This window comes from Myotis myotis, unplaced genomic scaffold (assembly GCF_014108235.1).
Source record: "Myotis myotis isolate mMyoMyo1 unplaced genomic scaffold, mMyoMyo1.p scaffold_m19_p_1, whole genome shotgun sequence".
Classification (NCBI taxonomy): Eukaryota; Metazoa; Chordata; class Mammalia; order Chiroptera; family Vespertilionidae; genus Myotis; species Myotis myotis.
In genome coordinates, this window is record NW_023416313.1 from 181,900,501 (window position 1) to 181,971,761 (window position 71,261).

At 51.3% G+C, this 71,261-nt stretch overlaps 1 long non-coding RNA gene across 1 annotated transcript; it reads left to right on the forward strand.

Annotated features, from left to right (window-relative positions):
• Nucleotides 1-5,079: 5,079 nt before the first annotated feature.
• LOC118654305 lies at nt 5,080-34,274 on the forward strand. Its single transcript, XR_004966993.1, has 3 exons — nt 5,080-6,548; nt 24,648-24,812; nt 33,245-34,274. It is a non-coding gene; the product is annotated as an uncharacterized LOC118654305 (long non-coding RNA).
• Nucleotides 34,275-71,261: the final 36,987 nt, after the last annotated feature.

Here is a 71,261-nt window from a genome sequence, read left to right on the forward strand (position 1 = left end):
AAAACAGTAAACAAAGAAGATGTTATGCGGGACTACTGCAAGAGACGTCCAGATGACCACAGTAGGGGTAGAGATTAGACTCTGGATTCAGCAAAGACAGTTGGCGACTTACAGCCAACGACCAGCATGAGGGGGTCAGCGGGTGGAAACTTACTAAGAGGTGGCATCAAGGGTGAGATTCTAACTAAACCAACTCAACAGGATTCCTGCTGAAGGCAGGCGAGGGTGAGCAGATACCAAGGTGGGGGGATTCTCACTACACGGACATAGGGTTCTTGTTAACACTGGGCTCAAGACCAGGGCCAAGGACTAGGCCTAATCAAAAGCTGGGCTCAGAGGAGTCTGTGTGAAGTTCGTTCAAGGAGAGTCATTGTCACATGTTATGGGACATGTGGAAGGCTCACCTTTTTGCAGGTGAGGACACAGAGGCTCAGAGAGGTAGTCCTTTGCTCGAGGTCTGCCTCAGTTCCCTCGTCCCCAGGAGGCTCAGCCCCACAGCTGCTGCTACATCTGCCCGTAGCCCACAGCGGTGGGTAAACGGACCTGGGCTCCAGCCCCTGTGTTGCCACTGACTCCGTGCAGTGTGACCTGGGCCTTTCAATATGACCCAGGAACAAAGCCAGGAGAGTCCTCTGGCCAAGCCAGGGAACTCAGGGGAGCTGGGTGGTCCAGGCCTGGGCTGGGCAAGGCAATAATTAGCTGAGAGCTCCTCTGGAATGTTAAGTACTTAGCCCTGGAATGCAGCTCCTGCTGCTGCAAATAACCCCCATCATCAGACAGGCCCTGCAGTAAAGATAAATATCAGGGTGGGCAGGCACTGGGGACCCTGTCTTGGGAGCTCCCCCATAAAGCAGCACGTTTTTCTGGCCTCTCTCAGGATCTCCCCCCATTTAGAACTCTTTGCTTGGAACTAGGCTTTGCAGGTGTGGTGGGGAGCCTCTAAGATGACCCACATTATCCCTACCTTCTGGTATTAATGCCCCTGTGTAACCCCCTCTCCTTCAGAACGGGCCAGACTTAACGACCGCTGTTAACAGATGGAATACAGCACAAATGATGGAATGCCATTTCTGAAATCAGGTTACAAAAAACCGTGGACTTCATCGTGGGGACCCTTCTGCTCTCTCTGCGTGAAGCCAAGCTGCCATGTTGTGAGCTGTTCGGTGGAGAGGCCATGTGGCAGGGAGCTGAGGGAGGCCTCTGGCCAGCAGCCAGAGAGGCCAGGAAGGCTAGTGAAGTGCTGAGGATTCTGGGAGGCTGCTGCACCTTTCCACTGAGGTCTGTGGTCCAGCACCCAGGAGGCACTGAATTCTGCCAACAAGCATGCGAGTGAGCATGGACACAGATGCATCCCCAGCTGAGTTGAAGGGTAAGCAGTCTCCACGTCTAGGTGGGAACTGGGCCTAACAGATTTTTGGGGCTTGGGCCCAGGCAGAAAGATGGGTGACAGAAACAACTTCACAGAGCTCTCACCAGGCCCAGATTCAGCTGTGAGGCTAGTCTAAATGTGCACTGAGAGCTCTCATCCTTCTCGGACTACAGAGAGGCCATGAAAGGGCAGGACTGCTCAGACCTCATCCCAGGTCGGGACACTCAAGGGACTCTGATGTGATCCCACTTTCCACATTCCTGTCACCAGAATCCTTTGGAGTGAGTGCCTCTCCCTCCAAAGAAAGCACAATTTCCTGTTTCAAGGCCTAGGACCTCCTAGCTGTCGGAGCCCGGGAGGCGCATCTCCTTCTCCCAGGGCAACCTCACCAGTTTCCACCTAACAACTCAGAGGCCCAGAGAGGGGGCCTGACTTGCCCAAGGTCCCAGAGCCTGGGATTGACAAGTCAGGGTTAGGACCAGGGTTTTCCGACCCTCAGCCCAGCGTGCAGGGCTCTAGGCCAGGACTTCTTAAACGGCAGCTTGTGTCAGAACCATCCAGAGGGCTTGTGAAAACCCAGGTAGCTAGGCAGTGCCCTCAGAGTTTCTGATTCTGTAGGCCTGGGTGGGCCTGGGAATGGGCATTCCTGATATTTCCAGGTGGTGCTGATGTGGCTGGGGGAGGCCCACACTTTGAGAATCAGTGCTCTAGACCGTCTCCCAAGTCGCTCTCCTGATGGTCCTCAAAGCATGGACGGATGGCAGCCTGCAGTGTCCCCAAGTGCCTGTGTAGGCACGGTCTCCTTTGAGGGAGTGGGGTGTGGTTGAAAGAACCATGAAGGGCAGTGCCCTGTCTTGTTCATCTTTGCAACTATTTGCCCAGCAGCTCCCATATTTGCTGACCCATAAAACCCACAAATATAAATGACACACCTCAATTTTATAAGGAAACGCTTTTGAAAAAAATTTAATTTCTTTTTTATCATAACCATTCTGAAAGTGCATTATTTTGTCCAGGAGAATTGAGTGTTCTGTGTAGGAAGTGACATGATGGTCTCTGCTATAATGTTTTCTGTTTCCAGACCTCACCACTAGGATCTGGTTCCATCGATCATTGTATTTCACTTTTTTGGCACTGAAGCTTCTAGCCTTAAAGCTGATGCTTGAACTACCGGGTGGTTGGTGATCTATTGATATAGGCATAGATTCATCTGTGGACGTGGATTCGGGTACAGGTATAGCTGCAGATACAGATATCGACAACGATGTAGAAATGGTGCTTCCTAAGGAGAATTAATATGGTCCCTCCCCTTCCTTTCCTCTGCCCAGAAGGTGGATGTGGAGGAGAGCCAACTTGGACATATAAAGATGGCAGAGCAGCAGGTGGAAGGGGCCTGGATGCCTGGACAGCCTCGTGGAGGGGGATCACTGTCCCAGTCCTGAGCGATCTCCCTGGGTCGTCAGAGGAGAGCGAAGTAAACTCTGACCAATGCATGACACGCTCGTCTCCAGCAGACAACAGGCTCCTTGAGGTAGGGACAGGGCCTCCTTCTTTCTCACTACAGTTCCCCAAACAGAGCCTAGCAGGGTTCAGTCTGGTTCTGCCCCTTACTGACAGGTGACCTGGGGCAGATAACCTCCCTGGCCCTTTCCTCTTCTGTAAAATGGGACTGTGAAACGTTCTCACTAGACTGTCGCCAAGCTTAGAGAGATGTACGTAGAACACTTAGCCCTGTGCTGGCACATAATGGGAGCTTTAAACCATTACTCCCTCCTTCCCTGAAAATAAAGTCTGAACTCCCTACCAGGACCCATAAGATCCTTTTTTATTTTATTTTTTAAAAATACATTTTTGTTGATTTCCGAGAGAGGGAGGGAGAGAGAGAGATAGAAACATCAATAATGAGAGAGAATCATTGACTGGCTGCCTCCTGCACACCCCCTACTGGAGATTGCGCCCGCAACCCACAACCTGGGCATGTGCCCTGACCAGAATCCAACAGTGCGTAGGTCAATGCTCAACCACTGAGCCACACCGGCCAGGTCGTAAGATCCTGTATGTTCCAATCCTGCTCACCTCCCTAGTCTTAGAGCTCATACTTTGAGCAACACGGCCAGATAGAGTGGCTCCAGTTTCCCATCTTTCCCAGGGAGCTGCCTAAGGTCAGAGTGAAAGGTGAGGAAGGTGCTAAGTCCACTGGCCCTTGAAAGTCCCTTAAGCTGCCCGTAGGTACAGTCTCCAGACCTGGACCCTCTCAGCGAGCCCAGTGTGGAAACAGGAGGCTACGTCTCCAGTGGAGCACCAGATAAAGTAGCTGCCTTGTGTTTAGGGGCCTCCTGGGATCAAAAACATGTCTTTAATCAGTGGAGTCATAGTCAGATTAAACGTTCATGTGCTGCTTCTCTCCGCACTCAGTTCTTGTAGGTATTCCGTGCTGTCCTCTTACCAGCAAGCCTTGCCCAGGCTGCTCCTTCCATCCCCGTGCACTTCCTGCCTCCCCTCCAGGTGCCTGGCCAACCCCCATTCCCTGGCCCATCCTCACTGGCGTTCAGGCCTCAGCACAGGTGCCATTCCTGGGGGAAGCCTCCCCTAGCTACCGCCCCCAGCCCTCTGGGCAGCAGGGTCCCCTGAAGCTCCTCCGCCCCCCGAAGTGGGTTTCCTGCTGCATATTAACTGCATGGCTGCCTGTAGGGCTTTTCTACCAAGTCCTTCCTTCGCTTTGTTGGATGCGCAGGCCCAAGCGCCTAGCGCAGAATGTGGCCCAGTAAGTGCTGGGATGAATGGACGTGAGCGCGTGGCAGACAGGGTCAGGGGTGCCATTGTTCCTGTCGGCTGGCACCGCGGGGAGGGCGGGGGACGGGGAGCACTGGGGGGCCTCTCCTTCCCCATCAGCCTCCCAGACCCCTTCCCTGCCCACCAGGGCGCCACCGGGCCGTCCCACACCCTCTCTGCCGCCTGCCCAGTGACCTAATTATTGTTTTTTCTTCCAGCCCCGCGGAGGGGAAAAGAGAAATTCCTGGTGGATGACACAGGCCCGGCGGCCGCCTGAGAGCCGAGCACGGGACCGGCTGGGCCGGCTTTGCCCGCCGCCCGCCCCGCCATTAGGGCCGCGAACCCGTCATCAGCTAAGTACAGAGCGGGCGCGGGCCGGGCGGGGGCGATGGCCGGTTCCCGCGGACCCGGGCCTGCGCGCCCTGGGTCTGGGGGTCGCGAGTGGCCCTGGCCGGCTCGCAGGTCATTACCACCCGGCCCCCCGCGGGGCAGCCTTGGCTGCGGCGCTGCGCTCGGGGAGGGGAGGGGAGGGGAGGGGAGGGGGGGGAGGGGAGGGGAGGGTGGGGAGGGGAGAGTGGGGAGGGGAAGGGAGGGTGGGGGTGGAACCGCGGGCGGGGCGGCGCCAGGCGCAGGGTGGGGCGGGAGGCGTTTGGAGCCGGCCAGGCCCGGGTGCGGCCCCAAGACAGAGCGTGAGCTGCGAGGGCTCTGGGGACCTTTGGCACCCGCCCCCCTTTCTGGGCCCTGGGCTCGGAGCCAGACCGCCGGGGGGTTGAGTTGCCTCAGCCCCAAAGGAGGGATTAAGCTCCACTCACCATCCATAGGCTTTTGAGGCTGGAGGGAGCCTCAGTTCTCCCATCCGTGAAATGGGTTAACGCAGCTCTGGATGCGATGAGATGTGCCTGGCCTCCATGCTCAGCGCATAATGGGTGCTCCGTTTCCTCTCACTTGCTGGGGAACAGGCTCAGTCACCCATGCCTTCTGTCTGCATATACGGGCCGCACACCTACGCGCCAGGCACTGTGGGAGGCCTTGGGTTATGGCGATGAGTGAGACAGATAAAACCTGCCACTCTCAGGGGAGACCAGCCGTACACAAATAAATACACACCCCAGACAAGGCAGTGCCTCCGATGGTGCGAGGTGTCAGGGAGAAAAATGCAGGGTGAGGGGAGGCCTGTGGGAGTGGGGGGTGCTATTGCAGACCCAGTGGTCCAGGAAGGAAGGTCTTCAGGAAAAGTGCCCTTTGAGCCGAGGCCCGAGTGAAGTGCAGTGAGCAAGGCAGTAGTTGTCTAGGGGAGGCTTTTTGGAAGAAGCAAATGGCAGGTGCAAGGCCCTGGCCCCCCCTCCTGCCTGCCCCCTGCTGGCAGACTTCATCTCTCAGGGTCCCGGGCTCCCCTCTCTCCACCAACCTGCAGGAGGGACGCGTGAAGAGTAGACCTGGAGCCAGGCCGGGTTTTAAATCCTGGCCCTGCCACTCGTTATCGGGGTGACTACCTCTCGGAGTGGTGCTTCTCCCCTCTGTCAAACGAGGAGCACCACGGTGTGTTCCTCAGAGGTTCGCGTGAGGCTTCCACGAGGCGATAGGGGCGTCCGGCAAGCCCCGCGTGGTGTGCATATGCGCTCAGATGAAGGGCCTGCGGGGTCCCGAGGAAGACCCTGGTTTTCTTCAGCTGAAAATTGGGTCTCTCTCTGACTTGGAATGAAAGGTGGATGTACCCTTTCCCCGCCTTGGTGGTGACGGGGAGACAAGTAGCAGAAGTCGGAGCAGCTTGACAGACTCTGGGAGATGCTTCCCAGTTGTGGTCTGGTGTTGGCCCCCGCTGGGACTCAGAGCCCTGTTTATGTAGAGAGAAGCAGTAGCACGCAATCCCCCCCCCCCCACGCCCCCCATCTGCCCGCAGTGTCCAAGTCTCAGCCAGGCATTCAGTGGGCTCAGAGAAGAAAGCTCAGCTGGTCCAGGTCAGGGCAAAGCCGTGACATCATATTTCATGTCCTGACCCCCTTCCCATCCCTGCTGTCTCTCCCTGCCGCCCTGGCCAAACCTGCCCTTCCTTGGGAATGGACGGAGGTCACGTCAATCAGACCTGAGGGAGGAGTTCAGTCCCTGGAGCTAGTTCTCCCTCATTTGACACATGGGGAACCGGAAGCCCAGAGCGGGCAGAACTTTTCCAGCGAACACACAGCCGTCCTGGGGTTTGATCATTTGTGCCGGCAGACCTTTGCTCTAAGGCTGTGTCTTCACTGTACTTCGGGCCAAATCCCACCTCTTTTACAGAAGGAAGGGACCGAGGCCAGAGGAGTAATATGAATTCGCCAAGGATTCCCAGACCAGCAAGTGGCAGTGGAGAGGAGCGTGCATTCTATTCAGGGGCAGAGGAGAGGTGGGACTCTCCCTGGGCCCCTCCAGGGTAAGGTCATTTGGGGAAATCTGTGGCTATTGGCTTCCCCTTCTTACCCCAGGAATCCTGTTTCTCCCATCCTGAAGGGCCAGCCCAGCAGGTACCCGGATGCACATCGGTGCCTTTGTCCGGCTGGCTCCATGGAGAGCCAGCTGTGATGGCTGAGCTGCAGCAGTGCCTGGAGGCCACCGTGGCCAGGCTGGGTACCACTTCACTCTCCCCAGGTCTCTAGACCAATGCCCTGGCAGGAGCTTTATCTCAGACCTTGAACATAGCAGCCAGATCTGGCACCAAAAGCCCCTCTTGGCCTGTAACTTTTGCCACCACTTGCAACAAGGAGCTGCTTTCATTCATTCATTCATTCATTCATTCATTCATTCATTCATTCAACAAGTATTTCTGGAGAGCCTATCAGGTGCCAGGCCCTGCTCCACACATTGAAGGTGGAGCAGCAAACAAGATGATGAGGCCTGGCCCTCTGGAGCTCACCTTCAAGACCAGGGGACAGGCAATAAACAAGTAGACACAAAGTATTAGGTCAGATGAAGGTGAAAGGTGAGGGGGCGGCGTGTGATGGGGGTGCTCAGAGGCCACTGCGGAGGGCGGGTGCAGAAGTTCTGAAGGAGGGAGCTAAAGGAAGAAAGGGCATGAGGCTCCTAGGAACATGGTTGGCGTTTCCAGCGGACGGCAGGGAAGACCATGTGGCTGGAGTGAGTGGGGGAGGGAGAGAGGACATGAGATGGAGAGCAGAGGGGCCGGACTGTGAGTGCCCTTGATGGCTCCAAGTAGGCCCGCTTGTTCTGTGTCTGCCCTGGGTGGAGCTGTGCCCTCCTGAGGCAGCCCGGGCATCCTGAGGAAGTGATTACCCCTATTGGATTCCCTCCACCCTTGCACCCTCCACCTGCTCTAAAAATCAGAATTAGAAAGTGCAGCAAGGAAGCTGACCTCCCCTGAAAAGAATTTGGAGTCAGAAATCTCTGGATTCCAGACCAGGCTCCACTACTTAGGAACTGCGTGAGTTTGGATGGACCGCTTAAACTCTCTCAACCTCCACCTCCTATTCAGTGATGGCGAACCTTTTGAGCTCGGCGTGTCAGCATTTTGAAAAACCCTAACTTAACTCTGGTGCCGTGTCACATATAGAAATTTTTTGATATTTGCAACCATAGTAAAGCAAAGACTTATATTTTTGATATTTATTTTATATATTTAAATGCCATTTAACAAAGAAAAATCAACCAAAAAAATGAGTTTGCATGTCACCTCTGACACGCGTGTCATAGGTTCACCATCACTGGGCTATCTGCAAAACAGAGCTAAGCACACCTACTGCCCACGTAGCATTAGAAGCTGAGCTGCCCACCCTCTGACCCCGCAGGCGCACTCCTAGGGACATAAGCGAGGGAAGCCATGCACGTGTGCAAAGGCATGGGCCAGGCGTCCCTGGGGGTTGGTCAGCGTGGCCCTAACATGGACTCAACTGAGTCCTTCAGCGGAAGAACGGCTACATGAGGTCTGGTGATGCATGCGGTGGGGCATACATAACAATGCCATCTACAGAGACACTAGTATACATTATCCCATTAACACGAAGTTCAGGTAAAGCTAATCAATGGTGATAGTGGTCACCCCTGTGGGGTGCTGACTGGCCAGGGACTGGAGGGAACTTTCTGGCACGCGGTGTTTTATATCATGATCTGGTCAGTGTCGCACAGGTTTATGTGCGTGTAAAAGTTCGTTGGACTTGAATTCCATGAACAATTTGAGAGTCGTGTGCGTTGTGCTATGTATGTTATCCTATCTAATAATAGAAAAACATGGTAATTGACCATACCTTCACTACGCCTCCCATTGGCTAATCAGTGAGATATGCAAATTAACCACCAACAAAGATGGTGGTTAATTTGCATATGTAGGCGCGAAGTGGCGGAGCGAAGACTGAAGGCGGCTCCGGCCAGAGCAGCGAGGGCTTTGATGGCGGCTCCGGCCGGAGCGAAGGCCTGGGTCCTGGGTGCCTGAGGAAAACTGGTGCCAGCAGCCAGGAAAGGGAAGGCCTATTTCACGAATCTTTTCGTGCAACAGGCCTCTAGTATTTCAATAAAAGGTAAAAAGAGGGAAAGTATACCGCCTACATAGCTGGTGAAGGGTAAATGAGACAGATTGGAGTTGTGTCTGTCTCGGGAGAGGCCCTTGGGAACATTCCCTGCTTCCCTGGTGCCGCTCTGAGGGACCAGGAGGGCCCTCCAGCGCCCAGGCCCCTGCCTAGCCTGTCCCTCCAGGGACCAAACGTTAGCTTGGGTCAGACGATGCTGTGCTGTTGGAATTGAGGGATGAAATGGGACTGGGTCTTTTTTTGGGGGAGTATTTTTCCTGTTGCTTTGTGTTGAGAAAATTCTTGTTTTTGTCATTAAATACGGCAGCTTACTTGTGCTCAGACCCCAGGCCTGGTGTGTGGAGAAAACGCTGGAGTGGGAAGCGCTCAGCTTTCCCAGCCTGGGGCCCAATTGATGGCGCTGAGAGCAACCCCTCTCTGCGTGAGGATCCCAGATCCTCTCCGCCATGGCCTGGCAGAGCCCCACCCCTCGCCTCCCATGAGCCCACATGCGAACTGCTCCCAGGATCACTCGCTGGGGACAACCTACCGGTTCCACCTTCCCACCCTGTCCCGAAGTCACTGTCCCAAGCCCAGAGAGGGCTTCCCAGAAGCCACACAGGAAGTGTGCAGCAGCGTCAGGCCAGACCATGCAGAGGGCAGGGTGGGGGTGGCAGGCCTGGGCTCGGCCACGCTCTCCCCTCCTGCCCATGGGGCAAGGCCCCTCCTGAGCAACGGCGGGAGAGTGTGCCCTCCAGCTCTGAGGACGGAGGACATCTACGACAGTAATGGGGGCACTTTTATTATTAACTCGGCACGGAGGGCTGGGCTCCTCTCTCGTGTACTGTCCAGGGTGAGTCCCATGGTCCCAGCTCCTTCTATCCCAGGGTCACAATCTAGGATCCACCTGCCCTTGGTGCCACTCCTTGCCTTGCTTCCCATAGAAATATCACAGGCAACCCCTGTTTGCAACCTGCCTGATCTTGGTTTGAATCTGCCTGGCCGTGCTGGATGTGCCGTGGGCGTGGCCTGAGGGAGACTCCAGGGATGAATGGGGCCCACCCGGGACCAGTTCAGACTCTGTTTCTCCCTTTTTACCTCCTCCGGTGTCAGTTTCCATGTAACCTGCCCTGGCTAACCTTACCCCACCCCAACCCTCTCTCCTCGCTTGTTCTGCTTCCTCACCCCCACATCACTGACTTGTAGTTACCTGTTGATTGGTCTGCCTTTTCCCACAGGACTGTATGCTTCCTGAGGGTAGGAGCTGCGCCTCTTTGATTCACTCACCACTGGGCCCCTGGAGTCTGGCACAGGAATAGTAGATCTTTGAGAGAAGAATGAGTGAATGAGTAAGAGCTGCTCTGGCGGAGATATAGACAGCAGGGCGGGCAGGGGTGATTCCGGGGTGTGTGTGTGTGTGTGTATGTGTGTATGCATGTGTGTATGTGTGTGTGTGTGTGTGTGTGTGTGTGTGTGTACCATTGCCCTGAGCTTGTGGTTGCACAGGTTTCAGAGGGAGCTGGCTGGAGGGCAGGAGGACTCTTTTGAAGCCTGGGCACCTGGGAACGCAGGCTCCCCTGTTATGAGCGAGAGGCCTGCCTGTGAAAATGTGTGCAGTCCCCGCACTGGGAAAGGGTCCTGGGCCTACAGGACCGGAGACCTGGGTTCCCACAGCGCTCCACGTGGAGCCAGGAGAGCATTCCTCCTCGCAGGGAGGGGAGGAGCCAGGCCTCTCCCTCCAGGCACACAGGCCCTGGGCCGGGGCTCTCCCTGTGGCTTCTCTCCCCCGGAGGCCCTAGAGAGCCTCTAGCCCAGGCCTCAGGAGGGCCAGAGGCCTGCCCTGGGCCCCACAGCAAGGAGAAGCAGAGCTGGAACCACTCCAGGCTGGGACTCGGTCTAGGCCTGGGGCCTCCAGCACCCCCACACCCCCTGCCTCCTCCAGTCTGCCATGTGTAAGGGCCTTATTCAGGCTGGTCAGCACAGGGAAGGCAGCCCCAAATCTGGACCTCACACTCTCCCTGCAGTTAACCTGGGAGCCCAGCGTCCCCCTGCGTCTTGGGGAGCAGGACCGCGGTGGTCAGCAGAGGCGGAGTCTCTCTTGGCGGAGCCCGCAGCCCACACCTGCTCACCTGAACCGCGCTCAGGACGCTGCGAGGCCTGACTTCAGAAATGACGCCCATTCTCTGGGCCTTGGCAAAGGTGACTTCCGACACCCCCCGTCCCGCCCCCCCCCCCCCCCCCCCACCGCCCCATCCAGCAGACAGGACCTTCCCTAGGTCAGGGCCTGCGCCTCCCCTCTCACACTGGAGACTCTGCTCATGGACCTCAGGTCTCAGCTCTGCGGCCCTTTGGGCCCCCAGTTGGCTCTGTGCTCCCTGTACACCTCCGACTCCCGCCAGGCTCTCTAGTGTGTGTGTGTGGGGGGGGGTCTGGGCTAGGTCAGGGCAGCTAGATCCCTAGCGCCCTCTTCCTGGAAGTTCCCAGGGTCGTGGGCTGTGTCTTATTTGTCCCTGTGTCCTCTGTGCCCACCCTAAAGCCTGGCATCATGTGGGCTCTTGTGACACGGAAGGGGTGGCTCAGGGTGCCATTTGCGGGGCTCTAGGAAGAGATTCTAGCCACCCGGCCCTGCCCCCCAGCTCCCCAGGAGCCACAGTTCTGGCATTCCACTGGGAGAGGCACATTCCTTGACGGTCTCTTCCTGGAAATAAATCAGAGTATGAGTGTGTTCTTCTCTTGGGCCCAGAGGCCCGAGGAGAGGGGGCTGCCAGCCTGGTCCCCGCCTCTGGAAGAGAAGGGCTGAGATCCCGGGGAGGCGCTGACCTCTGGGGACAGGCGTGGGCTGCCGGGCCCTTGGGGCTGGTGAGAACAGCGGGGCTTGTCTGGGAGGGAGCGTCCGACAGACGCTTTATCAGGCCCTGTCGCCAGCGTTATCTGCGGCTTCTCAGCAAAGAAGGAGCCACAGTCCTCAACCAGCCTCAGACCACTCCAGGCCTGGAACAAAGCGGCCGAGTCAGCTGGCAGCACCAGGCTCCCGGCTCAGACCGTGGGCTCCGCAGCCTCGGGGCCCACGGGGGGTGTTCAGGGGGTGACTGGCCCAGCCTGGCGACAGCCCGTCTGCTGGGACTCCCCCGCCGAGTGCCCGCCGCCACAGGACCACCTCCCCGGGGCCTGTCTGGAGAATGTGGATGGGGCACCGGGTCACCCGGCCCCTCCAGGGCCTCACCGAAATGTCAGCCACAAAGGACGGGAGACAGAGGGGCCTGTCCAGGAACAAGGGCCAAGTGTTGGTGTGGGCTGAGGGCTGGGGCTGGGCTGGTCAAATGTTTACTTGGAATGGTTTGAGTGGGCACCCTCAGGCCACAGGGGCAGCTGGCGCCTGGCATGGAGCCTGTCTACCCACCACCACGGGGCACTGCAAGGATTCAGACCCATCCCAGATGGGCACACATCCAAAGGCACCCAGAGGGACTGCCAGCCGAGGCCTTGGCATGGTCACTCCCTCCCAGGCCCTGCCCGCTGCGGGGAGAGAAGGAGCTGGGCGGGCTGGCTGAGCCCCTCGTTCTGGAAGCACCTGCTTCTCTGGCTCCCTGCGGGCGCCCATGCCTGGTTGGGCAGGTTGTGCACTCGCCAGGGAAGCAAGTGGGCCCCAATACTCGCCGATGGGCAGGAGCTGCCACAGCCAGAGGGTGCTTTATTGCAACTGTTTGCTAGGAAGGGGCCGCTCTGTGTGGTGGGCGCTTGGGGACATTAACATGACAGGTTCTCTTGGTAGGTGCTCATGATTTGGTAGGGGTAGGTTGCCAGATATACTACAGGGCTCCCAGTTGGATTTGAATTCAGCTAAATCAGTGCTTCTCAACCTTCTGGCCCTTTAAATACAGTTCCATGGTGTGGCTCAACCATAAAATTATTTTCGTTGCTACTTCATAACTGTAATGTTGCTACTGTTATGAATCGTCATGTAAATATCTGATATGCAGGATGGTCTTAGGCGACCCCTGTGAAAGGGTTGTTCGACCGCCAAAGGGGTCGCGACCCACAGGTTGAGAACCACTGAGATAAATAATGACAAGTTAAAAAAACAACAACAAAAAATGGTAGCCCTGGCTGGTTTGGCTCAGTGGTTTGCAGACCGAAGGGTTTAGGGTTTGATCCCCGCCTCCGGTTGGGGCGCCGGTGGGAGGCAACCAGTTGTGTCTCTCTCACATTGATGTTTCTCTCTCTCTCCCCTCCTCTCTCTAAAGATCAATGGAAAAAGTATCCTCGGTGAGGATTTAAAAAATAAGTGCAATTATGTCCCATGTAATATTGCAGTGTCATGAGGGGTCGATGAGATCTGGTCATATCAGATCTCTCTCCACCCCCCACCCCTACCGCCACCGCCACCCACCCGCACAAAGGGCCCTAGGAGTGCGAAGGAGAGTTAGGGAAACGGAAGTGTGGCTGGAGGGGAGCCTGAGAGGTAACAGGGGCGAGATGGCGCCTGGACTCGGAGGCCCGGGTACTTTGAGTGAGATGGGGGCTTCTGGACCGGAGGGATTGAGCCCAGGACTCATGTGGTAACAGGCTCCCTCTGGTGGCCGTGTTGAGAATAGGCTGGAGGGTCATGGCCCAGGCTGGCTGACCTGCGAGGTCACCGCAGCCGGAGAGAAATGGCCGATTCTGGGCATAGGGACTGTTTGTTATGGAAAACGGCAAGCATGTACAAATAGTACAGGGAACCTCCGTGTCCTCAACACCCACTCCAGCCATCATCAGCTCGTAGCCAGTATTGTTTCAGGGAAACCTTTCGCCCCTCCTGGAACCTGGATTATTTTGAACCCAGATATGGTATCATTTCATCCATAAGTATGTCAGCATGTGTCACGAAAAGATAAGGCCTGGAAAAGAGTTTGAGGCAGGTGCTACCAGGAATTTGCTCAAAGGCCCCATGAAGCCCATGGCTGTCAGCTCCCGCCTCTCCTAAAGCTTTCTAGTGCTTTTCTCCTCAGGCCTTCTCTCTCCCGCCCCTCTGTCTGCATCGTCTCCTAGCATGAGGCTCCTCCGTCTGGGGTCTGGGGATGCTGGCATGGACTCCCCATTGGACACTCCTGCCTTCTCCCCAGACCTCACAGCCACCCCAAACCTCTCCTTCTTCTGGTCACTTGATTACAGGATTGTCCAGGGTCTGGCACAGAGGTTTCCTATTCCTTCAAAGACCACCTCTCCCTGGGAAGTCAGGAAATGCAGGCAGCCTGGAGGAATGTGGGGGGAGCTCCTGGGAAGTCAAAGAATGAGGTGCAAGGACACAGATTCAGACATAAAAACTCTAATAAGTACAGGGAGGCCCTTTGCTTTACTGAAGGCCACCTCCTCCAGGAAGCAGCCGGGCTCTGCCTCTGATTTATTGGGAGCCTTTGGATAGGTCCCTTCCCTCTCTGGGCCTGGTCACGCAGGCTTCTACCTGCTCCCCTCCTCTCAGATCTGCCTCCCCAGCATTCCTGGGATGGAAGAGCTGAGGGGCAAAGCTGGACCTGGGAGAAGCTGCTGGGAACATGCCGACTCGACCCAGCTACACCCACACACTGATGGCCAGAGTAGTCGCATTTACAGGAGAGGAAAGTGAAGGGCAGGAAGGAAAGACACGTCATTAGGGTCCCCTAGTTTGTAGGCAGTGCAACCAGGACTTGAGTCCAAGGCCAAATCCTCAGAGCGCGTGCCCAGGTGTCTCCATGGTTTTTGAGGCCCCACCCCTGGGCGGGGGCCTCCTCAGCAGGCCCAATACGGCCCAAGCAATCTGGATTCTTACCCTTCTGCCCCTCAGAGCCTCCCGAAGTCTGGAGCTCCTCAGTGTGGCTCTGGAAGGTGGGCTCGCCTTCCTAGTTGGTTCATTTTCACTCACCAAGATCCTCCTGCCGGCTGGGCTCAGTGGGCACCAAGCACGCGAATGCATTTCTCTCCTTTAATCCTCACAACCGCTGAGTAGAGTGCTATGCCCATTTTACAGATGTGAAAATTGACGCTCAGAGAGGTGCAGTGAGCTGCCAATGCCACGCAGCTCTGCAATGGGAAAAACAGGGCCGAAACCAGAGATCTCTGACTCTAAGTGCTCCTTCCACTACATTGCAAGAACTGGCTTAGACAGTACAGTGGGGCCTTGTTTTACGAGTGTCCCAACTAACGAGTTTTTTGAGATACCAGCTGTCTCTTGGTAGATTTTTTGCATTGAGTTGATAGAGTAATTTGAGTTAACGAGCTCCTTAACAAGCTCGGTCTCAGAACGAATTAAACTCGTAAGTCAAGGCCCCACTGTACATGTCTAATAATCCACTGCCAGTAGGTTGTCCTGGCTTCAGGCATCCTTTTATGCACATAACTCCTCTGTCCTGTTTCACCTGCTGGTATGTGCTCACACTGACCTTTCTAATAACCATGAGAGGCAGGTATGCCATCTTCTCAGCCTTTACAAGTGAAGTGCCACACATGCCCCTGGGAAGACTGTGTTTTGAAACTTCCTGAAATTTCCTAAGTCTTCTTATCTTCCCTAGAGCTGCCCACCAATACTTACGTTCTTCTAGCGCCCCCTACAGCCCGTCAACGACATTGAATCACCCTGCTGGGTCCTTTAGGACATTTTTCTTGAAAATTGTTCTTTCCCTTTTTAACCCACCTCCCTCCGTTGGCACATCTGGGCCCTCCCCTCACAAGTTTGGACCCACCTTGTCCCTTCTTGCTCCGCATTCGTAGCAATAGTTAGAGCACGTTCACCTCTGTAACTTCGTCTTCAAGAAACTACGATATTATTAAGTCTCAAAAATATTGGGGAGGTCGTCAAGCTTGGGAACCACAGAATGAGTCTGGTTTTCCCCAGTCTGGGAACCCTTGGGGTCCGGTCAGTGTTACCCCATCAGGTTAGACTAAGGGTCTTCCAGGAAAGGGACTGTGTCTCCCCTACAGCACCCACGCATGGGGACAGGCCCTTCAGGGCAAGGACTGATGCAGTGACAGGGAAGAGGTGGCTCTAGGCTCTGCCCACCGGTGAGCCGGCTTCAGCAATTACCCCCTTGGGGCTGATCTTGTTTCATCATCCCACTCTCCACCATGGCCTTTTTTTAAAAAAGCAAATCCAGGCTGTCCTATCACTTCATTCATAAATATTCAATATTATCTCACCTAAAATGTGTGCCGTCGTCACAGCTAATTCAACTACCTAGCCAGTGCTCACGTTTTCCTCATTATCTCATGAGTGGCAGAATTATTTTTTGTCTTTTACATCTTGTTTGTTTGGATCAGGCTGCAAATAAGGTGCACACACTGGGATTGGCTGATGGGTCTTGCAGTAACTTTGCTTGGAAGCCATTTGGAGCGGTTCTTCTTTGTGTGGTTCTACCCCTAACCTAATGCACACATGTATTTGCTTCATTTTGCTTGTGGGTTTTATGAATTTATTTAAAAATTTTAAATTTTATTTATGGTTTCAAAGTCTATCATACAAAATAAAGAACATTTAGGCCCTAGCCAGTTTGGCTCAGTGGCTAGAGTGTCGGCCTGTGGACCGAAGGGTCCTGGGTTTGATTCTGGTCCAGGGCACGTACCTTGGTTGCAGGCTCCTCCCTGGCCCGGGCCCTGGTCGGGGTACATGCAGGAGGCAACCAATTGATGTGTCTCTCTCACATCCATGTTTCTCTCTGTCTTCCCCTCTCTCTTCCCCTCTCTGTAAAAATCAATGGAAAAATATCCTTGGATCAGGATTAAAAAAATAAAAATTAATATTTAGAAAGCTGTAATTTTTATTTATCTCCCCTCACCCAACCCCCCTCCCCATAACTATTTATTTTTAAAAAGTATGCGTTTCCTTTCATTGGTCTATATAGATCTATACACACATACTGGTATATATAAAATACATACATATGTGCATATGTATTTGTGTTCCTCCCCCCCTTTTCTCAGGTAAGTGTTGACCTGCAATGGCACTGTCCTCCCCTCGCTTTAGTCATGGTTCGCTTCGCCTGTGATCCGCCTGCAGCAGTCAGTCTATCAAGATTTCCCTTGTTCTCCTTTACAGCCGGAACCCTCCGTTGTGCTGCAGCCACAGTTCCCTGCTGATGGACCTCTTCCTTGTTTTCAGTCTTTTGCTCTTACTAATTGAGGTGCAATAACAACCCTTCTGCTCACATCTTTCGGTGTATCTGCTGGAGTAGATTCCCAGCAATGGGATTCTCGAGTCACAGGTTGAATATACTCACAATTTTGCTGGCTTTTGCCAAAATGTTCTGCAAAGGGATTGCACTATTTTGCATTCCCATCCGCTACCTAGAGGAGCGCTGGTCTGCCCACCCCCTCCCCAACAGAATGCGCTGCCAAAGGTTTGGACTGTTGCCAGTCTGATAGGTGGGAAGTGGCATCTTCAGTTTGCATTTCTTTTATTTGAGCAATGTTGGTCATCTTTCCAATGGTGACGGTCTTTTTGCGTTTCTCTTTCTGTGAATTGTCTGGTAAGATTTGTAGCTCACTTTTCTAGGAGCGTGTTGGTTTTTTCCTTCCCCGTGTTTAGACACCCTTTACAAATTAGAGGCATTAGTGCCTTCTCTGTGATAAACTTTCAGGTATTTCCCCCCAGTTGACCATTTGTCTTTTTTCTTTATTTGTTCATTCATTCATCTTAGGCTGCTGGATGCTGGGGATACGGCTATGAACAGGGTGGCCCTGCGGGCTGCACGGCCTTCGACAGATCACAGACTTCTCCCTCTTCCCCGGGGGTCCTTTGCGCCCTGACCCCTCTCCTGCCACTCAGTGATCCCCCAGTCTCCGCTCAGTGAAGGACAGGTTAAGTCTGATTATCTCTGTATCTTCCTCCACATGCCTGGCACCTGATGAGCGAGGGAGGGAATGAATGAATGAATGAATCCTGTTAGGATAAAACAACTTCTCAGCCTGGGAGGCCAAGTCAGAGGGAAGCGTGGAGAAGCACCTTCAGGATCAAGTTTTTTTCACTCCTCGCATTCTCTTCAGACCTAACTAGTTCAGTTTGCCCCTTTCAAATTGCTTGCAGACAATATTTGATGCCCAGTTTAAAAGGGTGTCTGCTTATTGTAAAAAAGTGTGGAAAATGCAGAGAAGAAAGAAGAACATGAAAATAACCCATTACACAGAGTAAACCACTGTGGTCATTTTGTTGTATTTTTATTCACCTGTCTTTTAAAAATATTTTATTTTTATATATTCTATTTTATGCAAACATATGTATATGCATATCCCTTCACATTAGATCATACATATTTCCTCATGGTGTTGGATTTCAGCACATCATCATGATGTTAAATGACCGGGTAATATGCCATGAAATGAATGAATCATGTCCTACCTCTACCACTTAACCTCGCTGTGCCTCAGTTTCTTTATCTGTCAAATGGAATAGTAATTGCTTCCCTGTAAGTTCCTTGCGAGGGTTAGTTGTGAATCATGTGCATGGTAAGCACTTGGTGAGTGTCAGACATTGTCATCATCATTGTTACTATTTTTCCTAATTGTGGACATTTAAATCCTAACTTTATTTTATTGCAGATAATACTGAAATGGACCTCCCTGTTCAGGGGAGTTGTATGGGTGCTTTACTCCCACCCCCAAATTAAGCACATCAGCAGCAGGGTGATGCTGGGGAGGCTGCTCGGCTGCGTTAGGACAGCAGGGGTTTGCCACCGGGAGCCTGGGAAGAGGCCATCCAGGCAGGGGAACAGCATCGGCAAAGGCTCAGGAGCTTGAAGGAACATGGGAGTTCTGATGTGCTCGGTGGGGCGGCGGTTCTTGTCCCTATTTTACCAATGGGATAGGTGAGTCCCAGGTCAGGGAAGTGACGTGTCAGACGACAGGGGTGGGGACCAGCCTTGTACCTCCTGACTCGCAGAGTTGTGTTCCACCCTCCTGAAAAGCAACTGTGTGCTTGAGGAGGAGGAGGCGAAGACGAGGAGCAGGAGGAGGGAGAATTTGGGGCTCACGAAGTCCTCATACTGTGAGCACCTGCCTCGTGAAGGCTCAGCTGTCCGCAGGGAGGTTGAGGCCAGACTCAGCTCTGCCTCCACTTCTCCCTGAGGTCTCTTCAATGCAGGCCTCGGGCTGGCAGGTCTCCTGAGGCCCCACCCTCACCTCCCACCCCTTCGACCCAACCCCTTGCAGACAAAGACTAAAGCCATGGGCCCATTTCCAGTTATCGTCCAGAGTGTATCCTCAGGCAGCAGCTTGCCCTGTGTTTACATTAAAAAGGAACTCATGTGACCATGTATCAGTGCTTAGGTCAAGAGGGAGGAGCCTGCAGGGCCTAGGAAGAGGTGGGGGTTTAGGACCTTAAAGGCCAAACCAGCCTGGGGCACAGGCCCTGACAAGCAAAGATCAAGGGCTCCTGAATGTTTTCCAAAATCTCCAACCTCTCCACTGCTGCCAGTTTCCATCCAAGGTCCACCATTAAAATGGATTCTATAGAATCTCAAAGGCCTCGTAACCATCAGAAAATTCAAGTTAATAATTCTTGGAATTATGGTTAATAATTCTTGGAATTACGGCTCTGAGTTTGAGGGCATTGTCTGCAATAGCAGCCTCCTTGCAAGCATTTCTGTGCGATTCTTTCATGTCCGCACACTGAAGAGCTCCTGCCCCCTGCTGTTTACAGGAGGTACTTCAAGGAATGGGAGGTGGTGGTCCCACAGTGGTGGAAGGAAGAGCCACTCTCTTGGCCTTGGGAATCGTCTACTAGTAGGACTTGGCTTTTCTCTGAAGGGCCATTGTAAGTTAAACCTCCGATTCAGAATGTCTGAGTGGGAAGGGACCCCAGGGGTGCCTCGGCCATTCATTTCTCTTAAGGGCCAGAAAGAACACAGGGAGACCTGGGAGAGGGGGAGGGACGTACCTCCAGCAGTTTGTAGCAGGACTGGGACTGGAACACAGGGCTCCTGATCTCAGCCCCCACTCTGTGGGACTGCGCCGTCTCCTCCCATCAAACAGCAGCAAGGAGACGTTCAGCAGCGCGGCTGGAGGAGCCAGGCAGTGAGCCAGGCACCAGCTCACAGTCCTGTACCCGTGAGGGGCTCCCAGAGGCTAGGGCTGAGGACATCAGAACAGATAACCATCTGAACTGCGGTGGGTGGCGGGCTGGCAGGGGGGGACCCAGAGAGCTGTGGAGAACAGGGTGGATGCTGGGGTCCAACCCCAACAGGTCCAGGGGTCCCCAAAGGTGTGGACGGAGTCGGCGAAGAAGGAATGACACGAAGACAGCGTTCAGTTGATCAGCAGCCTAGCCAGGATCTCTAGCCAAGTTCTGGTCAGGATCTCCAGCGAAGTTCTGGTTAGGATCTCCAGCCAGGTTCTGGTTCGGTTCTCTCACTAGGTTCTCCAGCCAGGTTCGGTCGCCAGGTTTGGTAGCCGGGTTCTTCAGCCAGGTTCTGTCTAGGTTCTCCAGCCAAGTTCTGTAGCCAGGTTCTATCCAGGACCTTTTGCCATGTTCTCTCGCTAGGTTCTGTCTCTAGGTTGTGTTGCCAGTTTCTGTCCAGGATCTTTTGCCAGGTTCTGTCTCTAGGTTCTGTGGCCAGTTTCTGTCCAGGATCTTTTGCCATGTTTTCTCCAGCGAAGTTCTTCTGTCTCTAGGTTCTGTGTAGGTTCTGTGTCTAGGTTCTGTGTCTAGGTTCTGTGTCCTGTTGTCTTGTTACATCTGTATTTATACCAGTTGATTCCAATCCTATTAATCTCTATTCCAAAGGTTAGGGCGTTTCTTATCTCCATTCCAGGGAGTAAAGATTATGTAGCTTAAGCATGATTGTTCGTAGTTAAAGTGATTAATTACCCGCCTGGCACTTAGTTCAGGGGTTTTATTCCCTCTCTAACTTCAGGGGAAAATCCCTACCTAGGGAAACAACCTTTCTCAGAGAGGTGACCTTGGTTAAAACACACAGTGCCAAGAAGGTGAGCAAACATATTAAGAACAGTATGCCATATATGCCAGGTCCCTTGAAACAGCAAGGATGGACCGGCTCCCAGCAGGTGGAGAGAAACATGGGAAGGTTTCCAGAGAAAGTGACATAGGAGGGTGAAGGATGAAGGGACCTCACTCTCAGGGCCTCCCTGTCAGAGAAGGGGTGTTCCAGGAATGGGAGGAGCAAGGGCAGCGCCCTGGGAAAAGGGGGGAGATTTGCCCCACTCCCAGCTTGCAGTGGGATCCTAGTAAGAGTGTGGACATCCCACCTCAGGGCCTGAAGATGTGATCTGTCACCTTGTGGGACATGTACCAGGACATTTACACAGAGGGTGTTGGACATGGTGTATTTTAATCTAAAAGAGTGACCCTCTACTGGTGGAAAGGCAGGCACTGTGGTGGCTGGTGAGGAGAACCTCTCTGGAGAAGTGGGGATGTGAATGCCATATGTGCTGGCATGTGGGGGTGTCTCTTTCTCGGTCTTAATTCTGTTGACTTGCAAATTGCAGTTTAAGAGCCATTTGCTCAGATCCAGCTGTTGAGGTGGCCACTCCCTTCTCCCTCACCTTGACCATAGCACCCTGCCCTCTGTGCACTGGTTTCCCCACGTGTGAAATGAGGCAGGTTGGACTTGTTGATCTCTAAGGCCCCTTCTGTTTAGGGCTGATGCTAGCCCAGTGTGATTCCCGCTTTGCTGGGGTGTTGGAGGCGCCCTCTGGTGGCTAATGTTGGCCATGCAATCTGGGAATGGGTCGGTGTATTAGTGCATGTGAGTGTGAGCCTGCCTGTGTATTGGGAGAGGGTGCATAGGAGATGCGTGACAGGCTCATGACATATAGAATGCATAGTTTTCCTAACTCTCACCCCCTGATTAAAACACAGACAGAGCCCTGGCCAGAGTGTGGCTCAGTTGATTGGGTGTTGTCCCATGTACCAAAAGGTTGCCAGTTGGATTCCCAGTCGGGGCACATGCCCAGGGTGGGGGCTCAATCCCCAGTGAGGGGCATGTGGAAGGCAGCCAATCAATGCTTTGCTCTCACATCGGTGTTTCTCTCTCCCTCTCCCTCCCTTTCCCTCTCTCTCTCTAAAAAAAAAAAAAATCAATAAAAAAATCTTAAAAAACACACACAACACAGAGAGATGGGGCGATATAAAATAAAGGCAAGGCCTGCCAAGCCTTTCTGGGGTCTGCCTGGGCCACCCATCTGGCTAATACACGTGGGAGCATTATTTCTATGCTCCAAATACCATCCTTGTGGCCCCTCTGCTGAACAGGGTAAATGTCAGACGCCTGGCCAGGGTATTTAGGGTCCTACTTAATCACTCCTATGGCATAATCTCTAACTTTTCTCCTTTTTGTCCCACTCCAGGGGGACGCTCTCTCATCCTTTCCCATCGCCCAGCCTCTGCTCATACTGGTTCTTTTTCTCAGAGTTTCCCACCTTCTCTAGTCCCCCCAGAATCTTTTAGGACTTGGCTAAATGCCACCTCCTCCTTGACTTTTCCATTTGGGTCTGAGCTCTCCTTCCTCAGAATCTGCTGGTAACTTTGTCTACATCTATCTCTTGGAATGTAGAGAGTTTATAGAGTTTAACCAGGTAACTCAGGTCAAAGATGTCCAGTTCTGTAGCCCAGCCCTGAGGACTGGTTCTACGTCTGCTTCACATCTCAGTCCTTCCATTGGTGGCCAGGCCATCCTCCGTAGGGCCCTGGCTCCTGCTCCTCCCCTCCACCTTCTCTGTGCCCTCGTCTTTAGCCAGTAGAAGCTGCTCTCATGGAAGGAGGTCTGTTGGTAGAGGAGAAAGGCATGAGTCGTGGGCCAGACTCGGTCCTGTCCTTCAGGATGTGGGTGACTGGCCAGAACACAGGCTCCAGCACTGACAATGTGTAGGAGGCTGGTCTCTGGGTGCTCAGCATGAAGGATCAGACGCTGGTACTGCTGGCTCTTTCCTTTAAGGACAGAAGTAATAATGCAGCCCTAACAATAGAACCTCTGGCTATTTGTAGAAATCTGTGATTGCCACTTTGTTGTTCTCTGAAGCATGAAATTCTCACACAATCCATTTATCAATGAGGAAATGGGATCAGAGAGGCTAAGTAACTTGCTCAAAGTCGCACAGCTCTGAGTGGGGAATACTGCAACTCAATTCTTCCTTTCCAGCGTCTCCAAACCTTGTGCCGTTCCTGGCGTACTCTGCTGTCACTGTGCCTTGCACATAGTGGGTGCGTGATGAATTCCTGGATCATAAGACACAAATGAGTATATGACGGTCCCTTTCTGCTCTGCTTCCAGCCTACCTCACACCCACACATTCACCTCTGACGTAGGAAAGGTCCCAGAACTGGGATTGTCTGAGACGGGAGCGGCTGCAGGGGCTCCAGGGAAAGGTGGAACCTGGGTCTCAGGAGGGGAGCATTCCCTGAGTCTGTGCATTAGGGAGTAACGGGTCCTGGGCAGGATGAGGACTGGCTCCCGCTGTCCACTGTCCCAGCTGGTGTGTGTCCCATGGATGTCCTATCACTTCAGGAAGACACAGGCTGGTCCTGGAGCCAGGACTGGCCCGCAGGGTGAGGCCTGGAATTCATCCCAGTTCCCTGAGAAGCAGACACCGAGGCAGAATTCAATGTGCAAGCGGTTTATTAGAGAGCAGATCTGTGAAGGGAAATGGGACGAGGCTGGGGTGGCTGCGGTGCTCCAGGCCTAGCTGCTGATCTGAACCAGGTGAAGGGGAGAAGGGAGGGGAGAAGGCAGGCTGAGCGGACGCATTTTGAATTGCAGAGCAGTTTTAAGGAAGTTTGGCCAGGCCCACGGGGAGCCCTGTAGCCCAGGTGCCTGTCAGAAGCTGCCGCCCGTCCTGGGAATGGGTCTGCTCCGTATTCTGGCCGTGCCCATCGCTGGCCAGCGGAGCCTGTGGATGCAGTCGGGGAAGGGGGCCTCTTTCTCAGTCTTAGTGCTGCTGCCTTTCAAACTGCAGGTGAAGAGCCATCTGTCCAAGGCCAGCTGTTGATATGGCCACTCCTTCCCTCCCTCACCGTGACCACACCACCCCCTCTCTGAGCCTCAGTTTCCTCACATGTAGAACGAGGCAGGTGGACTTACTGACCTTTAAGGCCCAGAGCGCAGCTGCTGAAGCCGTGGGTCAGTTCTGCTCCCCACAGTCAGAGAGCTTAAGGGGTCTTCTCATGGCCACCACAGCCTTCTGCCTGGCGGGGCCTCCTCCCACCAGCCTGGCCTCAGGACGCCCCAGGCCCACAGCTGCAGGGAGGGAGATGCACATCCTGTGAAATCAGGAGAGAAGGAAGTTGATTGGCCCAGCCAGTCGGGTGCCCAGTTCTGGCCCAATCAACTAGGTCAGAGGGCGGAGACACTTTCCTGGCTACCCACTCAGCAGGGCCTTGAGCCTGCTGGCTGAAGTGCAGGTGAGCACTGTGGGGTGTGGGCACTGGCAGGGGGGAGAGGGGGGTGAGACTCTCTTGCGAAACGTATCCTCTGTGCTGGGGGCTGCACACTGCCTGGTCTCCAGGTGACCGTGTGGGCCTGCCTTGCTATTGCTCACCCCGAAAGGCTGACTTCTGCTGGCTGGGACGGGCACCAGATGTACTGATGGCCGCCACCCCAGGGCACAAACATCCAGATCTGTCTTCCCTTCTGGCAGGGGCCACTGAGGTTAAACAGCCCAGGCTCTAGTCTTGAGTTTAGGTCCAGGTCTCCCACTAACTTGAGCAAGTTCTTTCCTTCCTCTGGCCTCAGTTCCCTCATCTGTTAAGTGGGTAGCATCACACACAGCTGGTGGAGCAGCGGCTGTGCGGTGTGGAGGTTTGGGCCTTAACTTTCAAGCTGATTTGAATCCCAACTTCTCCAGTTATCTGCTGTGTGACTTTGGGCAATCTCTCGAAACCTCAATTTCCCCATCTATAAAAGGGGACCGGAGAAGACTCTTTCATTCTGGAAAAGGCAATGTGAGGAGTCAGAAAGCTCTGAGCATGGCATCTGGCATCAATCATTGTGATGTGACTGTGCTATCCAACATGCTGGGGTACACACATTCATCTCTTAACTTCATCCCTTCCCCAGCCCCACTCCTCGCAGCTCCCTGGCTGATGGGTCAAGCAGTGATCAGTGTCAGGCCCACAGCGGAGACTCAGCCATGCGTGAAGAGTGGGAAAGGATTGCACACCTTCTGCCTGGGTGGCCTCAACCTCTTCCAATAGCAGTTATTGAATACTTCCTGTCTGGCAGGTAAGTCCCTGCCCGAGGGGTTCCCAGGCAGCTTCTGCACGGGGCAGGGCGCCTGCTTTGTGAGCGCTCCCTGCAGGCTTGGGAGGGGCCTGTCTTGCATGTCTGGACACCTGAATTTGAATTCAGTCTTTGCTTCTCACTCTCTATGTGGCTCCCAAACCAAATAAAGATTAATGAGCTGGGGAGGGAGGAGACTCACAGGGGAAGTGAGAGGAGAGATGGATCGCCCAGATGGACCTAGGGATCTACGAATGGGGAGGCGCTGCGCCCGGTGTAGCCAAGGAGGTGGGAGGAGCCCGACCTCCTTGTGTTGTGACAGGTCCTGGAGCAGAAGTGGACGTTGTTCATTGGGCACATCCGGGCACGTGGGCCTGATAGGGCCTCCCAGGGCTCCCAGGAGCAGCAGGAGGCTCCTGTGTGCCTAAGGAGTTTCCCACAGCCCGGAATGGGGTGCACGTGGCAGGGTGCTTTTGTTGTGCCCAAGAGTGTGGCACAGTGAGGGCACGGAGGGCAGGAGGACTCGGAGAGGCTGAGGTGGAGCCCAGAGAAAGGCAAAGCGTAGTTGGTGGGCACCGATGTCTGATGTCGAGACGTCTCTGGGTGGACAATGAACGTGGCAAAGGACCAAGAACTAGGTCCTCCTGGGGCTCCCCCTGGCCCCGACACTGGTGACTGGGCCGTAGCCTTAGCAAAGGTTAGGTCGGTGTTTCCCGTCTACGTGAAATGAGGGCTCCAATGGATTCAGTTAGATAAGCAGTTATTCTCCTCATATTCCTCAGTTTGTGGTTGGAGATTCTTACCAGCCACCCCAGGGTATAAAGGGAACATCATACAGGCTCATGCAGGTGATTTCAAAGAGAATCAAACCAGCATTGATTTTTACATCTGCAATACTGGACAGTAAAACTTCTACAGGCTGTTAGGGAAAAGAGTTGTGACCCAAGAGTCTTAATCCCGAGATACCTTAATTCTGTTAGGGTAATTTTGAGGGGCACACAAGGAGTGAACGAAGTACTCAAGGAGACATGAAAACTGGGTTAGAAGAGAGATCTCAACAGGGGATGAAAAAGTACTCAGGAAAACAGTCGGAAGGAATGGATGCATATAGTTAAATCAGAATGAATTATGACAATGTGGTTAATAATTTGTAGTGTTAAGTAGGGATTCTTCAAACAAAGAAAGCCATGCTGTCAGGGGACATGTGTTAAAAGTCAGAAATGAAATCATCAAAGTCTGCACTGTCCAGTGTGGTAGCCACTAGTCACATGTGGCTCCTTACATTTAAATTAATGAAAATTAAACATGATCAAACATTTAGTTCCTCAGTTGCTCTAGGCACCTTTGAAGTGCTCAGTGGCTATACGTGGCCAGTGGCTTCTTGTTGGCCGGAGCACACAGAACACTTCCACCACTGCAGGAAGTTTCCTGGACAGCGCTGGTCTAAGTCACTAGCAAATCCACGGAAGGGGACGCATTTTGGAGAGTAGAGAATAAAAAGATTCTAAAGATTTCAAAAAGGGTTGGGGAGAAGTTAACAGGCAAAGCCAGCTGCAAAATTGAAAAGCAGAGTAGAATTTCTAAATAAGTAAGTAATGATGGTGGTGGTGGTGGGATTTGAAATAAGGAATAAAGAGAAAGTTGGCCAAGCCAGAAAAGGAAAAGGAGAAAGAGGGAGGAAAATATAATCAGCGGTAAATACAAAATTAGGCGGGGACAATAAAAGCAAGGTTATTAGCTATCACAGTAACCGTGATCCGAATGGACTCTCCTAGCAGAAGTCAAAGATGCCATGTGCAGCAGGTGCAGAGAGAAATATCCCCTGGGGTAGAACGCCTAAAATGCTGCATACGTTTTTTTTTAAAATATTAAAAAAAATAACTTAGATGACAGAAAGTGAGGGTAATGTCATTTTCAGAAGCATCAAGAAAGCTTGAGTCCACAGAGGTGAACAGGTTTTGGAGCCAGCACTTACCCTGCCTATCCCTGTGACCCAAAGTCTGGGTTTAACAGGCCACACAGCACGTGGCACAGAAGATAATTCCTGGGGTCCACGCAAGGTGGGACCTAGAAAGACAGCTCGAAACAGCTAGGTCCCAGCTGCATAAAGCTAGGATTCCCAAGGGCTAGGAAAAAAGAAGAGCCAGAGGTTCAGCTGCCTCTGTCTTCACTAGGGTTGGAGCAGAGGAAAGAAAGATCTTTCCTGAGAGTTTCTAAGTTTTAAGTGGGTGTGGCACCTGAATTCACACTATATTGCTCCCTGTGCTCCCCTCCTTAAAAACAAACACACAAACAAAAACCCACAAAAAAACAACTGGCAAAAAAATGCAGTTCCCCAGATGCCTGATAAAGCAATTGCTAATGCTCCCAGAGGGACACACTTTAAATCTAGGCTTTAAGAATTATCACAGATAAACTTCCAAGGAACAGGAGGTCACACAAAAAAATAAAAATAAAAAATCATTAAACAGAAGAGGACATAAGCTACATGAAATGAGAGTCAGCAGAAACAATATTGCTGAGTCAGACCAACAACCACTGAAGATATTGGAATGACCTGTTATAGAAGATAAAATAATTATGTGTGGTTTCTTAAAGAAATTAAAGAGGTGGTTGAGTGTCTGACAGAAGAATAAGAGAGAGAGTATCAGAACTGATTGGATGAGCTTGAAAAAAACCCAAGTACAATATCTATATACTAGAGGCCTGCACGGGTGGGGTCCTGAGGGGAGTGGGGTGGACGATGCGATCAGCCCTCCAGGTGGTTGGTGGGACGCCCTTGCCGGCCCAGGATCCGGATATGTTCACGTTGGTTGTTGGGAACCACCTGGAGGCCGCTTTTATATTGTTTCTTCCTTGCGGAGCGTCTAGGGAGGGGAAGCGGCCCTGGTGCCCGAGGCTGACTTTCAGAAGGCCGGCAGTGGCAGCGCTGTCAGGATTGTGCTGGCAGCGCTGGTCTGTAGGTGCCTGGCCCATTCTCTGGAGATTGGACCTGCAGGACTACTGAGGGAGGGAGTGGCTGCCACCGGGCTGGGGTCCGCTGGGACAGGTTGGTCAGCTGAGCGGCGCTCCCGCTGTGGGAGTGCACAGACCACCAGGGGGCAGCTCCTGTGTTGAGTGTCTGCCCCCTGGTGGTCAGTGCGCATCATAGCTACTGGCTGACCAGTCGTTCCGGTTGTTCTGGTTGTTTGGTCGTTCAGTTGCTTAGGCTTTTATATACATAGATATAAAAGGCTAATATGCAAAGTGTCCCCTCAGGAGTTTGACTGGTCGAACGGGAGTTCGATCACTCGCTATGATGTGTGCTGACCACCAGAGGGTGGCGCGGAACATGGTGGGCGACCAGCGGAGGTGGCAGGGTGCTCTGGGAGCGAGGGAAGGAGGAGGCGGGGAGGTGGGGATCCTGATCAGGCCTGATTGCCAGCTAGGCCTAGGGACCCTACCCATGCACGAATTTCGTGCACCAGGCCTCTAGTCTAGAAATAAAAATATATAAGTGAAATTAAAACCCAGCAGATGAAAGATTGGTTCTGAGAAAGACAGCGTAAACATATATGTCTCCTACTGAATACAATTATAAACCCTGGACGGGATGTATGAACCCGCTATCTGACCACCTGAAAATTAAATAGTAGCCAGTAGTTTGAAGAGAGAAAAAGAATTTGAAATACAACTGAACTGGGATGAGTTTCCCTTTCCTGACCCCCTCCCCTACAGTATTGCCTGGCCTGGACTCAAATGCAGCCCCAAACCTGGAAGGGTGCCCTAGGTAGAGACAGAAAGAACTTCATGGGAGCAAAGGAGCTCTCTTTCTGGTCTGAAGAGTAGGAAAAGGCTCCTTAGCATCAGAGATGGGGAAATTTTCCTGTTTCTTTTTTCTTTTCCGCTGTCATCTCCCATCCCAGTCTCCAAACAGTCTTGCAGTGGTGGCGGTGGCAGTGGTAATGGCAGTATATATCAGCCAAGTAGGTGCCTAATATTCTGAGGAAAGAAAATCTTGTCTCTTATCAGAAGAGATGTGAACCATAGAGAATGGCAGTTTGCTTTCCCCCCTCTCTGTCCTCCTACTAGTTAGTCCTGGACAGATACAGTCATAAGAAGCAATAGAAAAGCTGAGAAACTAAAGCCTGAGATTTCTGGCTGGGAGCCTGGCAAGGGAGGCCCCAGGGAGCCTAAAAGTGTTGGGTGATTGTGGAAAGGAGAAGCACAGAAGAGTGATCCCATAACTTTGTGTGTGAACTTCTGGGATCACTTCCAAACTGTAAATGCATTGGTCTGATCCTAAACAGAACATGACAGGCTTTGAGAACAGAACTATGGGGCAGACCACCAGGCCTGACTGGCCACTGGAGTTACACGTGTAGGCCACATTTGAACAGAATTGCAAAAGGCTGTGAAAACTGAGCTGATAATGGAAACAGAGCCCAGAAAGTGGGTTAAAACTTACGACCTGTACCTAGCCTACGTCAGATGTCGGCAAACATTAAAAAAAAAAAAAAAGGAAAAAAAAGAAATCAATATTCCTTTTGGTGTTTAAACGAGACCCAGAGTTACATAACATGGTATTCAAGATGGCCAGGATACAATCTAAAATGATTTGGGATATGAAGAACTAGAAAAATCTCAACTCACAGTAAAAAGGCAATGTCAAATCTAAGATAACATAAATTTTGAAATTATCAGAAAACTACTTTAAAGCAGCTATTATAAATATATTCCAAGAAGTAAGGGTGAAGACTCTTGCAATGAACGAAAAGATAGAAAGTCTCAACAAAGATATAGAAGATACAAAAAGGAACAAAATAGAAATGATATAACTAAAATATATGATAACCAAAATTTAGAAATAACTGAATAGGGTCCATAGCAGAATGGAGTTGACAGCAGAAAGAGTCAGTGAACTCGAAGACAGATCAATAGAAATTATTCAGTTTGAACAATGGAGATATAAAAAATTGAAAAATTTGAACAGTTTCAGGGACCTGTGGTACAGTAACAAAATATCAAACATTCATGCCATTGGAGTCCTAGGAGAGAGGAAAGAATGCAATTCAAGAAATAATAATAGAAAAATAATGGCTGAAAACTTCTCCAAATTTATAGGTTCAAGAAACTCAGCAAATCCCAAATAAGATAAATGTAAAGAAATTGCCTCCCAGATACATGATAATCACACTTATAAACTTTGTCTTTAACGATAAATAAATTAATTCTGAAAGTAGTTAGAGAAAAACTGTCAACCTCTCATCAGAAACTATGGAGGTTAAAAGGAAGTGAAACAATGTTTTGAAGTGATGAAAAAAACAAAACAAACAAAAAAACCCCTCCAACCCAGCGTTCTATATACAAAGAAAACACAGGCATACCTCATTTTATTGTGCTACACTTTATTATGCTGTGCCGATATTGTGTTTTTTACACATTGAGAATTTGTGGCAAACCTGCATTGAACAAGCCTGTTAGCATCATTTTTTTTCCCCCTGGTGAACATGCTATGAAGATTGTTGAAATGACAACAAAGGATTTAGAATATGACACAAACTTAGTTGGTAAAGCATGGCAGGCTTTGAGAGAACTGGCTCCAATTTTGAAGGAAATTTTACTGCGGGTAAAATGCTGTCAAGTAGCATGGCATGCTACAGAGAAAATTGCTCATGGATGAGAGAGTTTGTTGATGTGACCCTACGAGTCGGATAGGAGCGGGACCCTGGGGATCCGTTCTCCTTGCCCCCCTCTTTCCCCTGTCAGTATTTTTGAGTCTGTAGCTCAGAGGTGTCCAGATCGCTTAGAAGAAGAATAAAACGCTTCCTTGCAGGACTCCCGTTTCCAAAGGAAGCACAAAAACTTCCCTACAACAGGGATCTGCTCCTGCTCATGCCCCTTTTCCTACTTCTCTTTTACTCCTTCCCATGTCAGCTATTCTGACTTCTGTCACCATTGATGAGTTTTGCCTGTTCTTAAAGTCCACAGAAAGGGAATGGACAGTATGCACTTTACGTCCATCTAATGCCTGTGAGATTCAATCATATTATATATACTTATAGATGGTTTATTCTGATTGCTGTGTAGCACTCCATTGTATAGATATACCGCATTTATTTATCCATTATCCTGTTGATGGGTATTTGGGTTGTTTCCATTTGGGGCTGTTAGAAATAGTGCTGCTAGGAATAATCTCTAGCACAAGTGTTTCTGTTTCTGTTGGGCATATGTCTAGGAGTGGAATTGCTGGGTCATGGGATATGCATATGATCAGTTTTCATAGATACCACCCAATAGTTTTTCTAATTGCATTCCCACCAGGAGCTAACTGACAGAAATCCAATTCAAAGTGGCTTCGTCAAAAAGTGTATAGGCTCTCCCTGGCTGGTGTGCCCAGTGGTCAGAGCGTTGGCCTGCATACCGAAAGGTTACAGGTTTGATTCTTGGTGAAAGTCATATTCCTGGGTTGCAGGTTTGATCCCTGGCTCTGGTCAAGCGCCACATATCTCTCTTGCATCCATGTTTCTCTCTCTGTCCCTCCCTCCCTCCCTTCAATAGGAAAAAATATCCTCAGGTGAGGATTAAAAAACAAAAGTATATAGGTTCACACAACCAAACTGTGGGACCAGGGAGGGTGCAGCTGCTCAGCGGTGGAGGAGCCCCTGCAAGGCTGTCTCTGCACGTCAACACTATTTTCTCGGACTAAAGACCTCCATGTGTCTACCTGGCTTCACATTTTGCAGTTGCAGCGATTGGTCCAATGTGGATTCTGCACCAACCCTTGAGGGCCTATGATTGGCAATCCCCATTAAAACCACAAAGTTGGCCCGGCTGGCATGGCTCAGGGGTTGAGCATCAACCTATGAAGCAGGAGGTCACGGTTCGATTCCCAGTCGGGGCACATGCCTGGGTTACAGGCTTGGTCATCAGTGTGGGGCATGCAGGAGGCAGCCAATCAATGATTCTCTCTCATCATTGATGTTTCTCTCTCTCTCTCCATTTCCCTTTTCTCTGAAATCAATAAAAATATATTTTTAAAAAAACCCACAAAGTTGGAGGGGGGAATGAGCAGTTCTCCCCGAAGACAGGAGTGCTTCCCCCGGCGGCACAGGGGCTGTCTGCGGCCGGGGCAGTGCAGTGCAGAGAGAGCAGAGAATGGCATCAGATGTCTCAACTCCATTCCCAGCTCTGAAGCACCTTCCTCCTAGCCGTGCGACCTGGGCAGCTGCTATCGGCTGAATGTCTGTGTCCCCCCAAAATTTGTGTGTTGAAACCTAATCCCCAATGTCATTGTATTTGGAGGTGATTGGGTCATGCGGGTGGAACTCTCGCAAATGAGATTAGTGCCCTTATAAAAGAGATGCTGGAGAGCTTCCCTCGCCTTGCGCCATTCGAGGCTAGGGTGAGAAGGCACCTAGGCTCTAGGAAGCAGCCGTAACACAGACACCAAATCTGCTGGCTTTGATCCTGGACTTCCCAGCCTCCAGAACTGAGAAATACATTTCTGTCGTGTATAAGCCACTCGGTTTATGATATTTTGTTGTAGCAGCCTAAGACAGCAATTCACTCAGCCTCTCAGAACCTCAGTTTTCTCATGGATGAAATGAACAAACACCTCCCTTGCAAGGTTCTTCTGAGCGTTAAATAATACCTGCCCCTTAATGGATACGTAATAAATGTCCCTTCCCTCCCAGCCCCATCCGAGCAGGAGTTCCTGAAGAGCTGGAATGTGAGCCTCCCTTTTTCCTAGAACTGTGTTCTGTCTCTAAGGGCTCCTGCTCCTTGCAGCTGATTGAGAAAACCATACCCAGGGATGGGGGTGGGGGTGGGGGTGGGGAGTGGGGTAGGTGTCGCCCTGACTGTATATGTATGTGCCTCCCAGTGGCTCCATCCAGTTACCCTGCACTGGACTCAGTGGGAAAGGAAAGACTGGATGCTGAATCAGTTAGGAATGATGCTGTGGGAGATTCCCACAAACAGCAGCTTAAACAAATTAGAGTTTCATCTCCTTCCTCTGAGTAAAGGAAATACAGAGGCAGGCAGCCCAGTGCTGGTAGGATGGGTCCTTAATGCCGTCAGAGGCCCAGAATCCTTCCTGTCACTCATTCGTGGTCCATGTGGCTGCTCTTCCTCTCTCTGCGCACCCACAGCCCCAGAGAGAGCAAGTCCAAAGGCACGTGGTGGTTGAGCCTGTCCCCTCTCTGGGGCTTTCCTAGAAATGTCACCCCACAGGCTGCCCTGACCGCTGCCTGCATCACATGACCACGCATGTGAAGAGTGCAAGGAAGGCTGGGAAATGTTCTGCAAGGACGCTATAAATTTTTGCTGTTATGGTTCTGAGGTGGTGCAAGACCACATGAGCAGAGGCTGGCAGCTTCCTCTGGGTAATTTTGGGAATGTGGTTTCCGGGTGGTGAGGAACGATCACTGTGGAGGACATATTTTCCTTTTCAGAATGTCTGGTCAAATGGACGCGGAGAGCAGCTTCCAGCAATGGAGCTGAGGGCACCCATGTCACGTGGGCCATCCGCAGAGAGGAGCTGCCTGGAGGAGGAGTCACGGAGGCCTGGCAGCAGTTGTGTGCTGACGGGGCCAGGGCCACCATCAGTGCCCACGGAGGCCAGCGCCACGGCCCCCCTTAAGGGCAATGCCTACATGCTCAGGAGGCCATGTTCTGTCCCTTGTGCCCATGCACCACCTCTTGCCCCTTGGTCTCAGCTGACTGGACTAAAGGCTGGCACCTAACTCACGGGCAGCCAATCCATAGGCTGGCCAGCCACCCATGTCGTTGGCTCAAAAACTGATCTAGCCAGATAGGTTCGTGAACTTGACCTGCCTATATGGAAAGAACTTGCAGGTGGGAGCAGAGCAAAAGGAAGCAGACAGAGGAAACGTTCTGCCCCTGCCTGAGCTTGTCCTAGACCCCACATGGTCTCTCAGCAGCTGGCGCATGCGGGCTCCAGCGCAGGTCTCCGTGAGCACCCTCCTGGCTCCTGCTGGCGTCACCCCCTCACAGTCCCCCAGGCTGAGTAGTTTGAAAGGGCCTCTGCTCCTTGCCACTAACCCTACTGGCCCTCAGCAGTTTTAAGTTAAGGTCATCAGACGCTTCCTACAGAAATTCAGTTGATTTCGATAATGAAATCAAAGTCAAGCTTTTGGAAGTTCATTCTGGTGAGGGTGACGCATCCAACATTGTTGTAAACATTCTTGCAAATTCATATACAGAGTTCAGCATTGAAGACAGAATTATTTGTGCTTTCAAGTATGAATATAAATTTTAGTGGAACCCAGCAGCATGGTAAACACAATATGTATATCCAATTAGGAAATCTATAAAACAGAAATGAGCCTGGACTTGGTGGTGGTGGTGCACATATACTTGAAAATTGAGATAAAACAAGCTGCGATGGCCTGGCAATTGAAATAGAAACGGTGGTTGTTTGCATACACACACTTATACATAAAGAGTAATCACACGACAGTATTTTTTGTGGCAAAGATGATGTTGAATATAAAACATTTCAGCATGGTAGTAGGGCCAGGAGCAGGGGGAGGGGAGTGCGGTGCCCACCTCTGGGGCAAAGTTTAAGGGGGCACCAAAAAATTCAGTAATTAAAACAAATAGTATTTTTAAAAAATCAAAATTAATGTAAAAATTCATGATGAACAAAATATCAGAACTTTAAATGAAGCCCAGATGGTTTTATCAGTGTTTCCTTTTGTCTCAGGCTCCCCTCTGACTTGGCACAGACTGCAGAGCAGAATGCTTCTCCTTTTGCTGTCTGCCGTCGGTCGGATTTCTAATATGTTTGAGCCTTTGAAGAATTACTTTGTAAATAATCTTAAGTATTTACAATGGAATTGAACATTTTGTAAATGAGTCCTCTAAATTTTGTTCAAAAGCAACCGAAAATCTTTCATCAGAGAGTTCAACAAGTGTGCCAAAATACACTTTAACTTTAGAAACTTTTATCAAATTTTAGGTATCGTACTTGTAAACAAAGCTTTTAGCAAATTTCATTTATTTCACACTGGGAAACATTCACTTTTACCTTTCGAAAGCAAGGGAGTTGCTGAACAAATTAAGTAATGAGAACTCAAGTGGTGGCCAAGATTCAATTTAGACATTCTGTACTTTTTCTTTGGCATGCCTTCACTTGTGGGAAGAATATTTTGATGGTGCTCCTGTTTTTAATCAAGCAAATTCTATTTTGTACTTGATTTGAAAGGAAGGCAGAAGGCGTATAGTTTTGCAGCACCTACAATTGGCAAAATATTAAAAAGAATTGCAAAGTCAACTTATGGATGAGGTTTATGTTCTCATAATGTTTTTTAACGAAACGTATTCTAGCCTGGCTGGCATGGCTTGGTGGTTGAGCCTCAACCTATGAACCAGGAGATCATGGTTCAGTTCCTGATCTGGGCACATTCCCGGGTTGTAGGGCATGCAGAAGGCGGCCGATCGATGATTCTCTCTCATCATTGATGTCTCTCTCTCTCTCTCTCTCCCCACTTCCTCTCTGAAATCAATAAAAATATATTTTTTAAAAAGAAAGCTATTCTAAATGGAAATAAAAATGTATTTCCTATGAGAATATTTGGGTGGAAATAGTTAACCATTTCTAGCTAAAGAAAGTAGAACTGAGAATATCATCCATTAAGCAGAATTTGCTCTGAGCTTGTCAGTTACCCCTGCAGAGAAACTATATCCTTATTAAAAATATTATGATCTATAAAGAGGAGTCTATGAAGGATGCCAACAATTTCTCTGTTATTAATCATAAATGTAACTTTGAAGATGATTATAGGCAATTATTTGGAGGAAAAGAGAGATCAAAATTTTAAAAAACATATATGCTTCAGAAAAATACCAGTGATACAGTATTAGAAGCATATATGGCTAAGAAATTTATATATATTTATATATACCAAAATTATTCTTTTTATCACTTTTAATGGTCAGATAAATATAGTTTTAACAATTTCAATGTACACACTAAATCATTATTTAATGTTATTTTAAAAATAAACTTGTAGTTTTAGAATATCTTTATATTTACAGAAAAATTGCAAAGTTAGTACTGAGAGCTTCCATATGTTCCACACCCAGCTTTTCTTGTTATTAACATCTTACATACTTTGGTACATCTACACTAATAAAAGAGAAACATGCAAATTGGTGTCACTCTGCTACCCTTCCTATTGGCTAATCAGGGTGATATGCATTTAACTGCCAGCCAAGATGGCGGCCGGTAGCCAGGCAGCTTGAAGCGAACATGAGGCTTGCTTGCTTCAGTGACGGAGGACTCCAACGTTCCCCGCCTGGCGCTGCCGGCCTCTGAGCTTGCAGTTTGAAACATTGTTACAAATATGGAAGCTAAACAAAACCCCAGAAACCTGCTTTCAGCCAGACGGGATCTCAGAGCTGGAGTTGAAACAGTGTTTCGATTATAGAACCCAAACAAACCAGATACCTGCTTTCAGCAGCCGGGGCCTAAGAGCTGGAGCCAAGCCTTAAAGCTAAAACTGGCCCAGAATTAAAAAAAAAAAGAAAAAAAGGAGTGTTGGGAGCTTCAGTCACCCGCCAGCCTGAAAACAGCCCTCAGCCCCTCACCCAGATTGTCCAGGCACCCCAGTGGGGACCCCCACCCTGATCCAGGACACCCTTTAAGGCAAACCAGCCAGCCCCCACCTGTGCACCAGGCCTCTATCCTATATAGTAAAAGGGTAATATGCCTCCCAGCACCGGGATCAGTGGAGCCGCGAGGCCTCCCGGCACCGGGATCAGTGTGACAGGGGGCAGCGCTCCAACCCCCTGATCAGCCCTGCTCTGTGTGTGACAGGGTGCGGCGCCCCAACCTCCCCCCCCCCCACAGGCCCTGCTCTGTGTGTGATGGGGTAGAGCCATAACCTCCCCATTGGCCCTGCCCTGAGTGTGACAGTGGCGGCGCCCCAACCCCCTGATCGGCCCTGCTCTGTGTGTGACAGGGGGCAGTGCCCCAACTCCGCTATCGGCCCTACTCTGTGAGTGACGGGGGGAGCTCCCCAGCCCCCTGATTGACCCTGCTCTGTGCGTGACAGGGGGTGGTTCCGCAACCTCCCTATTGACCCTGCCTTGAGTGTGACAGGGGGCGGTGTCCCAACCCCCCAATCGGCCCTGCTCTGAGACCGACCAGGGGCTGCAGCTAGGGATTGGGCCTGCCCTCTGCCACCCGGGAGCAGGCCTAAGCCAGCAGGTTGTTATCTCCCGAGGGGTCCCAGACTGCGAGAGGGCACAGACCGGGCTGAGGGACCCCCCTCCCCCGAGTGCACAAATTTTTGTGCACCTGGCATCTAGTTTGTTATAATTGCTAAACCAATAGTGCTACATTCTTAGTAACTAAAGTCTATACATTTTTATTATTTTTATTTTTTACCTACTGTCTTTTTTTAATCCTCACCTGAGGACATGATTTGATTGATTTTAATGAGAGAGGAAGGGAGAGGGAGAGAGTAAGACATTGATGTGCGAGTGAACATCGATCAGTTGCCTCTTGCATGTGCCCTGGCCAAGGACAGAACCTGCAACCTGAGTATGTGCCCTGACTGGGAATAAAACCCTCGGCTTTTCAGTCTAAGGCCGTGGTCGGCAAACTGCGGCTCGCCAGCCACATGCGGCTCTTTGGCCCCTGGAGTGTGGCTCTTCCTAAGCCTTAGGAGTACCCTAATTAATAACAATGTACCTACCTATATAGTTTAAGTTTAAAAAATTTGGCTCTCAAAAGAAATTTCAACTGTTGTACTGTTGATATTTGGCTCTGTTGGCTAATGAGTTTGCCGACCGCTGGTAGGACAAGATTCCAACCGCCTGAGCCACACCAGCCAGGGCCCTCCTGCCAGGACCGTCTGCTTTCTTTCTTTCCTGTTCCAGTATCTCACTACATTTAGCTGTCACGACTCCTTAGGCTCCTCTTAGCGGTGACAGTTCCTCAGACTTGTTTTTGATGACCTTGCCGGGTTTGGGGAGTGTTGATCAGGTACACACTCTCGAAGGGACTTGGCTGTTGTTCTCATGATTAGACCAGGGTGCAGGTTTTTGGGAGGAAGACCACAGAGGTGAAGTGCCGTTTTCAGCACACTGGATTAAAGGCGTGCACATCCAATCAACAGGACGGACCCCTGGGGGCGCTGGCCTTGATCGCCTGCTGAGGTAGTGTCTGTGAGGTGTCTCCATGGTAAAGTTACCTCCCCTCACTGTGCTCTTTGGAAGACAGTCCTATGCTCGGCCCATACCTAAGACTTGCGAGCTTACGCTCCCCTTCTTTGAGGAGGGAGTGTCTCCTAAATTATTTGGAATTCTTTGGCACCAGAGATTTGTCTTGTCTCCCTCATTTATTCAATAACTATTATTTTTTAAAGTTTTTTTTTTAAAAAATAGGTTTTTATTGATTTTTAGAGAGAGAGGAAAGGAGAGGGATAGAGAGGTAGAACCATCGATGAGAGAGAAATGTCAATGAGAAACATCAACATTGATCCGCTGCCTCCTGCACGCCCCCTGCTGGGGATCAAGCCCGCTTGTGCCCTGACCAGGAATCCAACTGGTGACCTCTTGGTGCATGCTCAACTACTGAGCCACACCAGCCGGGCAAGCCATTAAAAGTTTTAGCACCCCTTTGTGTATTCAGCCTGCAGATCAAGAAACGACATTGTGCTCTAACCGGTTTGGCTCAGTGGATAGAGCATCAGCCTGCGGACTGAAGGGTCCCAGGTTCGATTCCGGTCAAGGGCATGTACCTTGGTTGCGGGCGCATCCCCAGTAGGGGGTGTGCAGGAGGTAGCTGATCGATGTTTCTCTCTCATCGATGTTTCTAACTCTCTATCCCTCTCCCTTCCTCTCTGTAAAAAAACAATAAAATATATTTTTTAAAAATAATAGAAAGATTTAAAAAAAACCCACGACATTGCTAGCACTTGAACATCAGTCATTCACATATCACCTTCCTGATTTTTGCCTCATCCATGTCCCACTACATGCCAACTTTCAGATTTTTCTTACAATTACTTAACATTTTCCTTTAAATATTTACACATTTACTTAACTATATTTACTTGAAAAGAAACTTTTTATCACCTTGTTGAAAGTAAAAAACCTTATTATGAGCTTATTATGAGCATTATTTATGCAAGTATTCTATTTGAAGGCACATATAAAAAATGTTGTCACTAGCCCCGGCTGATGTGGCTCAGCTGGTTGCCGATTCAGTCCCCGTTCAGGTTGCATGTGGGAGGCAACCGATCAATGTTTCTCTCTCACATTGAGGTTTCTGTCTCTCTCCCTCTCCCTTGCTCTCTCTGTGAAATCAATAAAAACATATTTTTAAAAATAATGATAATTGTTACTAAATATTAGCTAGACATTCCCTGAGGCCTGAACCTGTGGCCTGCTGTTTCTACGTTAGAACGGGGAATTGGCAGGAGGAGGGGAGAGCTGCTAAGAACTGACTAGCACCCAGCCCAGGCTTTCACGTGTATCCAAGCCTAAGGATGGAAAGACAAATGGAAAAGAACATGAGAGAGTGCTGTGTGATACCAGGTCTGTGCCTGCCCCCCACTCTCACGTGTCCCCGGCCACCGGCATCAACCCCACACTTCATGAAAGAGCCAGGGCCTTGTTCCTGACTCCTCTGAGCACGGCCTGCAGCTCACTAACTGTGCAAGCCCAGGTGGGCGACTTCAGCTCTCTGAGCCATAGTTTTTCAATGGCGAAGGAGGAAAGCACAGTCAATTCTGGTATTTGCAGAAGTCATGTTTGGTAAAGTAGCAGGGATACTAAACGGTTATTGCTAGAAAGAATACAGGGTTAAGTTTCAGGGAACCTTGGGTTACATTTTCATTAATCGACCAATATTTAATCTTATTTTCTGTGTGTTTCTGTTTAGATACCTTATTTAAGGTATTGATGGTTCATTAACAAATGAACACACCTGCTCTAACACACCTGTTTTCTCTGTAAGGCACATCACAGCCTCTTACAATTAGGAACACGAGAAAAATAAATGAAACAAAGAAAGCAACCTACCCGCCCCCCCCCCCCCCCAGCAAACAAACAAACAAAACCCCACAAGGAAATAGGAACACTAGAAAGCATTTCAGCACTATGTTTGGAGCCACTTAAAATAGTGAAATCCCCAACAATAAACAAAAGTGTAAAAAGCCTGGCAGAAAGGACACCTGTTACAGTGAGAGAGCAGAGAGGAGAGGGCAGAGGGTAGCCCTGTCGGACGGCAGCGGGGCGCGTGTGTGTGCGTCGATGACTCAGATTTCCCCACTCTACACATGTCTGTGAATGGCCCTGAGAGCACAGTGAGTGGGTTGGGGGTTAGCATATATTTCATTGAGTAGGCAATCTCGCACATTCAGCATCTTCGAACCATGAGGGCGGCCGTAGTACCACCCTCCCTGGGTCGCCACCAGGGGTAACTGGGTGACAGGTGGAAGCCCCTTAGCAGTTTGCCCCATAGCAGGTTCTTCTTCTTTTTTTAATAGTAAATATATGTATAATACTAGACAGGCTTTTATATGTATACTAGAGGCCCAGCTCACGAAATCATGCTAGCCTGCAATCAGGGCGATCTTCCGCCCGCTTGCCAGTCCCCAGTCCTGCCCCACCGCCACCCACCCAGTTCCCCATGGTTCTCCCTTCACCATGCTGTGATCGGGAACTGCGGGCGGGGGTGGGGGGGTGGGGGGGGCTGGTAGGGGAGCGGGGATGTGGTCAATGCACCTCATAGCAACTGGTCGAATGGTCGTTCCGGTTGTTATGGTTGCTGGCCTTTCCTTATATAGGACTTATTTATTGATTTTTAGAGAGAGAGGAAGGGAGAGGGAGAGAGAGAAACATCTGTGACAGAGAAACATCATTGATCAGCTGCCTCCTGCACGCCCCCCACGGGGGATTGAGCCCGCAGCCCAGGCATGTGCCCTGATCGGGAACAAAACCGGTGACCTCTTGATTCCGGGGTTGACGCTCAACCACTGAGCCACACTGGCTGGGCCGTCGTAGGTTCTTAATCCATGGTTGTCGTCACTGTTCTGCTCCTTGCTAGCTCTGTGGCTTCAGCACATCAGACTCTAGGGCGGTGAGGTACCCACTTTCAAAATGGGGTTGTCACGCTGAGTGCTGAGGCCCCAGAAAACCTCAGGCTATTGTTCTTGGATTCCAAAGAAATGCCCTGAAGGCCTGCTGTGAAGGACGTGGGTTTATTAGGACCTAGGAGCACACCGGTGGGAGCCAACCGGGAAGGTGAACCACTAAGTCCCATCCAGCCTGCGGAGGAGCCACACCGGGGGCGGGGTGGGGGGTGGGGGTGGCCGGCCGGTGCTATTGTTTCGCTGCCCCCCAGACTTTTCCAACACAAGGTGTTATAGAGTACAGAACACAGAGAAACAGGGCACGCAGCGGGAGGGGTCGTGCGAAACTGTGTGAGATCAAAAGGCTGTTTTCTTGACTGAGGAGCTGGCCAGGCTCCCAAGGTCTCGCTGTCCGCTTACTGATGGCCTTCGCTGTGTCTCCCAGGGCGTGGGAGGGGGAGCTGGAGCACGGGAAGGGGCCCGTGCTCCCATTCACCACACAGGGGCTCTGAGGCCGGGCGACGGGAGGTCTGTGGAGGCCAGCACCGAGCTGAGCTCGAGCCTTTGCTGAATCGGAGTTGAATTTCCTCGGCACCTTGGCTGCAGCACCGTCAGTTCCATTCTGAGCCCACGGACTTGCCCACTCTTGTGCCGGAGATGGTGGAGGATACGGAGGGGCGGGGAGTGGGCCAGATCTGAATAGTAAAGGCCTCCTTGAATTTTGTGCCCTGGGCATCTCCCCTCACCCAGGGCCAGCCCTGGAACCTGCCTCGAGGCGTTGCCTGGAAAGGCAGGTTGGGCCAGGTGGCAGAGGGCAGGCAGTGGAGTGGATGCTTAGGGTAGAAGGGAGGTTGGAGGCCGTGAGGCAGGAGGTGGCAGGATGGAGTGGATGCTCAGCAGGCAGCTCTGGGGGCAGCATGGAGGAGGGGCTAGAAACGAGGCTGAGGGGAGCCTGCCCAGTGAGTGGCAAAGGCAGAAAGAATGCAGCCGCTGAGGTCTCCAGGGTCTTCCAAGCCACGTGTTTCCCCCTGTGCGTGGTCACAGTTTACCCGAGCGGCCCTGACAAGGTGGGAACAGTGATCACATGGGCGTTGCCCACTTCCCTGGGGCTCCCTCTGCCAGCTTGGCCGCCACCCAGGTCCCCCGTGCTCAGCAACCAGTTTGCTTGCTGTTCACTACATTTTTCACAAAGAAAAACGGTCACCAAAGTGCACAACTGGGTGCAGTGCCAGCAGCACTGCCTGGGAGGTAACGAGCCAGACACAGGAGAAGTCAGAGCACTTCCCTCCTTGTCTCCCCTTTGGGGGGTGCGCTGGCCTGATGCACACCGTGTGCAGCACCCCAAGGGCACACCCACAGCACCCACGTCAGCACTGTCCAATGGATGTGTGGTGCTCAGCACACACCCATGTGCCACACCCCCAGGCTGGCACAGCTCATAGCATAACCCAGGGCTTGGGGGTCAGCCAGCCAGTTTGGATCCCAACTCTGCAACTTAATAGGCAAGTTAACCTTCCCGACCCTCAGTTCTCATCTGTAAATGGGGGAGAAGAATAGAACCTCCCTCAGATGTCGGTTGGCAGGGCTGAATTCCATCATCCATGTACAGTACTTAGCGTGGGGCCTGGCACATGCTAAATGCCCCATCAGCGCTAGATCTCAGCATTCCTCGTTATCCATGGAAAGGGCCTGCAGCATATAGACCAGCTCGCAGTCCTCCTCCTCCTCAGCTTCTTCCTCTCTGACTCCCAACCTCTCATAGCCTCTTTGACCACATACTTTACAATTGTGCCCAGGGCCCTGAGTGTTGCTCACTTTGGTAATGGTGTATCTGTCATGGTGGGGCTCAGCAGAAGCTTACATTGTAGAATCCTGCAGAGAGAGAGAGAGAAGCAGGGGCGAGAGAGGAAGGGGAAGTGTGGAGGGTGGTCCATTCTGGTTTCCGCCCTCCCTGAGGCCATCTGCATCTCCTTGGCCCCCTAAACCACAGTCATGGCCTTCCAGCAAATCCTGCTCTTTGATTAAGTAGCTTGGTTGGATTCTGTTACTTGTAACCAAAACCAGTCCAGAGCCAGGCGAACAAGATGTGGCCCCTCCCTTTCCAGAGCTCAGTCCAGGGCAGGGACAGACAGGCAAACAGGCTACAATGCCCCCTGCGGGGAGGCTCAGATGGGGAGCAGGCAGTGCCCAGCGCAGACCTGGGACGGCAGGGCAGTGAGGGGGCGGCTGGGGAGCCTCCCCGGGCACTGAGAGCCTCTGGTCGATGCTTGGCACTGGGGGCACGAGGACACTGCCTGCTGCGTTGACAGTGACACACCCCAGGTCCGTGCACCTGACTCTGATTCTAAAATATTTATATGAGCCCTAGCCAGTTTGGCTCAGTGGCTAGAGCACTGGCCTGCGGACTGAAGGGTCCTGGGTTCGATACCGGCCAAGGGCACATGCCCGGGTTGTGGGCTCCATCCCTAGTGTGGGGTGTGCAGGAGGCAGCCAATCAATGATTCTCTCTCATCATTGATGTTTCTCTCTCTCTCTCCCTCTCCCTTCCTCTCTGAAATCAATAAAAGAAAAATATTAAAAAAATAAAAAATTAAAACAAAATAAAATATTTATGAGAGAGAGAGAGAGATTAGTGATTACTTTGTGCCAGGCACTGGTCCAGGTGCCTAGCACCATCTCATTTCATTGTTTCAACAGCCTGTGAGGCAAGTTTTGTTCTCATTTTCAAATGAAGAAATCAAGACTCAGAGAGGCAATGCCACATGCCCATGGTCACACAGGCAGTACTGACCATAGAGCCGCCATGTTGCAGAAAAACCAGTCCAGCCTCATCCGGCCAGCAGAGCTGCTTTCTGAAGTGCAGTGTGTGCTGCAGAGGGAGCCGCACACCCGGGAGAGCCAGGAGACATGTCGGATGCCTGTCAAGTACAGCTCGGACACCCCCTCACCAGCTCATCGTCCTGGCGGCAGCCGCTGGCACTTACCACCTCCCTTCCCAGCTTCCCCTTTCAGAACTGCTCACTCTTAGTCTACAGGGGACCCTAAGAGCTGGCCTGGGGAACAGCACTGCTGGGCCAGAAGTCCCAAGGCAAGTCGTTAGCATCTCTCGGGGTGTCTCCTCCCACATCTGGAAAATTGAAACTAAAATAAGACTGAGGGTCTCCTTTAGAGCTATATTTTAATTATTTTTAGCAAGAGAAGAAGGGAGAGGGATGGAGAAATAGAAACCTTGATGAGAGACACATGGCTCACGCTTAACCACTGGGCCACACTAGCCAGGCAGGTCAGAGAGTCTTAAAGTCATAGTGTCCTTCGTGGAAGGCTATGGCATTTTGACATATTTAATTATATAGTACAAGAGCACATTTATAGAAGAAAATATAAATATATATCATGTCTGTAGGATAGTGTATCTTTAAAAAAACACACAACTACACGTAGAATTTAAAAATCAGCAAATGCCTTCCTTGAACTTTTTTCTCTCTCTATAAACTGAGAAAGAATCACCAGACGATATTTCAGGAAGAACTCTACGTCCAGCTCATCCTGCAGGTGCCAGCGTGGGAACCCCTGGGCTGGGGATGGGAGACTGTGCATCTGCTCCTGCCCCCCGGGAACGTACATGGGAGCCCTTGGGCCCCGGAAAGGCCTCTCCTTCCCTCACCCCTTCCCTCATCTGGGACCCCCATCTCCCCAGTCTAGGGCCTCAAGCCCTTAAACAATTGTCTGAGGGAGATCCAGGCTATTAAAGTAATTTACATAGTAATTAACAAGGTTCCATTAGCTGGTTCCCGGAGCTAGAACACTCTGCCTCCGTCTCCCTTTAGGGGTCCAGGTCCCGGGCTGGGACTGGGCTTTGGCTGGTGGAGCAGGGAGGGGAGGAACGTTTCACGCTCACGTGTCCCTGCCCCACACCCAAGGAAGAGAAGCAGTGGCTGTGCGAGGCCCCAGCTGGCTGGGTAATGAGGTCTGGGGCAAAGAGGCGCCTCCTGAGCACTTGGGGCCTGAAACCCCAAGAAGAAAGCCAGCCTCGAGTCTCGCAGTCATGCGTCTTCTGCAGCCCGGGGCCTGGTGCCTCTGAGAGCTCCTCTTTGATTCTCAGGTCCTTCTGGGCCTCTTGGCAACAATTGTATTTGTGACCATAATAAGGCCCAAGCTGTCCTGGTTATAGCCCCTCAGCAACCCTGTGAGGGAGATGTCTTCTCTGCTGTGGGGACGAGGAAACCGAGGACCAGCGAGGTGAAGTGGCTCGCCCAGGGCCATACAGCCTGGACGCAGCAGAGTAAACTAGAACCCAGGCCTTCCCACTGGGCCGGTGGTTTGCAAATGGTCTGTGGTCCGCAGGGGACTCGCAGAGTGGTTTGCCTCAAGGTCAGGGGCTGTCGAGAGGAAGTCCACCCCCATCTGCCCTTCGCTTCGAACAGGGCACTTATTTCCTTGTTGGACTTGTAGGTAGGATTTTGTTGGGAACCCACAGCTAGAAAACCTTTTACTGCCACTGCGCTGCTACACATTGTCCTAAGAAGGGACTTGTCACAGGGCCACCTCATGGCCTATCCAACTGCGAGTGGTTGTGCGACACAGCAGAACTGACCTCTGAGGCTCTGGTTGGGGTCCCCTATCCCCTGCCCTTGGTCTCCCTGCAGGTTGGGTCTAGGACTCCCCCCTGACCAGGCCCTGCGGCTCCTTTCCCGCATCGCCAGCCTGCTCACTGCTCTGTGAGCTTTTCTTCGGCTCTACTGTCTATGACCAACCAAGGAAAAAGACAACAAAGGTCGGGAAAGGACCGTGATTCTGGCGTCTCAACAAGTTTTGAGTGTTTTCCTACCCTCACTTGCCCAGCAGACATTTCTGGAGCTGTAAGTGTGAGCCTCTGAGGACAGAAAGATACATGAGCATGCGTCCTGCCCTCAGAGAGCGTATGGGAAGACACAAGACAGATTCACTAGCTGTGATTCCCATTGACAACGTACGGGGTGCAGAGCTGGGGGTGCCCAGACCCCAGAGAGGGGCCGGAGGAGTGGGTGACTCCTGATGGCGAGAACAGGGCAGATGCTATGGAAGACCACACAGGGTTGGAGAAGCTGAGCCACTTTGAAGGCGGAGGAGGAGTTGGCCCAGGGGGAGGGAGGAAGGCACATTCCCATTGGAGAGCCTGGCATTTGGGGGCTCAGAGCGGGACAGCAGAGGGCATGTGTGTGTGCTGAGGGAGGGTGGGGCCTGGGCAGGCCGGGGATGGCTGGGAGGAGAAGCCTGGTGAGGGGCTGGACCCTTAGGTCCCATTGCTGCCCGCTCTTCTCTGCTGCTCCCTCTTAGGACCCTCTCCTGAGGGACCACAGTCTTAGGCGATGGGAGCGGTCGATAGGGGGTTCATAGCCTGGGAGCATGCACACAGTTGCTGGGTGGCACCGGGCACTTCTTGCACCGTTTTGGCTCTCAGTTCCCTTATTTGCAAAATGGGCATATGATGCCCACTCTGCTAACTTCCTCAGGTCGTTGAATCCGATATTCAGCAGGATGCATGGCGCCTAGTAGGTGCTCAGCAAATGTCTGCCCTGACGGAGACGGCAGGAGGCTCTCACCCGGGGGGAGGGGGAGTCACAGTGGTTAGCTGGCAAGAATGCCTTGAGTCAGAGGAGCCGCGCCTGCCCCTGTGGGTCTGGGGTTGGGGTGTCTCTCCTCCCCCCGCACCCCCCATCCGCTCCCCCCTGCAGCTCATGAGTCAGGTTTTCCGGCTCCTGTGATTTCACTGCTCCCTGCCAGCCAAGCTGTTTTGCAGACCCAAGTTGGCAATGACAGATTCTTCTTGCTGGGCCCTGTGCGGGCCAAACCGCGGAAAGTATTTGAAGCACGCAGCCCCAGGAATGTGCAAGCTCCCATTCGCCGGGTTTGGGCGTTTGGCAGGGGCCGGCCGTTTCTCAGCCAGCACTTTTGCCTAAGACTTCTGCCGCTCAGGTTTCCCACGAGCTTGTCAGCTTGGTTTCTCAACATCTTTTATACCTTTTTTCCTTCCTTCAGAAAATTAACCCTGAAGTAGGCTCTGCATCTGACCATTCTGGAAGCCGGGCCTTCCCTCTTTTAGAAGCTGGCCTGCTCCTGGGAAGGGGTCCTGCTCCTACAGGCTTCATGCGCCCAGGCAGCCTGAGTCAGAGGATTCTCTGCTGAAAGGGGTACCCAGGGATCTTCCAGATCTTCTGCTCCAGGAAGATCTGGCTAACCCATTCCAGACCCCGGCAACTTTGATTTAAAATCATCCTCCCCTGGGATGGAAGAAGGGAGCCGGGCTGGAAAGAGCAGGCAGGGACTCTGGATCTCCGCACACCTCGCTGTCAACTGCACGTCTGCTCCCTCTGGGTTTCGTCAGTGAAATGGCAACGACGGCCCACCTCCAGGTTACCCGGAGGTTTAAGTGCAGCCCATGAAAGCACCTAGTACAATTCCTGCGCGCAGTAGGTGCGCCGCTCTTTCCTCTCTTCCTATTTCTGGGTCACTGATCCTGCTATCTCATCACAGAGTTGTCTGGCAAATGAAAGGATGAAGGTCTTTATGCACCTCAACACCCCTGCTCCTGGTGACACCCTCATTCTCCGCTCAGGTCAACAGTTTGAAGCACGGAGCCAGCATTTACTAAGCGTCAATGCTGTGCGAAGAGCAGAGCTGGGCCTTGTGGCCTGTAAAGGACTTTCTGGTCTAGAGAGGGAGCAGGCACCACGGGGCAATGGCCCGGGGGGAAACAATACCCCCCCACCCCCCAGCCCCCACTCCCACCAGGAGGAGTAGTCACACTGCTGCTGCTCACTTGCTTGCACATAGCCACTCATTCCTGAAATAGGCATTTAGTGCAGGAGGAGGGCCTGGCCACCCTCAGCCCTGGTGAAGGTCAGCCCTTTCCACCTGACATCCAGGCTCTATTTGCTGGGAAGTGAGACCTGAAAGGGCGTGCTGTTCCCACTGCCTAGGACACCCTGTCTTTTGCTACCAGGGCTCACAAGCAGGGATAGAGGAGCTCAGGGTAGGGCAGGGGCAGGGGCAGGGTCTCTGGAGAGCCCTTGGGGATGGGGAGGGGCCAAGAGGAGACGGAGGGGCCCACTGTCCTTTATGACCTTCACGGCCTTAGCCAGGTCCCGGGGTCTCTCCCTTGCACTTGATCACAGACAAGCAGGCTGTGTGGACCTGCTTTACCCCGCTGAGCCCACTGTGAATTCTTAACAGTAAGGGCTTCATCTTATTTCGATTTTCCGAGTGCCTATCTCAGTGCCTTGGCGTTTAATAGGTGTGCAATAAATATTACTGAGCAAATAAAGTAATAGATTCCTTAATTTTTCTATGAGATGGGGGACAGGGCCAAGAGCCCCTGTGCTGTCTCCCTTTGCCAGGCTGTCCTCATGCGTAGGCAGGGCCCGGGCTGTCCTTGCTCTTCCCCCGCCAGTACCCCCGGCCCCAGCTAGGGCCCAAGCCTCCGCCTTCGCCCCACACGCATCCTGCGTGGCAGCCTCGGGCGAGGGTGGCCACTGGGACATGGCGAGGACGGAGAGCTCCCGCTGGCCTGGCGCACGGCTCCTCGGCCTTAATTTATATGAAATGCGACTCCATCACTCAGGGCCTGCGCCTGGCCTGGGTCGGTGCAGGTAATGATGATATCGGCTCATTTATGCAAGATTATCCTTTTATCACATTTCCAGACTCATTTATGAGGCTCATGTTTCCCCCTGAGGGCGTCATCAAGCAAGTTAAGTTGTACTATTTCCCTCCCGCAGCGAACTGGCGGGAGCCTCCCTCGCTGACGGATGAGGCCCGCTGCCTTTGCCAAATAGGGTCGGCGTGATGGATCTTTTACTTGTGAATATTATAGCTGGGAATTAGCATGTTTATTGAGGTAGAATGTGTTTGTTTACATTCCACTACCCATGGCATTACCTCTTATGACCCGACTTATTTAGTGGAGGATAAGCACAAATGATCCGCATTTTGGCACCCACAAAAAATTAATGAACTTCCAGATACGACCTTCAGCCTTAAGTAAACACACCAGCGAGGTGGCCTGGGACGGAGGGGCTGGAAGGACTCGGGGCTTGTGGGGGATGAGCCAGTGGGACCACCTGGTCCTTTGATCTGACCTGGAAGGGCAGGCGTAAAGGGATGGAGGCTGGGTGGGGGCTGTAGGGTCAGGCTCCCATACAGGGCACAGGGCCAGCACCCAGCTTGTCGGGGAGGCGGCTTCTGCTGGTGGAGAAGGGAGAGGGAGGGAAAGGGTCAGGACTGTGAGCGTCCTGGGGATTTTCCTAGACGACCTGGTTGTCTTGATGCAGGTGTGAGCAGGCCGGCCCAAGCTTGCAGCCTAAGGGTAGGGAAGGCGGGTGTTTGGCCAAGGCGTCACCTGAGCCTGCTGCTCTCCTAACACTGTCACCTCCAGCAGCTTTGAAACCCAGCTTCTCTCTTCACCCCGTTTGCCAGGAGGCAGCACCATCTGGGGTCCAAACACCGGCAAACCCGACGTCCTCTTGTTTTAGAAGAATCTCAGAGACAGGGAAGTGGGAGGGCTTGGTCAGGGTTTTGAGGCAGAAGGAAACCAGAACCCTGTGCATATGGAGCACTTAATCCATGAATTAGTGCTTGTCAGTAGTGTTATTTTTCATTCCTGCAGCCCTGGCTTCCTAACAATTGGGAATTGATGGAAGGGATTGAAAGAGACAGAGGGAGAGAGAAACTGATTCCTTCAACCCTCTCCATCGCTCTCCCCTCAGTGGGGCCTGATGCGGGGTTTGGGGCCCTTCCCGGGGAGCCTGCGGAGTTCCCGTGGGGGTGGGGTGGGGGGAAGTGGGACAGAGCGAGGTGCCATGGTCCATGTCAACCACAAGTCTCTCTGGGATCTGGGGAAGCTAAGCAGGTGCAGACCTCAGTCTCTTTATCTGTGAAATGGGGCCAGCCTCCCTGGTAACCTGGGAAGCAGCCGGGTTCATATCCCATTTGTCTCTGAATCACCAGTGCCCAGCATAGTGTCAGGTGTGCAAGGGGTGTTCAGTGGTGGCTGGAGGATGGGCGAATAGACTGGACTGTGTAGATCAGGGTTCAGGAAATGTGTTCTGTGAAGGATCAGCAGTTTTGTAAGCCGTACAATCTCAACCAAACTGCTGTCGTGCAAAAGCAGCCCCGGACAAGCTGTAAAGAAATGAGTGTGGCTGTGGTCCGGTAAGACTTTATTTATGCGATCAGGTGGCGGCTGGATTTGGCCACAGTTTTCATCTCTGTGTCGTGAGGCCATGGCAGTCTTTGGGCTCAGACAGCTGGACTGAAATCCCAGCACTGCCACTGCTTAGCAAGGTGGCCTTAGACACGTGGCTCACCCTCTCTGAGCCTCCATTTCCTCCTCTGTGAGTTGGAGGACAGTGGCTTGTACTTTCTTGGTATTCTCCTCACCAGCCTGCGGGGCTGGCTTAGAGAAGGGGCTCAGGCAAGACTTGCAGACTGGCTCAAAAATGGCCTCTGACAGTGACAATTCCTGGTATGCATACAGTGCTTTTCGATTTATAGTGCATTTTACATACATCTCACTTCCTCACCCCACCCCTTCAAAATGGGTACAGTGTTATTATTATGCCCACTTTACAGATTAGAAAACCAAGGTCAGGAGAGACTTAGAGACTTTCCAAAGGTCATTGTCTTACTCCATTCGGGCGGCTGTAACAAAACACCATAGACTGGGCAGCTTATAAACAGCAGGAATTCATTCTCAGTGCTGCAGGCTGGAGATCCCAAGATCAAGGTGCCAGCAGATTAAGTGTCGGGTGAGAGCCCCTTTTCTCCTAGACCAGGGAGCTCCCTGGGCCTCTCCATAAAGGCACGAATCCCATTTAGGAGGGCTCTGCCCTCACGACCTAATCACCTCCCACAGGCTCCACCTCTCCTGATACCAAAACACTGGGCATTAAGATTTCATGTGAATTTTGGGCGGACACAAACATTCAGTCTCCAGCAGGCAAACAGCCTGTAAGGCACAGAACAGGGATTAAAAGCAGATATTTCAGCAGTGGATCCTTGCATTTTCTCCACCACACCAGAGCTGTCGTAAATAAATCTTCTCCCCAGTCTGCTACCTTGCCATGGGCACCGGCAAATGGACTGGCCCTGCAGGCACTTGGGAAGTATGGAGGTCAGGGGCCTGATCTCTCAGTGAGAGGGGGCTGCTTCTCATCTCCTTAACTTCTGAGACGTGCAGGCTAGCGATATGGGGATCTTGGCTCTGCAGCGAAGATCCAGAGCGTGGGCGATCCGACTGTGGCGGGAGTCAGGGTGGGAGTGAGGTGACACGGCTGCAGGCTGGTGCAGGAAGCAGACGGGCAGGCAGTTCTGAGCAGCTCAGAGAGCAAGCTTTCACTGTTCGGATGCAGCAGGAAACCCCGCGTCAGGTAGGGGTAGCACTTGGTAACAAGTAACCAAGACCCAAAAAGCGAAGGCTTGACAAAAACAGGAAGCTAGACCAAGCGCACAAGCCGAGGCCTAGCTTTCCCTCAGGGCCCATGAAATCCAGGTGGTCAGGGCTGGGGCAACAACTCCAAGATGCCATCCCAGGCTCTGGCACCTCCGGTCTTTCTCCTCAGACAAGTGGCTCTGCAAGTGGCTTCCACCTTTAAAGGTTACCTCGTGGTCACAAGATGGCCACTGGAGCACCGACCATCACAGTCACGTTCTCTTTGGGAGAAAGAAGGAAGGGGGAGTGTGGAAGGGCTGCCTTCCAGCGGAGTCAGCTCCCTCTTAAAGAAGACTTCTTGGGAGCCCCAGCCAAGAACAGAACAACTTTGGCTTCTGTCCCATTGGCCAAATTGGTCATGGTGCCAGCTGTATCGATAAGGGAGGTTGGGGAATGTGGATGCTGTAGTTGGTACATTGCTGCCCCAATCAGTGTTGTGCTAGAAAGGAGGATGCTATAGGGTGGGCCAACATCAGTCTCTTAATTTGCCTTTCCCTGATTTGCCAGGCAAATAAACTAAGGGCCAGGGAATAAGTTGCCCGAGATTGCACAGAAAGTTAGGCGCATACCTGAGATCAGACCCCAAAATTTCTGACTCAGAAAAGTGCTTCTTTCACCGCCTATACCTTTTCACTCTGTAGCCATGTACCTATTCACAAATGATGCCATTATTATTTATTAAACATTAACTATGTGCCAGGTGCTATGCTAAACGCTTTGCAGGATTGTTCCATTTCATCTGGTACCAACCATTTAAGGTAGACATTACTGTTATTCCCATTTTACAGAGGGATAAGCTGAGTTAGGCGACTGCTCCAGGTCACAGAGATTGTAAGTGACGGAAGGGGCTGGAAACCCAGGTTCCCACCCAGCCTGTGAGCAATTTAGGGCATGTGATGAAAAGGACCCACAGACATCCCAGGAGACTTGTGTAGAGGTGGGTCTCTTGGTGACCCTGTACTGTCAGGATCGCCTGCAGACCACCCGACAGTCAGGCAGCAAGCCTTGCACAGACTGAGGGGGCTCCCAGCTCCCCACCCACCTGGCCAGCCTCCCTCTCTGAGGCTCCTCATTCCAGCCAATTACTCCTAACGGAGTGATATGAAATGTAACTAACTTGGGGAAATATCTGTGTACTTTAATTAAATTAGTTCGCAATTAGCCATCTGAATAATGAGGCTAAGGTGTTTATCTCCCTGTGAGCCGGCGGGCCAGGAGAGCCACGGGCAGAGGGACTTTGTGCAGATAGCGTGGTCCTAGTGACAAACTCTTCAGGGGTGTGGAGGCAGGTGCGAGAGGCCCCAAGAGAGGATTTGACCCAAATTTACTATGATTAAATAAATACAGCACCTCAGAGAGGAACTAGTAATTTGTGGGACTAAATTTTTAATGGCTACAGACTGTTTTTCTTATTAAAGAAATAGCAGGGCCTTTAATCCAAACACTTCATGGCAAAGGGCTAAAAATTACACGTGTCCACTGTGTGACCCCAAAGTCCCCAAACATAGTAAATGCCTGGCTGGGCAGACTGGCCACTGTCCAGCAAGGGGCTCCTTCCAGGCCTCCGGCTGGCAGGGTGGGGCCAGGTGAGGTTGGCGAGGCATTTATGCTGGGTGCAGAATTTATTTATTTTTATTTTTTTAAAAAAATATATTTTATTGATTTTTTACAGAGAGGAAGGGAGAAGGATAGAGTTAGAAACATCGATGAGAAAGAAACATTGATCAGCTGCCTCCTGTACACTCCCCACTGGGGACATGCCCACAGCTAAGGCACATGCCCCTGACCAGAATCAAACCTGGGACCCTTGAGTCCGCAGGTTGACGCTCTATCCACTGAGCCAAACCGGCTAGGGCAAGGGTGCAGAATTTAAATGGGCACCAAAATACTCAGCAATCAAATAGGATTTTAGTGCAATATATTTTTTATTTTTTAAAAATATATTTGTATTGATTTCAGCGAGGAAGGGAGAGGGAGAGAGACAGAAACATCAATGATAAGAGAGAATCATTCATCGGCTGCCTCCTGCATGCCCCACACCTGAGATTGAGTCTGCAACCCAGGCATGTACCCTTACTGGAATCGAACCATGACCTCCTGGTTCATAGGTCGTTGCTCAACCACTGAGCCATCCCAGCCAGGCTAGTGCAATATATTTTTAAAAATCAAAATTAGTGCAAAAAAGTCTGACAAACAAAATTTCAAAACTTTAAATAAAGACAGCATCAATAGCAATGCCATACAGCACTGAGCCATGTTGGAGTCTGAGCAAAGGTGAAGTCAGTAATACTGAGCTTGTCTGTAGTTAATATTTTGATTTTTTTTCATCATGGGTTTTTGGCATTAATTTTTATTTTTTAAAAAATTGCATAACATATCATGTATCTTGATTATTGAGTTTTCTTGGTGCCTCCTTAAATTGTGTCCCCATAGGCGAGTGCCTCACTCTCCTAACCCTCGTTCCGACCCTGCCAGCTGGGTTGCCTCGTAGAGTTCCTGTCTCCTTTGGTCAAATTGCCCTTCTGTGTGTCCCTCCAGGGCTCAGCTGGGTTCTTAGGGGCTCTGAGGGGCAGACTTTATGGTGGCTGAGATGGGGGTGGCACTTGGGACCCTAGACCATTGAAACAGAGGGTGGTCTCATGATTGCTCCAACAAGACCCAGAGACAAGAAGCAACTGGCCCGAGGTTGCACAGCAGGCTTGCACCAGAGCTACAGCAGAAGCGGGGCTGCTCTGATTCCTTCCAAGGCTCTTCCTCACCCGAGGAGAAAAGGACTTTCAGACGACGCAGGGTGAAAGCCATTGCAGAGCTGCCCTCTGAGCAGGGAGGCGCTAATGAAATGACCCACGGTGGATGGTGTTGACCGGCTGACCCAGCCCCACACACAGCCCGCTTCTCTCTCCCAGTGACTGTGTAGGGTTGGCCATGTGACCCAGTCCTGGCCATTAAGACATAGCGGAAGTCTTTGGGTAGGGCTTATGGCAGGGGTGGGCAAACTTTTTGATTCGAGGGCCACAATGGGTTCTTAAACTGGACCGGAGGGCCGGAACAAAAGCATGGATGGAGTGTTTGTGTGAACTAATATAAATTCAAAGTAAACATCATTACATAAAAGGGTGCGGTCTTTTTTTTTTTTTTTTTTTTTTAGTTTTATTCATTTCAAACGGCCGGATCCAGCCCGCGGGCCGTAGTTTGCCCACGGCTGGCTTATGGGGACAGACTCAGCTGATGTCCCTTTCTTCCGGTCCCTCTTCTCCCTTCATGTCTTGATGTTGCACTCTGTGCCTAGAGGTGAGCAGCTGCCTCATGGGCATTTTGTCCTTGAAGACAAGAATGCGAGGATAGTAGAACAGAGAGAGGAGAGGAGCCCGGGAGCTGGGGGTCCCTTTAACCCTCTGTCCCCGCCCTGGGCTGCCTATCCCACACCTTTTCCCCCCCATTTAATAAAATGTATACTTTTATTGATTTCAGAAAGGAAGGGAGAGAGAGGGAGACACAGAAGCATCATTGATTGGCTGCCTTTTGCATGCCCCCTATTGGGGATTGAACCTGTAACCCGGGCATGTGTCCTGACTGGGAATCAAACCCATGACATCCTGGTTCATAGGTTAATAATCAACCACTGAGCCATGCCCGCTGGGCTTCTGTAACCTTTTCAGTGAGTTAAGTTAATGGTGACAAAACAGCTTTAGGTGAAATTCATTTGATATTCACATTGCTCACTCCCTGCTTCATTCAGGTCTTTGTTCCCTGTCACCTCCTCAGGGGAGCCCTCCCTGATTATCCTCTCTAAAATAGCAGCTCCCATCACTCTCCATTCCTTTTGCCATTCCTTTTATTTTTTTAATGCTCACCTGAGGATATTTTTTCCATTGATTTCTAGAGAGTGGAAGGAGGGAGGAGGGAAGAGAGAGAGAGGGAGAGCAAAATTGATGTGAGAGAAACATATTGATTGTATGCCTTCTGCACACGCCCCTACCAGGGCTGGAGAACCTACAACCAAGGTCCATGCCCTTGACTGGGAATTGAGCCCGAACCCTTTGGTCCGCAAGCTAATGCTCTAACCACTGAGCACCAGCCAGGACTCCCATTCCCTTTTTAATGGCCCTTATCAATCACTGTGTGACATTATGTTATGTAATTATTTGTTATTTGCTTCTCCACTGGGCTTAGTTCCATGTGGGCAGGGCTCTTCTCTTGTTTCATGGCGGTGTCCCAGTGCCTAGAGCAGTGGTTGGCATGTAGGAGGTCCTCAATAAATATTGTGAATGATTGGACGTGCTCTGAGCCCGTTGGGCCCTGAGCCTTTGCTCCTGCCTCTGACAGCTGACAGCTCTCTCTGATGGAATTAGGACTTCTGCTTCCTGTCTGGCTCAGCCTCTCAGTACCCATTGTGAATTCCCTTATTGACCCCTTTGCTCCCCGAAATGATACCACCGGACACCCCAGGTCCCAACCTCTTGCCCAGCCCTGTCAGTCCTGTCTCACCAGATGTCCACTCCCATCCTATGCCCAGTGATGGCTGGGCACCCTCCACCTGGGACATCCTTCCCCATCCTTCTTCATCCTCATTCTCGAGGTCACTGTTCTGGTGGGATCCCAGGTGTCATGACACCGTGTGAAAACACCCTGGCTCTCCCGCCGACAATAAATACATCAGGAGCCATTACCTCCTGGTTCTGATCTCCAAGATGGAGCCTGCCTCTGAGAAAACAAAATGAATGGGTTTGGTGCGCCGACTCCATTAGCTGGCTACCCGAACTAATCAACAGCAGGAACGCAAGGAAATTGCTGGAGCAAATTGAGAAGCCAGATTATGTGGGTCTCTTGATTAAGATGGGAAGAATAATTGTTTGAGGTTCCATTTAAGGGGCTCTGTTTACTAACCCTTGGTCTTGTTTTGATATTTCTGCCTCGGTTATTGGGGAGATGGCGACACTAAGATACATAACTTTGATGTTCCCTTCCCTTTACAGATGGAGAAGGTCGGGTCCAGAGGGGAAAGGAGGCTCCCCAAGGCCCCCAGGGATTAGAGACCCCCACTCAGTGCGCTTCTACGTCCGAGAAACCAGGGAGGGTTCAAGGAGCCTCCAAGGGCGCGGTATTCTGACACGGACACTAGCGCACCCTGAAGGGGCCTAAAGACCGGAATCTCCTCAGCAATGAAGGAAACACTTGGACAAATATGCTGGGGGGGCAGCGTCTCATGTCTCCAAGTACCTGAGTCTTCCTTGCAGGGTAAAAAGGGCACCCCCTTCCGCTAAGAACCCATCTTTCCCCGGAGTTACTGAGAATGCCACGGAGCTGGAGTGTGACAGAGACCCCCCGTGCGGGCGACAGTGTGGGGACCTTCCGTGAGGCCTGGAGAGGGGCGGAGGGCCCCGTTTTCTGGCAGCTGGGGTAGAGTCTGGGAGTCTAGAGTCCCCGGTCAGGCTGCTGCTCCCTACTGCACACTGCCCAGTCCCGCTTGCAGAACCAGGATGTCGGTCTGGGAGCCAGCGAGCGTAGACCCAGATGGCGGGCAGTCCCTGCAGGTGTCCCTCGGTTCCCCTGGGGGAGGCGGGGAGCAGGGCGTGGAAGAGACGCTGAGTGAGCTGGGGAACGGAAGAGGCAGGAAGAATCGCACTGTGTGGTCAGGGACGCCTCTCAGGCAGGAGGGGGCTCTGTCCCTGGAGAAAGAGCAGGACATAGTGGCACAGGCTTCGTTTTGTCTTGTCTGAATCAGTGACACGGAGGTGCCGGGGTGACCAGGGTGCATGAGGCGTGCTCAGAGGAAATTCACTCATTCTGCAATTTTTTTTGGCGTGTGTGTGTGTGTGTGTGTGTGGGATTTATTATGGGCCGCATTCCTTACCGATCCCATTGGTTTTAATCCTCACCACAACCCTATGAAGGAGGCAGGAGTTTCACTTCCATTGGGCAGTTAGGGAAAGAGGCGCGGAGGCCTTCGCTCGCCCAGGTTCACACAGGAAGTTTAGAGAAAGACTTGAACCCAGCCGTTGATGTTTCCTTTCACTACAGGATACAAAGTACTTATGCGTGGAGTCCTAGGAACGGAGTGTCATGGATAGGTTTGTGGGTGGGCTCACAGGCACGGGGGTTCAGGTACCAAAGATACCCTGGGCCCCCATCACAGTGAGCCCTGGGTCCCTCTTTCATGTGAAAGTCCTTCCATAGTCACAGCCTCCTGACCCTCCAATCCTCCACGCACTGGTTCTTTCAACAAGCATGCTTGCACCTTCTCTTCTGTCGGGTGCTGTAGTAGATTTGGGGGATACAAAAGTAAATGGGTTGCGGGCCCACCCCTCAGAATTGTCCACCAGGGACTAGATCTGTCTGTTTCCTTCTGTAGCTCAACCGTTACTTACACCAAATGACCGCGTCACCCCGGCCGCCTGGGCCACTGACCCCGGTGTCCTCAGTGGGCCTGGCACCACCGCCATCTGCACCCCATGCTCGCACTGATACCATCTGAGCGGGCATGAGTTCCTGCAGCAGCTCTACCTCATCCTTTTATATGGAGGAGTCAGTTTATGGATGATTAAAACCCCAGGGAGTTTAACAAGATCCCTAGGGATTTTAACTTGGTGCGCAGTCGAGCCAAGCATCCCCCATCCTATGCTCAGCCAACTGATTTTTTAACTTAAATGGGAAGCTTTACTTTTTTCTTTTTCTTTTTTTTTGTCTGCTAAATTCCACCTTATTTCAGCCAGCCTATATTTCTCGTAGTCTATTAGATACTATCCCACTGGATATTTTGTCACTCAAGGGCTTCTGCGAAGCCTGGGAATGCAGGAAGTCTGCTTTGAGAATCTTTGTTCAGGGCAGTAAAATGCAGAATAGAACAGAGATGAGGCTGGGCCCTACAACATCTCACCAGTGATCTTCCAGTCAGCTGTTCTATATTCCTTGTGTGGGGCAGACGTGAATCTGTATACGTAAACTCGCTTCTTGCCCCATCTCTCCCACATGGCTAACAAGAGAGACTTACAAAACGCTTTGCAAAATCAAAATACATTGTGTCTACCTAATACATTATATCGCATCAGAAGGAAAACCGGGTGAATTTGGCCTGACTTTTCTTAGTGAATCCCCACTAATTCCTAGTAGTCACCGTTTCTTTTTTCCTTCCTTTTCTTTTTTTCTAACTGCTTATAAACTAGGAGAATACTATCAGTTGCAAAAGGAAGTTCTGCAAAGGGAGGCAACAACTTTGCAGGTCGAGGATGACAATTGCATTGCAGTAGGAGACCCAGTTCAGTTCCCCCCCGTGCGCCCCCCCCTCCATCCCCTGCAAGTAGACATGGAAGAAAGTAGCAAAGCTAGTTGCCTCAGGTAGGGCGCTAGGACTCAGGCCACAGGAGACTTTCCATGAGAGTACAATTTAAAAACCGAACCTAGAAAAGATAGTAGACACGGAATGAGCTGGAACATTTGACCTCACCTTGGACTCTGGGCCATGGGAGAGAATGGCCCGTCCAGTACTGCTAAGGCTGAAGTTTGCAGTCCTGTACTTGAGGCAGGTTATACACAAGAAGACATAGCGCCACCCTGGTTCTTCTGGAGCTAAAGAAACCAGAGGAAACATGGCAGCAGCTGGAGCTGTGCGGCGAAAGCACTGAAAAGGGCTGGTTTTTTAATACAGATGTGCCTCCTCAAATCCTGGTCCATGGCCGCCTGGGCATGGTGCCTGCAAATCTCACCATAGCCACGAGAGGCAGCATTGGCAACAATTGACAGAGGTTGGGATTTCCAAAACATGCCACCTGGTGGCTGCTTATTGTAATCACAGGACGATGTTAAGGATAAGGGTTGGCGAGGGTAACAATGCACAGGATAAATCACTCAACTTGCAAGACAGTGTGCCAGGGTACTTTAGGGTTTGTAAGGCACAGCAGCCATTCACAGTCCCTGGTGGTGAGAGGACCAAAGAAACAAAGAAAAAACGACCCATGCAAAGAAATTTAATAGCAGTATTTGTGTGTTGGGGATGGGTAGAGGGGCTGGTCCAGACAAGATAGAAGACGAGGGGAGAAGTTTAGAAGGAAATGAAAATGAATCAGCTTAATGAGACTGGAGGAGTTTCGGAACTCTGTCTTACTGACCCTGCCGCTCTAAGGGGTCTCCCTCACTTGGCCATTTAATTTACTTCAGTAGGCCTGCATTGGAGATGGAGGTGCTCTCAGTCTTGAGGGATCAGCAGGAGCTATTCTCACCTTTGTATCAAGCTATCCAGGGTTTGGCCCCTGAGTTCTGTGACATGCTTGGGATCTTGGGAAAGATATCTTCCTACCTAATGCATTTTTTAAAAAATATTCATATTGGTTTCAGAGAGGAAGGGAGAGGGAGAGAGAGAAACACCAATGATGAGAGAGAATCATTGATTGTCTGCCTCCTGCACACCCCTTACTGGGGATCGAGCCCCAAACCTGGGCCTGTGCCCTGACTGGGAATCGAACTGTGACCTCCTGGTGCATGGGTCTACGCTCAAACACTGAGCCACACTGGCCAGGCTCATTCTTTTCTTTTTCCTTAATTTGTGACTGTGGTAAGAGAGACATAACGAAATTTCCCACCTTAACCGTCCAATATAATCCTATATAATAAAAGGCTAATATGCAAATTGTCCCCTAGACCAGGAGCTTGGCCAGGGGGCAGGCCAGCCGGCCAACTACCTGCAGCCCCTCCCCCTGGCCGGCCCCACCCACAATCCTCCCCCCCACCCCCCCCACCCCGATCGGGGAGGGCTGGCCGGACCCCATCGGTGCATGAATTTGTGCACTGGGCCTCTAGTTTATAAGTATAAACTCAGTAGTATTAAGTACATTCACATTGTTCTGCAACCATCACCACAGTCCATCTCTAGATCCTTTTCATCTCCTCAAACTGAAATCCGGTACCTATTAAACACTAACTCCTCATCCTCTTCTCCTCCTAGACCCTGACAGCCACCACTCTATTTTCTATCTCTGTGAATTTGCTTCCTACAAGTGGAATGAGACTGTATTTATCTTTTATGTGATTGGCTTATTTCATTTAGCATACTGTCTTCAAGGTTTAACCATACTGCAACATGTGCCATGATTTCCTTCCCTTTTAAGGCTGAATTATATTTTATCATATCTACACACCACATTTTGTTTATCCATTTATCCCTTGACTAGAGACCTGGTGCACGAAATTCGTGCACTGGGGGTGTGTGTGTCCCTCAGCCCAGCCTGCACCCTCTCCAATCTGGGACCCTTCAGGGGATGTCCTACTGCCGGTTTAGGCCTGATCCCTATGGGAAGGCAGGGGAAGGCAGTGAGGGTTGACCAGGCCGGACATCCCTCTCACAATCTGGGACTGCTGGCTCCCAACTGCTCGCCTGCCTGCCTGCATGATTTCCCCTAACCGCTTCTGCCTGCCAGCCTGATTGATGCCTAACTGCTCCCCTGCTGGCCCGATTGTCCCCAACTGCCCTCCCCTGCAGGCCTGGTCACCCCCAACTGCCCTCCCCTGCCAGCCATCTTGTGGCTGTGGGTGCTGCCATCTTTGTGATGCGTGAGGGTCAATTAGCATATTCCCTCTTTATTAGATGGGATGGGCACTCGGGTTGCTCCACCTCTTGGCTATTATGCGTAATGCTTCTGTGAACATGAGTGTACAAATATCTGTTCATGTTCCTGCGTTCACTCCTCTTAGGTATACACCCAGGAGTGAAATTGCTGGGTCAGATGGTATCTGTTTTACATTGTTTGAGGAACCACCATACTGTTTCCACAGCTTCCTCATGCATTCTTGTGGGGAAATGTACCCTTACTCAAGCCAAACACAAAGTCCTCCAAGGAATAAGAATAGGAGTGTTCCTGAGGTGGAACTCTATCTCCAGGTGGAAAGAAAGGGCTTGCATTATTCCAAGTTTACCTCTTGCTTCTCTTCCTCCTGACCCTCACCCTGCACATAAATAGCACCTGTATATTTAAGCCAAATTCCAAATCCACCGAGGCCGGAGCAGAAAAGAACTCCGACTTCCTTGGCAGGACTGGAGGACATAGTAAGGTCCAGGTAGGGAGTTGGGGAGCTCTGCTCCATGTGAGCTAATCCTCTTCACCCAGGGGGAATTGACAGCCCATATGGAGGACTCGTCAGACACACAAGGAGAATCAAGCCTACGTGTTGAAGGAGAGACCCACAAAGCCATTAACTCCTCTATCCTCACAGCCCGGCCTTACTGGAGAGAGGGTGGCTCCTGTAACAGCAAAAAGGGTAATGGAACCCATTCCTGCCGTTGCGTGATGCCACCTGCAGGGGTCAACCTGGCACAGCGGAAAGTGCAGCTTTGGAATCACAGAGACCTGGGTGTGAATCCCTCCTCTGTCCTTCCTGGTCACATGACCTTGGACATGTTCTTCAGTTTCTTTGAGACTCATTTCATAGTCCACATCGGCCAGCGATGCTCATGTCGCTTTTTCCACTGTTGTGATGAAGACGTATCATGGAAGATGTGCAGAGCCCAGCACAGCACCCAGAATGGAGGGGTTCCATCGATGGTCCCTTTCTTTCTTCCTGTCGGGTCCTTTCTCAGTCATCGATTTGGATCGTTTTCCTCTAAAGTTTTCGTCTTCATGGGTTGCCAGGGCCCGTCTTTGGGGGCTGCTCTCACCAGCAGTGGCTCCACCTTGGATTGTTTCCGTTTGGATTCTTGGACCTCGATCAGCTCAGACACACCTTTTCCTGGCCTCCTAATTCAATGGGTGACTGGGGAGGAGGCATGAAACTATGCCCTATTGGACCTGATTTCAAGCCAAGGCAGGTGAGGTGCTCTTTGCTTCGCTGTCTCCTCTGGCCACGCACTCTGTGTGAGGGGAGGTTGGCCATCACCTGGGCTGGCTTTTGTTAGCTTGTGTTACAACCTTAACGTTACTTAACTGAAGAGGACTTTGGGGTGTGTGTGTGTGTGTGTGTGTGTGTGTGTGTGTGCGAGTCTGTGTGTTAATAGCAATTTGTGATAGATGCCTTTGGCGCCCACACATTCAATAACACCCACACTCACAAAAAAAGAAGGGGGGAGGGGCGTCGTTTTTATGGGAGATAACATAACTGCTTGCAATTTGGCTATTCATTGTATCTTTGGCATTTTATGTACTGCATTAGCGGAGGCAATTTCATGCATATGGATATAATGCATTAAGTGGAGGCATTTAAATATAGTGAAACTAATTTTATGATGATTAGTTGAAGGAAAACATTGCATTCGTATCATCTATATAGAAGCCAATTTGCATGAAAATGCCCAAAGTTGCTATGCCAACATTTTCTGTGCTGCTGGTCGGGGTCGTCTCCGAGTCAAGACTTTGTATTAAAAATCGGTCTCCAGTGCCCATGTCTTTTAATTCATTGCAAGCTGTAGGCCATTTGCTCACAAAGCGCTCGCAGTAAAACAAATGAATAGCTAAAATACTCATTTGCATGATTCCCATTTGAAAACGATTCCCCTGAAATTAAAAAAGCCTGTTACTCGGTTGTGAAGATGGATGGGCCAGGGAGGCAGGCAATTAATATTTTCGGCGTTCTCTTTAAAGCCCTCCCAAGACTGAGAACAGCACATGCCAGACAAATTGGGCCCCACAACACTTCCAGGGCCTCGGCGGCAGCAGCTTGCTTCCACTGTCTCCCCTTTATTGTCTCACTTACATTATGCAGTAATTAAAACTATTTACCATTCCTACTTATCCGCCATCTGCTCCCACGGAAGGCTCCTCTTCTTTAGAAAGCCGCCTTAAAGAGCAGCAAGCAGAGGGCAGGCTTGGCACTGCTGCAGAAAGGGGTCTCGGGGCTCTTTCCCCTCCCCCTGCCATGCCTACCGTCCTCCGTGAAGGGTCGCTGGCATGACGGAGAGGTCAGGTGTGGGATACTGGGCTTCGGTGCAGGTTGGTTGTGTGTAGGTGGGAGTGCTGAGTTCAGTTTCCTTCATCTTTGGGCGGGAGACTTGGCTTAGATGTGGGGTGATCCATATGTTTAGGGGGAGCCTGGGTCTGTGTCCTCTCACAAATAATGATCGATAAGGGTCTGGGGGCTTTAGCCGTGCAGCTGGGGCCTGGGGCACAGCCACCGACTACAGCTGTACAGGTTGCTCACTGCTCAAGGGAGCCCAGCCCAGGGGCCGTGAAGGCTGAATTCCACCTGTGACCCACGTGACAGCCTGAGGTCCCATGGGCTGTGTCTGCCCCCAGAGGGTGCCTTCTAATTCGCACAAAGGCACCCTAGGTCCCAGCTCTGGCCTTGTTGGAGAAGCCATTTTGAAAGCAAGCAAGTGGCTGCCTCTTTTCTGTGGCAGCAGATGCCTCCCAGGCTGGTCCGACATGGGGCCTGGCGTCGAACAGGCTTAGCATTTGTCTGTAGAGGCCAAGCTAGGACAGCCAAGGAGCAACCTCCTCTGGGTACCTTTCCACTTCCTGCTGGGCCCACCCGCCCAGCCAGCACCGACTCCAGTAGGAGAAACCAAATGTAGCCGGAGACGGGGACAGGGAGGACTCTCTCACTGGGATCGAGGGTAGACCCAGCGCCTGCAGACTCGTGGCCCAGGGCGTGCTCTGGGCAACAGGCCCTGCATGGAGCATGCTCTCTGCTTCTGCTTCTCAGAGCCGCCTGGTGCTGGGCGCACAGCAGGTTCCCGAAGGACTGGTTGAATTAAGTTGACAGTGAAGCTTTGGTCTTGGCATCACTGCCCCTTCCTGAAGCCTCCTTCGAAGCTTCTCCCAGAAGCTCTAGCTCACGCCTCACCTTCCCTTTTCATGGTTCTTCTCTGGTACTTGGCCAGAGGGGTTGGATTTTCCTAGAACGGAGCCTGGCTATGACTTTCCTGATTCCGTTGTTAGGCAACCCCCCTCTGGTTCAAATTCACCTTTTCTTTGGGGAGCCCAAACCGACATCTTCCGTCAAGCATCATCACTTCATTGAAAATGGCCAGCACCCTGTCTGACCTGCCCAGTGCCAGGTGGCTCCATTTCTCACCAGAGGCCTCCAGGCGCTGCCTGGCAGCGGGCTGCAGCTGCCCCAGGCCTGCAACGCCCCAGGCCTGCAACGCCCCTTCCCTGTCTGGTAACCTCACCTCTGCGTCTCCGCCCTCCTAAAAGCTGGGCCCCGGCTTGCCCAGGCCCACACAGACAGCCCTCCTGCCCCAGCGATGTGGTTTTGAGGTGGTGCTTGGCCTGGTTGTCACACCTGCCATCTCCAGGTGGCTCTGGAATCCTCTGGCACTGGGCAGGTCAGACAGGATGCTGGCCATTTACAATGAAGTGGTGACTCTTGATGGAAGATGTTGGTTTGGGCTCCACAGGAAACGGTGACTTTCAAACCAGAGTGTTGTCTTACAGTGGTGTGGGCTGTCTCTGGAGTTAGTGAGTCCCAGTCATCAACACTCAAAATGAGATGGCAGGCGGGAGTCACACATCAGACTCTCCACCCCCAACACAAAGGCCCCTCTGGGCACCGAGGGCTCTCCTGCTGTCTAGACCAGCGGTCGCCAACCGGTGGCCTGTGGACCACTGGTGGTCCATGAGGTCCTAAAGGTTGGCGACCGCTGATCTAGACTAACCAGAAGCCATTCTCACTAACAGTACCGAGAAGGAACTTATTTCATTAAAGTAAATAAAGGCCTACATGGGGGAAAGCAGGACTTAACCTAGAGGACAGTTCTCTCTCAGGCTTGGCTACACTTAGGAAGGGAGCAAAGGGCGCATGCTGGGGCCTCTTAAATGCTGTCACAGCAGCAGCTGCTTACGCCACCAGCAGTAAATGCACTTCCTACCCAAACCTCACGTCTGCCTGGGCTCTGACGGACTGGCGGGGGTGCCAGAGGTGGCCAGTGTGCTAGAAAGGGCACTGCCCTTGTGGTCCATAGCTCTGGGTAAGAATCTCCCCTTTGTGCCCTGCTGGTGTGGTTCAGTGGTGGAGTGTCCACCTACGAATCAGGAGGTCAACATTCGATTCCTGGTTAGGGCACATGCCTGGGTTGTGGGCTCCATCCCCTATGTGGGGTGTGCAGGAGGCAGCCAATCAGTGATTCTCTCTCATCATTGATGTTTCTCTTTCTCTCCCCTCCTTCCTTCCTCTCTGAAAGAAAAAAAATGTCCCCTTTGCCATCATCTATCTGACCCCATGGCAATCGTCACGACTCCCTGTTAGTCTCAGGCTTCTCATCCGCTAAGTGGGGTCTCATGGCTGGCTGTCTTGGGCAGGTGGTGTTGCGTCCATTAATTAATAAAACATTGGATCTCAGTGCCCAGCCTGTATCCCCAAGGCAGGCGTGGGGCCTCCGGGAGCAGGAGGAAGCATCTTTGTGCACTGGCGAAGCCCTGCGGGCGCAAGCATTTGCGAGGGCCGTTGTTCTTGCTTGTACTGGAGCATAGTCCAGTTCTGCTACTCAGGGTCAGGTGCGCGAAAAGCTGGACCTCGCCCTAGCTGGTTTGGCTCAGTGGATAGAGCGCCGGCCTGTGGACTGAAGGGTCCCAGGTTCGATTCCAGTCAAAGGCACATGCCTGGGTTGTGGGCTCGATCCCCAGTAGGGAGCGTGCAGGAGGCAGCCAATCAGTGATTCTCTCTCATCACTGATGTTTCTCTCGCTCTCCCTCTCCCTTCCTCTCTGAAATAAATAAAAATATATTAAAAAACAAAAAGCTGGACCTGGCCTTGCTGAGGAAGGGCAATCTGATGACACCTGTATCTAACAGTGCTGAGCCCCTACACTGTACCAGGCCTTGTGCGAGGCCCTTCACCCGAGCACCCCTGCTCCAATTCTTATGGGCTCATTCTACTGGTGGAAAAAGAGCAGAGTTCAGTGCTCTTCCTAATGCTGTGTGACCTTGGGCAGGTCACTTGCCCTCTCTGAGCCTCCATCTCCCCATTTCCACCCCACATCTGCTACCTACCGTTTTCCATCCCACACTGCCTTTCAAACCCTCTGCTGGCCGCTGAGCTGTATCTCCTGCAAATCATCCTAAGTACTGTTGTGAAGCTTTGTTAGTAAGATGTGAGCGAGAGAAGCATTGCTAGTCTCTGAAGAAGAAAGTCATCAGCAAAGTAAACTGAGAAGCTGGGATCTGGAAGGGAGGGGGAAACGCAAAATAAACCCAACAGGAAACTTCACCTACTTCGAATTCGGAGGGATGGGTGAGAGGAAAACAAGGGGGGAACGCCAACTCCCCACTCAGAAACCGCCACTAAATATCAATACTGGACCAAAATAGAACTTCATGTAGCAAACGATCTTGCTTCACAGCCTCGGAAAAAAAAAAAATTTAACGTAGAGAAGCCATTTAAAGCAGAAAAAATATTTGTATGTAAAAGGAAATATTTTAGGTAGGAGTTGAATACCAAATGATTTTGGGTCTCTGTGGGGAGTAATGAGGCATAGCAAACACACAATTCTATATGCATGTAATATTATCATCGCATGCCTCGAAAAGCTTTTAAATCACAGAAATGCAGTTAGGGACCATTGTACAAAATAAACATCCCACTTGGTGTCTTGCCTGCCCTAAGTTCCTTGATCTAGAGCGGCACTGGCAGATTTTTACAGCCCCATAAATTAACGTGGCGCTGATTTGATTGAGCTAAATTAATAAGACTTGTGCTTTGTTGCAAAATAACTATTACAGTATGTTGTGGGGATGCACTGCCGATAAGGAAATTGCTGCCTTTAACAATCCCACTGAAGTTTCATGGAGGATTTCAAAACCGATTTTAATTAAAACAAAAGCCGATGTGTGGCAATAATGTGGGTGTTAAGGAGAGAAAATGCAAAATGTCTTTTTAAATCCATTTTAATATGTCTTAAGGACTGGATGATCGATGTGGATGAGCCAGCGGCTGACACTGCGCTGGGATGTCGCCCGTGTTCCCGGTTTCCTCCGCGTGGGCAGGTCAGGCCCACCTGGCGGTCCTCTGCCCAGACTCCACTTCTGGGCCAGGAGTCATCTCCCAATTTGGGGCTCCAGGGGGAAGACCTCCTTTCAGTTGCTTTCTCAGTGAGACAGAAGCTAAGCCCCCATTCCCCTGGCCATTCGAGATAGGGCCATCGCCCCCAGGCCTGGCGCCGGCCTCAAAGACCAGGCTCCCCAGGTGCCCGTGACCAGCTCCCTGGCCGCTGCCAGGGCCCAAGGGAGCCTCGGGGAACCCTGAGGGCAGTGGTTCTCAACCTTCCTAATGCCGCGACCCTTTAATACACTTCCTCATGTTGTGATGACCCCCAACCATAAAATTATTTCCGTTGCTACTTCATAACTGTAATTTTGCTACTGTTATGAATCATAATGCAAATATCTGATATGCAGGATGTATTTTCATTGTTACAAATTGAACATAATCAAAGCATAGTGATTAACCACAAAAACAATATGTAATTATATATGTGTTTTCCGATGGTCTTAGGTGACCCCTGTGAAACGGTTGTTCGACCCCAAAGGGGTCGTGACCCACAGGTTCAGAACCACTGCCTGAGGGGCTGGGTTTTAAATAAGAAGCAGCTGGAGTGTGATAGCAAGAGGACAGGCTAGGCCTGAGGGCCCTGGGGGAGAGCGGCCAGGCCAGGGCACCTGCAGATAGGGCTGCAGAGAGCAGCACCAGCAGCCAGGACCAGCCCAGGAGGCTGGAAACTGGAGCCTTGGGCCTTGGGGCCAGAGGAGGCCCTGAATCCGGGCGGGCGGGGCGTCTGCTGGTGCTGGGGCAGGAGGTGAGTTTGGTTGGTCCACCTGTGAGACCCACCCTAAGTCTCAGCCTCCCATGACCTCGGTTTTCTCAGCTGTGAAATGGGAATAATGGTAGAACTTACCTGACCGAGCTGCTGTGAGGATTAAATGAGGTTGGTTTTTGGCACACAAACACCTAAGAGTGTTAGTTACTGATAGAGATAAAACCACAACAACGCTAGCTGTCTTTTTACTTGTCATGTTTTAAACCAGAGATACTGTGATTAGCCTTTGAGGTCCTGTTGTATGTAAACAAAACTAACACGAAGAACAGGTACCCGCATTTTGAAGCCCTGCGATGTCCCAGGTGCTGTTCTGAGCGACTTCGCATGCGCTGTCCCATCATTCCTCACAGCAGCTGGGGAGCTCAGAGGTGAAGGAAGCTTCCACATCACACAGTGTCTGTGAGACGGGCGGGGACAGGATTTGAGCTAAACCTGCGTGACCCCCAGACCCTGCTGGGAACCACTCAGCTAATGGCCTTCAACCTTCTTCGAAAAAAAGTACATATTCCACACATGACTCAGTGTCTGCACACATACCCACTTACAAGTAAGGTAGGAGCTTATCAAGACAGTACCCTTGTTAAAATGATGCATGCAATGATTTTATTCTGTGTCCTTTGTAGAAGAACTTGTCCATGACTCACTAAACTCTTTGCATCCCATTCTCATGACTCAGCCCTCACTTTGGAAAATGCCTCAGGCTCCCCTCACCGGTGGGGACTTTCTCTGTGTGATCTCATTGACCATCCCACCTGCCCCAGGAGGTGGCTAATGGCTACAGATGAGGAACTGAGATCCAGGAAGGAGTGATTTGGCCCCAGCCCTGACCATACCGCTGTGACTGCTCAGTGTCTCACTGGCCCTTGGCCCCTCCCCTGCGCTATATGCTCCATTAGGAAAAGTACCAGGTCTGCCTGTTCCCTCCCAGCGTCCACCCAGTGCCTGGCACGGGGCAGCCCCTAATAATTGTTTGCTGAACAAATGAATGAGTGGTGGGGTCCGTGCCTTCATTCTGGAACTCGGCCTCCACCACCCACCAGGCTCCGTTCCATCTCCACCTTCTCCAGGTGCCCATCCTCCCTCCTTTAGGGGTGACCTCCTGTGTCCCCCAAAGGCAGGGATGGCTTGGCCTTGAAGGCATCCACCAGGCCAAAGGTTATAGCTGAGAGGGCTAGAAGACTGTCAGGAAGAGAGGAAGCAATAGGCCATCTCAGGGACTCCTGAGCGAGATCCGACAGCCCCCACCAGGGGAGCCTGGGACAAAGCTGTGAGCATTCAGAGGAGGCAGAAGGGGAAGTTCCTGGAAGAGCAGAGAGAGTAGTGGAACTGGATCATCTCTAGGAGCCTGTGGGGAGGTGGGGCCAGGTCCACATCCTTATAGGATGGAGACTGAAGTATCTTCATTGGTTCCCAAGGAGACAATTACAAGGCAGAAGTAGCCAATGCCAGAGTTTGCCTTTGGACACTGGGGCAACTTGGTTTGCCCGTCAACTCCACTGGCCCATCCAGAACTCGAGACTGAGCTGTGGGTTCCTAAGTCTTAGTGAGGGAGTCCAAGGATCCAGACACCTAAGTCTGGTGGGGACCCCCGGGAGAGAGGCTGGAGGGGATAGTGGAGCTCTGGAGGCCAGCTTGGGTGGGTCCTGAGTGCCGGGAGCCAGCGAAGGGCTGGGAGCTGTGGGGACAGAGCATCAGCGCTGTGTCTCAGAAGACCCTGGGAGAGAGACAGTGAGGAGAATGGACTGGAAGGCGGCAAGGCCCAATGCACAGAACCTGGACGGTCAGAATAACTTAAATAGTGTTGGACTGGGAATGCCTTTAAGGTACTGGGCAGAGGTGAACACAGATGATTTGATTCCAGACCACACAGAATCACCAAAAGCAATTTTCCAAGGAAAATCAACTCAGACAGAAACTAACAAAGGACACAAGGAAGCAATGCTCTGGAAATGAGGACCCGAGAATCAGCAGGAACAGATTTGCAAGATTTCAGATATTGGAATTATCAGATACAGACTAGAGAGCGGCGATGCTTATTATCTGAAAGGAGCAAAGAGACAAAGTTGGTAATATCTGCAGGGAAGAGGAACATATTTAAAAAGAGAAAGAGAGAGGCTTCATGGATTCTAAAAGGAAGGAAATAGTACAGTGATGGCGAACCTATGACACGCGTGTCAGAGGTGACACGGGAACTTCTTTTTTTGGTTGATTTTTCTTTGTTAAATGGCATTTAAATATATAACATAAATATCAAAAATATAAATCTTTGTTTTACTATGGTTGCAAATATCAAAAAAATTTCTATATGTGACACGGCACCAGAGTTAAGTTAGGGTTTTTCAAAATGCTGGCACGCCGAGCTCAAAAGGTTCGCCATCACTGAAATAGTACATTTAGAAGTGAAAAACAAAAGTGTAATAAACACTCAACAGATATGTATAACAGCATGTTAGACATAGCTGAGGAGAGAATCAGTGAACTAAGATGAACGTAGCCGCGAGAGAAACGGAGATGGCGAATATGAAAGCGAAGCCAAGAGATATGGGAGATAAAGTTAAAATATGTAATATACTTCGAATCAGAGTTCCAGAAGGAGAAGAGTGAGAGAATGGGGCAGAGGCAATAATTCAGGCAATAATGGCTAAGAATTTCTAGACCTTACGAAAGATATTGGTCCATAGTTTTAAGAAGCCGTAAGAGGTTAAACAACTAGATTTCACATGTAGATTAATCAGAGTGAAACTGGAGAACACCAAGGACAAAGAAAAGACTTTTCAAGCTGCCAGGGAAGGAGAAAAGCAGGTTACAGTCATATAGTTTGTCTGATTTATTTCACAATTGAGAAAAAAATTGGACACGTTGAGTTGTAGATCCTGTTCCATCATGTGGTGTTCATAAATTCTTTTTTAAAAAAAGTTTTTATTGATTTTAGAGAGAGAGGAAGGGAGAGAAGGAGAGAGGGAGAGAGAAAGAAAAACATCAATTTGTTCCACTTATTTATGCATTCAAAGGCTGATTCTTATATGTGTCCTGACTGGGGATTGAACCCACAACCTTGGCGTGTTGGGATGACTCTAACCCAGCGGTTCTCAACCTGTGGGTTGTGACCCTTTGGGGGTCGAACGACCCTTTCACAGGGGTTGCCTAAATACATCCTG